The 72089-nt window shown below is 40.4% G+C and overlaps 1 protein-coding gene across 1 annotated transcript; it reads left to right on the top strand.

Annotated features, from left to right (window-relative positions):
* The first annotated feature begins 14482 nt into the window (after window positions 1-14482).
* CLRN1 (clarin 1) lies at window positions 14483-64230 on the top strand. The gene is made up of 3 exons (XM_001144483.5): window positions 14483-15244; window positions 45617-45796; window positions 59180-64230. Exons 1-3 carry the CDS (start codon window positions 14992-14994, stop codon window positions 59443-59445), a joined length of 699 nt encoding a protein of 232 aa, XP_001144483.1. The 5' UTR covers window positions 14483-14991; the 3' UTR covers window positions 59446-64230.
* Window positions 64231-72089: the final 7859 nt, after the last annotated feature.

The following is a 72089-nucleotide window of genomic DNA, read 5'->3' as shown; positions in this document are numbered from 1 at the left end:
CACTAGCCCTGCCCTGTAAGACATGTTCAAGGGAGTAAAGCACGGTAAAATAAAAGGACACTAGACAGTAACTCACAATCTTATAAATAAATAAGAATCTCAATAAAGGTACACACGCATGCAATTATAAAAGTCAATATTATCATAACAACAGTTTGTAATACTACCTTTTGTTTTCCATATGGTTTAAGAGACTAACACATTGAAAAAAATAATTATTAGTTTAAAAGCTAGGATTTTTGTAACTTTGGTTTGTAACTCCACATTCTATTTTCTATGTAATTTAAGAAACTAATGTATTTAAAATGTTACTAGCATATATTTTGGCATATGCAATAGAAAAAGATGTAATTTTGTGACATCAGCAACTAAAAGAGGTAGGGATGAGGCTGTAAAAAAGTAGATTTTTTCTTTATTATTCAAGTTAAGCTGGTATAAGTTCAAATTAGAGTATTATAACTTTACTGTATTAAATGTAATTCCTATAGTAACTACAAAGAATATAGTTATAGAATATACACAAAAGAAAATGAGAAAATAAGTTAAACATTTAACTACAAAAAAAACCGATGAAACATAACAGAAGACAATAATGCAGGAAATGAGGGACAAAAATCTTACAAGGTATGTTGAAAACAAATAGTCAAATGACACAACTAAGTTCTTTCTTAGCAGTGATCAATATAAATATAAATAGATTAAACTCTCCAATCAAAAGAAAGATTGGCAGACTAGATAAAAAACACATAATTAAACTATATGCTGTTTACAAGACACTCACTTTAGATCAAATAGATTGAAAAAGACATGGATTGAAAGTGAACAGATGGAAAAAGATACTTCATGCAAATAGTAACCAAAAGAGAGCAGAAGCAGTGATAGTAATATCAGACAGAATAGGTTTTAAATACAAAAACCTTACAAGGGTCAAAGAAGGACATAACATTTTAATAAAAGGTTCAATACAGCAAGGAAAGATAACAATTATAAACCTTTATACATATCTAATAATAGACTATCAAAATATATGAAGCAAAAACTAACCCAACTGAATGGAGAAATAGACAGTTCTACAATAATAGTGAGATACTTCAATATCCCACTCTCAGTAATGGATAGAACAACCAGGCAGAAAACAAGTAAGGAAGTAGAGGACTTAAACAACACAATACACCAACTAGATGAAACAGACATATATAGAACACTTTACCCCCAAATACAAGCATACATATTCTTCTCAAGTGCACATGTGACATTTTCCAGGATAGAATATAGAATAGGCCACAAGTTAAGTCTCAAGTCTCAATAGAATTAAACAGGTAGATGTCACGCAAAGTATCTTCATTGACTACAAGGGATAAAGTTAGAAATCAATAATTTAAAAAAGGTGGAAACTTCAAATATTTGTGGAAATTAAACACAATACTCTTAATCAATAGATCAAAGATGAAATCACAAGGGAAATTAGAAAGTACTTAGAGACAAATGAAAATAAAATACAACATATCAAAACTTATGGGACACATTGAAAAGAGGAAAATTTATAGCTAAAAATTAGTCTCCCCTTATTCATGCAGGGTACATCCCAAGGTCCCCAGTGAATGCCTGAAACCTCAGCTAGTATCCTATACATATGATGTTTTCTCCTATACACATATAGCTATGATAATTTAATTTGTAAATTAGGCATAGTAAGAGATAAACAATAATAAAATAGAACAATTAAGCAATATATTGCAATAAAAGTTATGCAAATGTGTCTCTCTCTCAAAATATCTTATTGTACTATACTCACCTATTTTTAGACCACAGTTGACTGTGGGTAACTGAAATTTAAGAAAGTAAAACCACAGATGAGAGGGCACTACCATAAATGCTTATATTAAAAACAAAGAACAATCTCCAATCAGCAATCTCACTTTACAAGTTAAGGAACTAGTAAAAGAGGAAGGAACTAAACCCAAAGCCAGCAGAAGGATGGTAATAATAAAGATTAGAGCAGAGATCAATGAAACAGAATAGAAAACAATAGAGAAAATCAGTAAAACCTATGTTGGTTCTTTGAAGAGATCAACAAAATTTGACAAATCTTTAGTCAGATGAACTAAGAAAAAAATGAGGAGACTTAAATTAATAAATCAGAAATGAAAATGGGGACATTACTACCGATTCTACAGAAATAAAAAGGATTATGAATATAGTACTATGAATTAGTGTGCGCCAACAAATTAGATAACCTAGAAGAAAGAAATAGATAAGCTCCTAGAAACACAAAACCTACTGTATTAGTCAAGATTATCTAGAGGGACAGGACTAATAGAATAGATGTATATATAAAGGGGAGTTTATTTTTTATTTTTATTTATTTTTTAAACATATTTGATATTTTATTTATTTTATTTTTTTATCATAATTTAAGTTCTAGGGTACATGTGCACAACTGCAGGTTTGTTACATAGGTATACATGTGCCATGTTGGTTTGCTGCACCCACCAGTTCGTCATTTACATTAGGTATTTCTCCTAACGCTATCCCTCCCCCAGCCCCCTACCCCCCAACAGGCCCAGTGTGTGATGTTGCCCTCCCTGTGTCCATGTGTTCTCATTGTTCAACTCCCACTTATGATTGAGAACATGCAGTGCTTGATTTTCTGTCATAAAGGGGAGTTTATTAAGGAGTATTGACTCACACAATCACAAGGTGAAGTCCCACAATAGGCCACCTGCAAGCTGAGGAGCAAGGAAGGCAGTCTGAGACCTAAAACCTCAAAACCAGGGAAGGTGACAGTGCAGCCTTCAGTTTGTGGCTGAAGGCTTGACAGCTCCTGGCAAACTACTGGTGTAAGTCCAAGAATCTAAAAGCTGAAGAACTTGGAGTCTGATGTTTGAGGGCAGGAAGCATCCAGCATGGGAGAAAGATAAAAGCTGGAAGACTTAGCCACTCTAGTTCTTCCATGTTCCTCTGCCTGCTTTTATCCCAGTTGTGGTGGCAGCTGATTAGATGGTGCCCATCCACATTGAGAGTGGGTCTGCCTCTCCCTGTCCACTGACTCAAATGTTAATCTCCTTTGGCAACATCCTCACAGACACACTCAGGAATAGTACTTTGCATCCTTCAATCCAATCAAGTTGATACTCAGTATTAACCATCATGCCTACCAAGACTAAATCATAAAAAAATAGAGAAAATTTGAATAGACTTATGACCAGTAAGAAGATTAAATCAGTAATCAAAAATCTCCTGACAAAGAAAAGCCCTGGACCTGATGGTTTCACTGCTAAATTCTACCAAACATTTAGAGAACTAGTATTCTTCTCAAACTTTTTCCAAAAAATGGAGAGGAAGGAACACATCCTAACTCATTCTATGAAGCCAGCAAGTACCCTGTTACAAAAGCCAGGCAAAGACACTGCAAGAAATTACAGACCAATATCCCTTATGAATACTGATGCAAAATTTCTTAACAAATAGTAGAAGACTGAATTCAGCAGCATATTAAAAGGATTATACATCATGACCAAATGAGATTTATTCCTGGAATGCAAGGATGATTCAGTGTATGAAAATCACCAAATGCAATACACCCTATTAACATAATGAAAGAAAAACCTACATGATCATCTCAATTGATGCAGAAAAAGCATTTGACAAAATTCAACATCCTTTCATAAAAAAAAACCTCAATAAACTAGGAAGAAAAAGCAACCACTTCAACATAATAAAAGCCATATTTTAAAATCACAGCAAACATCATATTCAATGGTGAAAATTTGGAAGTCTTTCCTCTAATGAAGCAGGATGCCAGCTTTCACCACTTACATTTAACATAGTACTGCAAGTTCTAGCAAGAGCAATTAGGCAAGAAAAAGAAATAAAAGGCATCCATATTGGGAAGAAAGAAGAAAAAAATATGTGTAAGGAGGCCCTGTCCAAATCAAATATTTGGAACTGTTCCCTGGCTGAGAGTAAATCGCCCAGGTTGGGTACTGTATAAAATCGAACTTTAGCATTTGGTTCCACCCCCGACACACAGAGAATCTAAACTCAGAAACATTACCCTGGCACATCTTGGACTGGTCATTTCTAGCATAGGGTGGCAAATGTGGATGCTGCTGAGAATTGCATCCACAATTAAGAGAATTAAGAATTAAGGAAAGGGTGTGTATTAATATTTCCTGGGGAGGTGCAGTGAGTGGCTGTGGATGCATGCATGAGCAACAGTACATGTATCTTCAGTGACCTCCTACCCAATAGTTAGTAAAAGTTGAATTTGTTGCTGTCAAAACAATCACAGACTAAACAACCAAAACAACCATGTGTGTGTATCCATTGGAATCCTCACAAGACATTTTATTAAGTGAAAAATCCTAGATGCAGAAGGGTTTGCATGGCATATTGCCGTTGGCTTAGAATGCAAGTGGTAGAAGGAGGATGTATTTACATCTATGCTAAGATGATCAGAGAATATAACAGGAAAGTTTCATAAGAAATTATCTTGGCAGAGGAGTGCCTGGGAGACTGAAGTTCAGAGATAAAAGAAGACTTTGTTTTCACCGTTTACACTTTTACAATTTTTGAATTTCTAAAACCATGTGTATGTATTAACTATTTCAGATAGATAGGTGACAGATAGATGGATAAATAGCAATAGCTAGTAGGATTTCTTACATCTTCCCCCTCCATATCTATTTTGTTAACCTTGTTTATGCCTTGAGAGGCTGACCTTTGGTTTTCTGTTGGGTTTGGTCAATGGGAGCACCAGCAGCAGATCAGAGGAGAGGAAAGGAAAGGAAAAGAGTCAGGTTGAGCTGTCTATTCTGTCATCTTCCTCCCTGTGGGGTTATAGTGCACTCCAGAAGTCAACAGAAGGGCATAGTTCTTGTCAGGTGGCCCTCTCCACACAGGCTTCTCTATCTATAAGTTCAAGGACTATGCCCTCCCCAGCCCCCTTCAGTTCTGATAGGGACTCTATCATCCCTTGTAGTTTCCCTAAACCCCTCCCACATCTTTGAAAATTGTCCCTTTATTAAACTGTCCTTTTCAGATTATATTTGAGTGAGCCAAAGGTTCCTATTGGGATCCTAAGAGACAAACAAACAGAGAAATGAGAGAGATGAGGAGTGAGGAAGTGGGAAAGAGGTAACAAAAAGAAAAGAAACTTGAAGGGGATAGTGTAGAAGTGTTGCTTGACCACAGGCACCACATTCCAGAGTCGAGCCCTCAGCATTACAGGTTCATTGACTTGTTTTTGCTAGGGCTCTGAAAATGGGTCTCTTCCTGCTAAGGTCACAAGAGACTGAAGAATTATGATGATGATGATTATTATAATTATTATTTTAGGGGGGGGGGTCACACTATGTTGCCCAAACCTCAAATTATCCTCCTGCCTCAGCCTCTTATGTTGCTGGGATACCAGGCAAGAGCCATCACGCCCGACTGAAGAATTAATCAGAATACCAGTTTACCTACTTAAAGCAAAAACTAGAACTTCCAAAGGGAGTATTATTAGAGTGTCTTCTGAATCATCACAAAAATAAAAAGTTATGTGTGGCATGAAATTAGTAGTAGGTAGACATTGCCTTATACATGTTATGACCTCGGCAGAATCCCGGAATGCACCAAGTTGCCTCGTGGAGATTATTTAATCTAATAATTTTTCAAACAAGTAGGGGATAACTCCCCCCAAGAATTTCAGACATGTGAAGGCTTTAAAAATATCTCTACATCCCCGAAAGATACTAAAATAATCCCTTAGGAGTTATTTCCTCCCTTGGCTGCTTTCCTTAACCCACTGAAAATCACCGTCTGTGATAAGAACTGTTCCTGATGACAGTGTTCCTTATCTGTACCTGTATAGGCAGAGGAAAGGTCCAGAAGCACAAATCAAGTCAACCTACTCATCTGAAGAATGAAAAAAATGAAAGCCAAGGAGGAAAGTTAACTTGAATGTGGTCATAGTAAGTTAGCACTAGGAAGTACCTCTATTGAACCCAGGTATCTTGATGCTGCTGCTTCTTCCAAAACATATTGAATGTTTACAATAGAACAATTTTTGAAGGAAGCATTTCTTAAATTATAATTCTTTTGCAAACAATGCTCCCTGTATGTAATAGTATAAATAACACCTATGTTAAACAAAATATTAAATTAACTTGAATATCCTGTTTTTCTATTCTAAGAAAGAGGTTAATTCATATTGAAAGAGATTATTCATTTGCATGAGAAAATAACTAGAGAGTTCTATGCTGAGTGGTGACATTTAAAGATATTCTAATTTTTTTATTTAGATATAAGTCACAAATAGTAAAATTCTCCTTTTTTAGTTGTACAGTTCAAGAATTTTTGACCAATGTTTTCAGGTACATAATCCTGCCACAGTCATTGCTGAACAAAATTTCCTCCTGCCCCTTGGTAGGCAATACCCTCCCCCAACTTTCAGCCCTTGCCAAACTTTGATCTAATTTTTGTCCTTGATCTAAGCTTTGCCTTTTTCAGACGTCATATAAATGAAATCACTTATGACCTTCTGAGTCTGGCTTATTCCACTTGGCAAAAACCATTTAAGATTTATTCATTTTGGTGCATGTGTTAGTTTGTTCCTTTTTTCTCCTGAATAGTGTGCCATTGTATAGATGTACCACTGTTTGTTTATCCATTCACCAGTTGATGAACATTTGGGTTGTTTGCATTTTGGGGTATTTATGAATAAAACCACTATAAACATTTATGTACAAATATTTATGTGGACTTTGCTTTCATTTCTCTTGGATAAATATCTGGAGTAGGATTACTAGGTCGTATTTAAGTATGTGTTTAACTTTTAAAGAAACTGTTAAACTGTATCCCAAAGTGGCTGTGCCATCTGGCATTCCCACCAATATTCTAAAGGATTCCAGTTGCTCTGCATCCTCGCCAGAATTTGGTGTTGTCAGTTGTTTGTTTGTTTTCTAAATTTTAGTCATTTTAATAAGTAGGCTGTGATATCCTGTTGCAGTTCTAACTAATGATACGCAGCATCCTTTCATGGGCTTCTTTGCTACCCATGTCTCTTCTTTGAAGAAGTATCTTTCAAATATTTTGCCCATTTTAAATTGGGGTATTCATTTTCTTATTGCTAAATTTAGAGATTTCTTTATATAATCTGTATACAAGTCCTTTATCATGTATATATTTTTCGCATACTTTTGCCCAGTCTGTGGCTTGTTTTTTTCATTATTTAGTGTTTTTCAAAGAATAGAAAATTTTAATTTATCAACTTGTTTTTAATTTTATGGTTCATACTCTTTTTATCTATGAAATCTGTACCAGAAGCAACAAAGACCTTAGTCTATGTTTTCTTCTAGAAGTTTTATATTTTAGGCTTTACTCTTAGATCTATAATACATATCTAATAAATTTTGCATATGATATGGTTTTCCTTTTAAAATCTTTAAAATAATCTTTTTCATAATGATAAAATGTTTCTTGTATAATTAATATGACAATGTCATCAGCTAGCTTAGCTTTCATTCCAGTAGAAGTGAAGGGACAGAGTAAAGCTTAGTTCTCCTCCATAAGGACTTCAGGTTTGTTGAATTTCCATCTATTCTCAGTAGTGCCCATGGCTCGGTGCCCAGGCATTATACATCATTTAAAGACACAATGCCATGTCTGATCTAGCTTGCTGGTGATTTTCAGTACATAACAAGTCCAAGAGTTTTGGCTCCCAACTATGGTAATTGCATAGACAGTTCCCACTCCAGCTTAGGGTTCCCAGTGCTCACCACCTCCTTACCTAGCTATGGCTGCTTATCTTGGAAAGAAACCTTATAGGTAAGGCATTCATAATACCCTCTGGGGTTTCTTTAACTACAATCTGCCTTCACATAATTTTTTCAAATAAGGACTGTGCATATCAAATATACACAGACAAGTGAAAATTAATAATGATCTTATATTCCTTTCAACCTGAATTTCCTGGAAAAGGACTCAACCTAGAAATTTTGTCTTGCTTTATTAGTGCTTAATAAAACTGTCTTGGCCATCAGGTTTAAAATATTTAGTTTTAATACTTCACTGCCCTAGTGACTGGCTTATATTTTACCAAAGGAACAGTATTATTTTTCGAAGGTACACAGATATGCACTTCATTAAGGATTTTCATCTTCTCAGAGATGGGCAAAGTATTTATTCTTGATAATCAAACTAAAGGAGGAGAAAGCATGCGCATCTAGAACAGTTGTGGTAGAAGATATTTGAAATATTAATTCATGTGTGTTCTCCCTTCTCTACTGTCTGATTCCTTTATATCTCCCCTGGGGGTTGGAGGCAGAAAGAGTCAGATCTAAGCAGGACACACATTGCTGCCTGCCAATTTGCTAAAGGTCACTGTAGTCTAGGAAAGTAAAAAGGAGGAAGGCACCCAGTAGTCAGAAGGGAGAGTATTGGGAAACTAAGCTGGAGCTAGAGTGGAAGTCAAGTGCCAGATGATTTTACCCAGTTGTGCTGCTATCCAGTCCTTCTCGTGGCCAGCTAGTGAGGCCCGCCACCAGACAGCAGCCTTGACCAACAGCATCCCAGCTTGTCTGTGCTCCAGGACCCAGTTCAGCCCTCCCTACTCCTTCTGCTTCTCTCCATGAAGTCAATCCCAGGAAGTTCAGCAGCCCGGGACTCTTATGGTTCCTCCAGGATAAGAGGTTGGGGCCCTGGACACCTTTAGTGACAGTATAAAAGGGCAATATTCATCCCTGATGAAGGAAGGACCAGACAAGGCCAGCTTGATTGAAAGCTCCCACTAAGCTAGGGCAGCGTTGGCCACAGAGACCTTGTGACTGGGGTGGTTGATACCAACACATATATATACCTCACATAGGGTCTGAGTAGCTACCACCTGTCCCTTCACTAGGCAGCCATCACAGTTGGTTTCACCTAGTGCCCTGGACCAAGAGCCAGATGGTGAGGAGAGCTGAAAATCAGTGCCTCTCAGAAGCTTTTTTTAGAATGCACACAAATAGGAAAAAGACAAAACAAGTAAAAGACAAAGAGAACTTTGAAAACAGAGAACTGCACTTGACTGCCGGGAAGGAGAATGGTGACAGCTGGAGAAAAATTGAACAATAAATTTGGGCACTATAGGGCAATTCAAGGCTTTATTGGTGGGGAAAAAAAATTGCTTCCTTCTCAATTTTTGCAGACTGGCTTCCAGTGATTTGACTTGTGTCTCTTAATATTACTTTTACATTTTCAGGAGACACAATCTGGTTGATTTAGATGTCTAATCCTAATCAAAGTAGGCTAGAGAGGGTGGGTCACATTGTTCAAATGTGGCTGTCACAGAGTTTATATCTGTGGTGTGTGCCTGTAGTCCCAGCTACTTGAGAGGCTGAGGCAGGAGAATCACTTAAGCCCAGGAGTTCAAGACTAGCCTGAAAATATAGTGAGACCCTGTCTTAAAACAAACAAACAAACAAAAGTTGGTAATCACCAAATCAAACTACCCCAAAATGTACTATTTTAGCACATCTATCCTAAGTTATATCAATGAGGACAATTATTATCTGTTTCCCTGTGCTAGGAATGTGGTTTGCCTATTATCGTTAAAGGATGTGTCTTAAACTATGCCTTCTTTCTTCACCTCTTCAGGTTAAGTAACTTTTTCCTCCTTTCTGTAAGAGCTCAGACATTCTGCTGGGTGAAGCTTAAGTATCAACATAGCCTTAATGTGAGATACCAACAAGAAACCCAGACAAATCCGAAGGTGTCACACTGGATCTTTTTTTTTTTTTGAGACGGAGTCTTGCTCTGTCGCCCAGGCTGGAGTGCAGTGGCGCGATCTTGGCTCACTGTAAGCTCTGCCTCCCGGGTTCACGCCATTCTCCTGCCTCAGCCTCCCGAGTAGCTGGGACTACAGGCGTCCGCCACCACGCCCGGCTAATTTTTTTTGTATTTTTAGTAGAGACGGGGTTTCACCATGTTAGCCAGGATGGTCTCGATCTCCTGACCTCGTGATCCGCCCTCCTCGGCCTCCCAAAGTGCTAGGATTACAGGCGTGAGCCACTGTGCCCGGCCACGAGATCTTATTTAACAGACAGCATGGGCAGCAACTTTACTCCACTCCCTGGTTCCTCTCTGTGGCTTTTGTGTCAGAAGCACAATTCTTCCACTTATTCTAAATGTCTCCACAACCATCATCAGCCCCAAAAATCCCTGTACTGAATTCTCCCCTCTCAGTCCAAATCCACTGCGGGTTCATCTGTATTCCAAGAGAACTTTGTTTTCTTTTTCTTCCTTTCCCTCAATCCTTTTAATCCTCTAGTTCAAGCAATTAGCTCTACAAATATTAGCTGCAATCAAGGTCTAGCACATGTGGTAATTTTCTCTCTAATAAATCAATCAATTCTTTCCATGGAGTGTTTTTTTCCTTTACAGTCATTAGAAAATTACAATGCTACTTGAGGATCACAAGCAACTTGAATTAGTCAAGGCACGTCAATCAAATTTGCCAGATTTTGCTTTAAAGATGAGAAAAATGGGGTAGATTTACAAAGGCCTCTTGTCTTAGAATAGGAAGCCTGATAGACCCTTGTTGAATCTCTCTTAGAGAGGCCTTGGAGTATAATGATCCATTTGGAGGAAAATCAAAATCAGTACTACCAGTGACAAATCAGACAAAACATAGAACCTCTCATTAAATAATCTAAAAATTAATAATTGGAATAATCAGCCATGCAGTGTCCCTGGGCAATGCAATATTCCGTAATAGCTAACAGGTTAGCACAGCAAAGAAAAAAGAGACATAATCTAGCAAATGGCCAAACTGTAGTTCTATGGCTTATTAAATTTTTTTTTCTTTAGTTAAATGGGAACTAAAGGAGCCAAACTGTGCTTCTCGAAGCTGTCTTTTACGTTGGGGATAGGACACTGTAGGGAGTAGGGAGCTGGGGAGCCCAGTGACAACTCCTTGATCACCCACCCTCCCAGTATAGCAGCTCGATTTTTGTCTTATTTCACACGAGTTGTGTTGAGGCAATGGTTTTTCTTCTTAAAAATGATTTGAGAATCACCTATGCAGCCCAGACCACTCTTTTCATAAATATGTACAATTAATGCCAGAGAAGGAATTCTTAATTTAGCCATACAGCTGGAAATAGACCCTGGACAGGATCTTCCCATGCCATGCTATACTGTCTCTTATACTTGGCGAACAAACCAGGTGAGAATTTGCATGCCTTTGTAATGGGGCTGCTTTTTTTCTTTTGTTTTCAAATGGTTATAAGGAAAAACTGATGCAGCCAAGTTAGTGTGAGAAGAGGCACAAATGCTACACTGGAAGTGAAAACAGAGTCTGCAATTGTGCTCCTTTCTCTACAGAATCTCTAGTCACTCTGAAGAATTATATCATTATCCAGCACCTGAAAGGGGTCAGAGGAGGGGGAGGCCTAGTTCCATTTTCTTATGTCACTGAATGTATTCCTATTAAGATTGAGAGAAGTAAAGATTTCGGCAGGATACTTGGTGAAAACTTGCTGACATTAATGACTCAAATTCTCAGAGAGACTGCAAGGAAAATGGTGTCATCACTGTCATTCAAGACATTTAAGATGAAATTTCAAAAGAAGGCTGTCAGGCATAATGACTGCCAGGTTCCATTATATCATTCTCAGAGGGTGGATCACACACACTACTACGCAGCCTGTGGGTGGCTGATGCTGAAGTTTGAAAGGAAGCTGCATGGAGAAGAGGTGAGGGGGGGGCTGCCTCACATGAACAGGATACAGCACCATTGATATTCATATGGTGATTTGGGGGTAAATCTATGAATCGGGGCCTGGTCTTTAGTTGTGGATATGCTGAAACCTAGTGCTGAAAAAATGTAGGAAAGTTTGAGCTGTAAATGCTAGTGCCTATTTATTAATTTGCTATGAGCATATTCCTCTCTAGCGACCCAGATGCTCATGTCTGTGTGCATTCCAGCACTGAGATGCCTGCAAAGCCTAGTTTGTAATCAGTAGATAGCCATGTGAAAAGGAGATAAGGGCAGTGGCTTCCAACCTTGGCTGCACAATGCAGTCACCTGGGGTGATTCGACGCTAAGGCCATACTCTAAAATCAAATAAATCTGAATCTCAGGGATGAGGACACAGACATCAGTACTTTTAAAATCTTCTCAAGTGATTCTAATGAGCAGCAAAACTGAGAACCACCGTGTCAGAGCAAAGGGTGAGGTTTTAGGCCTCAAAGGGTGAGTCTCACCCTTTCCACTCAGGGATCTTTTATGTCATAGACCAGTGGGTTTGATTTGGTTTTGTTTTAAATCAGGAGTAGACATAGGTTTGCCAGTTTCTAAATTTGTCAAATAAAATCATTAAAAATTCAACTACCATTATCTCATTAAAGAAAGAAAACTTTAACAATAAAAATTAGGAAGGGCCTAACTTCAGGATATAAGAGTAACTCAGTATGTTGTATTTATTTTTCCCATGTCTCTACAGACGAGTGAACATGTCGCTACAGCCTGATGCAAACTGATGCAACTGATGTGATCTAATTGCTCTCTACACCCATAATCAAGGCTTTCCTCCTTGGACAGCTTTAGATATACTTGGCTGAGTTTGGGTTAATTAAACCACTGTCCTATGCTAACTATCCTTCTCTTGCCATATCCTTTAGTAGAGGTTATTAATAGTATTGATTAAGTTGTAGGTGATTTCTTCTCCCAGGCTTTGGAAATGTTCTGTCTCTTCCAATTACAGAATATGTTGATTTAGTAAGCTCAGCTCTGCTTAGACATCTTAAACTAAGTTTTCTAGGGTGACTGTGGCACATATATGCCCAAATAACCACTTATCGGGGGCACTGGCACCCCCTTGTTTTGCTAGTGGACCATGATAGCAATTATTCTAAATCCAGTGGTGAATTCATTGGAAGGCCAAATAAACTGAGATGAGTTGCTTATTCTGTGTTAAGTTATACAAAATAAAAAAGACTTACTAATATTGTAAACTTTATTTTAAGTGCCTCTTTGGAATCTTCTATATGCCCAGTTCTTCTGTGGCCATGTTTTATATTGCCCCTCTTCTCCCCGAAGGTACGTTGGCATTCTAGAATGAGTTCTATACTTAGTTGTCTGTCCTTAACGAGACTGGCTGTTGCGACTCCTAGGAGAGGCGAGCTGTGAGAGAAGTTTACCAGTACTCCGAGTCTATACCTCAAAGTTCCCTTCGAAGTGTGCATAACGTAGAGAATCATTTATGCTGAAAATGGTGTGAAATAAGTCTTCATTTATTAATTTCCTCTAAGCTGTCATGCTTAAAGGTGGATCAAAAGAATAGAAGCTAGCATACACATGTGCTTTTGGCCAACTGAAAAAGTTCTATTTACTGATGTCTGTGTTCTTCAAACACTCAATATGTGTAACTAATAATGGGCTAGTCTGCCCCTGTTACTCCCAGACGAACCCAACCCAAACTGAAATGTTTGCCATCTTTTCAAGGTCAGGGGCTTTGCTTGGAATAGAACATCAACCTCAGAAGTAGAAGACCTGGATTTGAATCCAAGCTCCACTACTCTCTTCAGCAAGTTGCTTAAACTCTCTGAGCCTCAATTTCCTTATATATAAGATAGGAATAATTGCTTTTTCTTCTTCTTTCTTATTCTTCTTCCTTCTTCCTTTCTCCTCCTCCTCCTCCTCCCTCCTCTTCTTCTTCCTCTTCTTCATTACTTTATATGCTAATTATGAGAATTACGTATGATAATTTAGGTAGAATACTTCACAAGTTGCCAGACATAAGTTCTTACTAAACATTAACTTTGTAGGTCAGAGCTCAGGACAATAACATGGCATATAATAAACATTCACTAGACACTTACACACACACACACACACACACACACACACACACACACACAGTCCTGTGTCTGTAGAAGGAGGAATCTCATTGGAAATGCAAAGTTAAAAAGCTGTTACTGAAGTCTGAACTTTAGTTTCCAGGTCTTGACCATTTAACCAGACCTACCTGCTGCTTAATCTTTGCTCATAACTGTCTCTAGTCTCCCAAATAGATTACCTTTGCTGAGACCTGTGCATTTTTATGATGAATCCATAGAGTCACCTATCTGACCACCATCCCTCTTTCCATCAATATGCCCTTATCTTTACAGATCCTGGTATTCCTTGGACCCAGAAACACATTCCCTTGCTATTATCCTAAAGCAGCTAAGCCTGTTAAAGGAAAGCATTTAGAAATCTAGATATTTGCTCCTGCATTTTCATATTTCTCTATGCCAAGAAAAATTTGAATCAAATTCTCTATTGATACATTAGGTATAAACCATGGATCTGGGAGAAATTAAGTTGGAAGGACAAGGACCCATGGTTGATCCAGAGCACTTAATATTCATGTAGGACCAAATTCTGTTTAATATTTTTATCCTGCTGTAATTAAAAATTTTGGAATCAACTATCAATACAGGTACATATGTTCTCCCTACCTCTGCTAAAGCTCCTTCCCCCACCACCAAAAACAATAACAAACAAAAAACAAAAATAAAAACATCGATAAGTGAACTTCTCAAGTTGCTGAAAATTTACCATCAGATTCAAGCCTGTTTCTGAAAGTTTCAACTCACCCAATCAGACAAAGGCTGAGGAAGGGAAACATTTATCAAGTTACACTGAGGACTCCATCTGTTATCTTAGACCTTTGTTACCAAGTGACACAGAGGAGATACTTGAAGGCAGCTTGAGAGACTTGTTTCACAGATTCTTCGTCCAAAGATTTCCAATTAGGGAGAAGAAGCAGCAGAAAAGGAGAAAAGCCAAGTATGAGTGATGATGAGGCCTTCATCTACTGACATTTAACCTGGCGAGAACCGTCGATGGTGAAGTTGCCTTTTCAGCTGGGAGCTGTCCGTTCAGCTTCCGTAATAAATGCAGTCAAAGGGGCAGTCCCTTCCCATTGCTCACAAAGGTCTTGTTTTTGAACCTCGCCCTCACAGAGGCCGTTTCTCATCATGCCAAGCCAACAGAAGAAAATCATTTTTTGCATGGCTGGAGTGTTAAGTTTTGCATGTGCCCTCGGAGTTGTGACAGCCTTGGGGACACCGTTGTGGATCAAAGCCACTATCCTCTGCAAAACGGGAGCTCTGCTCGTGAATGCCTCAGGGCAGGAGCTGGACAAGTTTATGGGTGAAATGCAGTACGGGCTTTTCCACGGAGAGGGTGTGAGGCAGTGTGGGTTAGGAGCAAGGCCCTTTCGGTTCTCATGTAAGTAGCAATTGCATTTGAATTATTTAATGCTTTAGGCAGATTCTTCCCAGTGTTGCGAGGAATTATATTTGAGAATTTTGCCGTGTTTACTGCAGGACTTTTTAAATCGGTGTGAACCATATGAAAAACCTATGACTCTGAGCAATTTCTTCTTCCTAGTTTTTATTATTTTATACTTGCTCTTTTTATTATAGTATAGAGTTAATTCATTGTTACATAATTAAGGTTTTTGGAAATATTGGCAATTAAGATGCTTAAGTATTAATATTTATGTAAAAAATTATGGAGTCTTTTTAAAAAAGTAAACTTGGGGAAATAGGAAAGCTGTAAAGAATGATCTTTATGCTTTTTGTTCTTTATAAAAAGAACCAAGGTCATGGGCTCCTTATTTAACCCTACCTGCTTTGCCACCTTTTTCATGATTTTGTTTCCTGCTCCCCACTCCCTCCTGTTATTCCTGCTAAGACCTTTCCTGCTGCTAAATATTCAGTTTTCATTTTTAACTAATTTGGAATCATTTGGCTATAGAAATTTAAAATGATCTGCTGTGCTAACTGGGAAAGAAATGGATGCCTATTTAGTATAGAACATTTTAAACTGATTGACCTGCAAATCATGTAGAGAATATGAGAGAGATTTTCTTGTTGTGATTTTTGTGAAATGGAAGTGTAATCCACAGTATTTATAACCTGTTTATCTTAAGAAGAGAATTTTAAAAAATTACCATGTGAATAGGCAACTCATTAAATGAAAATTAATAGGAAGTCATTTGTTATATCTCTTACAACACACATTCAGAAGTTATTATTATTTCAGAAGGGCTGGTTTGGAACAATCTTATGAAGACACAGTCAGTAAATTACTGCATAAATCACTCTTCAGGAAAGGAGGTTACCAACTGAAGCATTTAAAATGAATTATTATTTTGCCCAGGTTTTTTTTTTCTTTCTAGTATAGGTAGAAGGCTAAATTAATTGAATTTATTATTAACATATGCAGTGCCTAATTAAATTTCAGTGCTGGTCTATTTATATTTCTGCAACATTCCTTATATCTTCTTAGCAGTCATTGGACACCAACCTTCAGCTCACATAGGTTACTAAGTGATATGAATTTTCATAGGGCTCCAGAAAATTTCCAAGAATTGGTTGTTAGCTTTTTAATTGATGAAGTGGATACCAGTTCTTTTCACTGAATGGCTTTTATTCATTAAGGTAATGGGGCTGTTAGAGTTGCTTAGTTTTCCTGAGGAAGGGGAAGGAAGAAAACAAAGCAGAATGTCATGTGATATGCAACTGTATTAAAAAACCGAAAAGGAAAAAAGTTGAGAGAGATGATTTAACCATGAGTCACCGGCAGCCAAAGCGTGAGTAAAGCTTCTCACAGATGAATTTAGACAAAAGCGGAGAAGGTACTGGTGAATTTTCTGGAGCCTTTACATTTTCTACAGTGAAATGGAGATAAGCTTTACTCATGCCATAGGACATGTTTCAAAACAATAATAAGATGTTTTCTGAACACTTACTACATACTAAGCACTTTATATGCTTTGTCTCATTTAATCCTTACACAGCCACATTCTTCTGGGGTTTAGCGAATGATTTTTGTGGTTGTGTCCTATGCTGGTCCTGTCTAAGGATGAAGTTGTTCCAATTAGGTGCCCTTCCTTTTGCTTTCTGTGAGGACTCGCAGAACTGGTGGGGTTTAAACAGTACCCTCACTTATCTCACAGAATTTCATTAGCTCCCAGATACCCCTAACATTCTCCCCCTAGCCTAGTGAAGAAAATCTTCCATTTACTTGTTTGTTCTGCAGTGACAGCTCCATCAATATAATAGACTATACATATTAAGTGTACTGTATATACTATACATGTTAAAAATCTCATTCATTTTGGTAAGGCCCAGCTAAGAATACTTACAGTAGAGCTTTTTTTTTTTTTCCTAAGCATAAAAGTACCTTTTTCAATGCAGCATGAGACAGAGTTGGGAAAACCAAAATAAATAGATCCAATGGACTCCCCAAAGAGGATAATATTCATTTAAATAAACACCCCTCTCAGTGTTAAAACTTTCTAATCAACATGCCTTTGGGACACATTGCACCCTCAAAGTTTACACTCCCATTGCAGCGCAGCTTTGTGGCTCACGTTTTTTCCATTCAAAATGTCATTACCCTGTCAATGATGTTTCATCAACGTTTGCTTGGATGAGAATCCTCTGATATTCTTCCTGATAGAAATGTATAAGCCCTGTTCATATAAATGAATAAAAGATCTAACCTTACTTTCCCAGTAGTGGCTTCCTTGGAGCAAAAAGCAGGGACCTCCAGAGAGCTCAGGTGGATGACTCTTTTCTGTTTCTTCCAGAGCTCAACTTACAATTAGTGCACAATTCATTTCCCAGAATGTCTTCTTTCTTATTGTGCCTTTAGAAAGTTATTAAGCAAACATTTGAATTCACAGAATCTTACCAGTGTAAGAGGAATGGAAAAGGTAACTTATCAAGGTAACAATCACTTCGTGGCCAGTTTTCTCGGCTCACTGCAACCTACCCCTCCCGGGTTCAAGCGATTCTCCTGCCTCAGCCTCCCAAGTAGCTGGGACTACAGGTGTGCACCACCATGCCCAGCTAATTTTTTTTTTGTATTTTTAGTAAAGACAGGGTTTCACCATGTGGGCCAGGCTGGTCTCATGGCAAGTTTTCTTTGTGTTGTCATGTTATTATCAATTAATAGGAATTTATATTTCAGTTCTGTTAGGTGGATAAACACTATTTTGCATACCTAAATGTTTCATTTATATCAGCACTGGCCAATAAAAATATACTATAAGCAGGCCGGGTGCAGTGGCTCACGCCTGTAATCCCAGCTTTTGGGAGGCCAACACTTTGGGAGGACACAAGGTCAGGAAATCGAGACCATCCTGGCTAACCTGGTGAAATCCCGTCTCTACTAAAAATACAAAAAATTAGCCGGGCGTGGCGGGGGCGCCTGTAGTCCCAGCTACTTGGGAGGCTGAGGCAGGAGAATGGCATGAATCCGGGAGATGGAGCTTGCAGTGAGCCGAGATCTCGCCACTGCACTCCAGCCTGGGTGACAGAGCAAGACTCTGTCTCAAAAAAAAAAAAAAAAATATATATATATATATATATACATATATATATACACATATATATATATATTACAAGCCACAATCCACATATGTACTTTTAAATATCCTAGCAGCCATATTAGAAAACAAAAGTAAAAAGGAACAGATGAAATTAATTTTAATGATTTTTTTAAACCCAAGATATCCAAAATATTATCATTTTAACATATAATTAAAAATTTATTGAGATGTTTTACATTGTTTTTTTTTTCTTGACGCTGTCTTGGAAATCTAGAGTGTATTTTACATTTACATTACATCTAATTCAGTCTAGCCACATTTCACATGCTCATTTTTTTGTGTGTGGTTTTATGGAGCGGAGAGTTTAATAGGCAAGAAAGAAAAGAGAAGGCAGAAGGAAATGGCTCCCCTGTACAGAGACGGGGGTGGGGGGGGCTCCAAAGCCAAAAGAGGAGGTCCCTAAGTGTGGTAGACACCAGCCAGGAATGTATGCAGTGTCTGGAGGAGGGGATGTCTGATTCGCATAGGGTCACATGCTCATTTTTATGGCTACTGTATTGGTCAGTACAGATTTAGATGGGGATTTGCTCTGAACAAGTTGGTCATTGATGGTGTTCATATTTTAATTGAATTTTTCCTGGGTTCTGCTGTACACTTGTATGTGTGTTAGTTTCATGTGCAATGCTTGTGTCACTTTTAAAACCCAGATATATGGCATAACATGAGAATGAAAAATGGGCCAGAAAAATAGTTTGGCAATGTAGTCATGTTTGTTCCTATTAAATGTTCCCTATTGACCACTCTATCTCTTTTAATTATAACAAGAATCTGCCCTGCCAGCATGCCCAGTTACGCTGGGAAAACTTCTGCCTCATTTACTCTGGCTGATTCTCATCCACTTATGGGTCAGTGGTTCATTTTCTAGAGGTCACCAGCATTCATACCTAGCATACAATTTCATTCATTATAATGAAGGAATGTTTTCCCTTCAAAGAGACACAACTAGTGGGCTTAATTTTTCTTGATATGTCACCTGTAAAATTTTAATGATGATGTTTAAACTCTAAATGTAGCCATCAAGACAAAAACTGCAAATTTTGAGCCTCAGTGTGTGTGGGTGGGTTTCTGTTTCGGTAATTTGAAACATTGCAGAATATCATCAAAATATGATACCCAAGAATCATATGGTATCAATCATTCCTAGATATACTGATCTATTCATTGCCAAGATAGTTCAATGAGCTGGCAAAAACATATGGAATTATTTTCTTAAAATGTGAAAAATAAAATTTAACCAATCATGTATCACAGCTTGCAACTTTAGTCATACTTTGAAAAGCATTTTAATTTGGGCCTCATGATTGAAAATTTATAAAAAGCTGAACAGAAATTAGTTCACTTCATATTTTAGAAAAGCAGAGTTTCTTTACTAAATGAGGCATTTGACCCAAATTGGAGAGAAAATGTTGAAACTACTTCTGTGAGCAAGCAGGTGGCTTCTCAAACACATGTTGGGATGAAATGGTTGGGCCTCAGGGTCTCAGTGCCTGTCACTGAGAGTTGGCACTCTCTATCTCCATGGTCTCCTCCAGGTGTGACTCTTGTCTCTTGCTGACCTGACCTGCCCCAAGTGACTCACTGGTCATGACCCTGCACACCTTGCATCTCTCCTATCACCCTGCCGATGGCAGAGCTACAAAGGTCTTTGATGTAGCTCTGTCTGATATCCTGTGTTTCCCCCTATGGTCTGTGTGGAAGCGGGTATGGGGGTGTGTAGAGGGGAAGCCTATGAAGTTCATCTGCAAAGACTACCTGGTTAGGGGAAGAGAGGAAGAAGCTATATGCACCATTTCACCAGCAAGCATGGGCTCTTCTGCCTTTTAGCTTAGGGGTCCTGTTGTCTAGTCTCACTCACTTATTAAAATAGAGGTTTTGTTTACCTCCCATTAAAAAAAAAGCAATTAATGGAATAGAAGATAATAATGTATGAGAAGCACTATTGTGAAAGAAAAACCTTCAACTTCTCTCAGCCAAATAATTGCTTCCTCCTCTGTCCTTCCCAGACCTTGATGTTTGCTCTATTATTTCAAAACAACTATATTATAAATATTTGAGAATGTGTATTTCCCTGCAAGGAGATCTTAATCCCCAAGAAGGCAGGAGCTGTGTATTATTCATCCCAGTGCTCCTTCAAACCAGGGTCTCAGACAGTGCATGGCCCAAAGAGGTACTTAATAAACGTTTGGTAAACTGACACTATTGAAATTAAGCAACCTGGATTTGAGGTGGGTCTCTGCCACTCACAAGAGATTACGCTTTGAGAAAATTCCATCACTTCATTGATTTTCAGTTCTTGCATCTGTATATGGGAGACGATACTAGGTGATTTCTGACATCTCTCACCGTTTAAATGCTCTGTGATCTATACAACGAGGGGCTGGCTGTTCTAGACAAGTTCCTTCCAGCTTTACAGTTGCATAACCCTTCTAATCTTAGTCACATGATGACTCCACTGACAGATTTTTGGCCACCATCATTAGACATGCTGAGTTACGTGTGCCTTTGCTCTGATCCTCAAAACTCATGATTTTTAAAGTTTTCTGAAATATCTACCATTTATCAGGATCCAGATGGATTTCATGACCAAAGTGGATGTTTCTTTTCTCTCCCATTACAACCTTTTACTTTTTGTGTGGGAAATTGCATGTTAAAGAAAGGGAAATTGAAGAATGGGATGCTTTGGAATTCTGGCAAGATGGATTAGTGGGTTCCAGAAAGTAGGGGCAGCCACAAATACCGAAATAAATGAGATCGTATTATTGAGAAAGCACAAATGGAAGAAGGTCAAAAGCAAGAAGAAGCTGACATCCTGCTTCCTCCAATTTTTGCTTTCTCTGTTTTTCCAAGAAACTCCTCTTCCAGCCTTGCTGAAAAACTCCACTTTCCTAAATCTAACTTCTTAAACTGATAATGGCAAGAACTTAGGAATGACCAATATGTTTAACACTCCAAGAGTATTTGTTTTGTTTTGTTTTGAGACTGGGTCTCACTCTGTCGTCCAGCCTGGAGTGCAGTGGTGCGATCACAGCTCACTGCAGCCTTGACCTCTCCTGCCCAAGGAATCCTCCCACCTCAGCCTCCTGAGTAGAAGGGACCACAGGCATGTGCCACTACACCTGGCTAACTTTTAAAAAAATTTTTTGTAGAGATGGGGTTGCCCAGGCAGGTCTCAAACTGCTGGGCTCAAGCAATCCTCCTGCATTGGCCTCCCAAAGTGCTAGAATTATGGGCATAAGCCACTACGCCTGACCTCTCCAAGGGCATTCTTTACCCAGAAGAGGAACTTGGCAGAACTTATCCTCCAATTGGTGAGGAATATGGAGAAAATGACTTTAAGCAAAGGAACTTCTGGTTCTGCCTACCTAATCCAGAAAAAGAAGTTTTATTTCTCCCTTCCCCTAGTAACTATCTTCCCATATTCACATAAAAAAGTACAGAATCAACATTGTTCAAGAATTATAATTTTACTTGTAAGCACATGTGCACATGCACACCCATATACCTTCCTTCCCTTTAAATCATCCCACACCCTAATAGTAGTAAAATCATTGACCCGAGCATACCTGGGAGAGGAAGAGGAGTCTGACAGGGGCAGGTTCTAAGTGGCATTCCTGGAACTTAACCCTGGTGTATATGAACTTTACCTATTGAAGGATGACTCCTCAACTGTTCTCACAATTTGCTGCTCTGCTTTCTTTTCTAATTTCTGAAGGTGACTCATCTTCCCCAAGGACTTTCAGACTTCTCAGAAGAAAAAAATATTGGGTGGGTCTCTGCCACTTGCAAAAGATTAGACTTTGAGAATGATAAAAGTATATCAGTATATACTCATTAATATTGAATTACTATAATTAATATTATGATATTGATACAATGATAGAATGATATTGATAAAAGCAATATTCCATAATGAATATTATTGCAGCTGCCCATTTATTGGGTGCCTCATAGGTGCCAGGCATTTTGTATGTATTATCTACAACCCTTACATGGGACATGTTATGATGCTGTTTCTCTTGAAGAAATATGGAAACTGGAAACAGAGAGGTCACCACAATTTTCCAAAGTCACATAGCTAATAGGTAGCAGACTTGGGATTCAAATTCATATGCATATGGTAGATCATGCTCTTCCTCTGCTACATTTTGCCGCCTTAGAATATGAAAAAGGGATACAAAGAGATGAAGAAAATATGTAAGATTATCCTTCAATTTCACTATCTTTTTTAAAGTTTTTTTTATTATACTTTAAATTCTGAAATACAAGTGTAGAACATGCAGGTTTGTTACATAGGTATACACGTGCCATGATGGTTTGTTGCACCCATCAACCTGTCATCTACATTAGGTATTTTTCCTAATGCTATCCCTCCCCTAGCCCCCCACCCACCGACAAGCCCCGGTGTGTGACATTCCCCTCCCTGTGTCCATGTGTTCTCATTGTTCAACTCCCACTTATGAGTGAGAACATGCGGTGTTTGGTTTTCTGTTCCTGCATCAGTTTGCTGAGAATGATGGTTTCCAGCTTCATTCATGTTCCTGCAAAAGACATGAACTCATTTTATGGCTGCATACCATTCTATGGTATACATGTGCCACATTTTCTTAATCTAGTCTATCATTGATGGGCATTTGGCTTAGTTCCAAGTCCTTGCTATTGTGAACAGTGCTACAATAAACATATGTGGGCATATGTCTTTATAGTAGAATGATTTATAATCTTTGGGTATAGACCCAGTAATGGGATTGCTGGGTCAAATGGCATTTCTGGTTCTAGGTCCTTCAGGAATTGCCACACTGTCTTCCACAATAGCTGAACTAGTTTACACTCCCACCAACAGTGTAAAAGCGTTCCTATTTCTCCACATCCTCTCCAACATCTGTTGCTTCCTGACTTTTTAATGATTGCCATTCTAATTGGAGTGAGATGGTATCTCAGTGTGGTTTTGATTTGCATTTCTTTAATGACAAGTGATGATGAGCTTTTTTTCATGTTTCTTGGCCGTATAAATGTCTTCTTTTGAGAAGTGTCTGTTCATATCCTTTGCCCACTTTTTAACGGGGTTTTTTCTTGTAAATTTGTTTAACTTTCTTGTAGATTCTGGATATTAGTCCTTTGTCAGATGGGTAGATTGCAAAAATTTTCTTCCATTCTGCAGGTTGCCTATTCACTCTGATAATAGTTTCTTTTGCTGTGCAGAAGTTTTTTTAGTTTAATTAGATCCCATTTGTCAATTTTGGCTTTTGTTGCCATTGCTTTTGGTGTTTAGTCATGAAGTCTTTGCCCATGCCCATGCCCATGTCCTGAATGGTACTGCCTAGGTTTTCTTCTAGGATTTTTATGGTTTTAGGTCTTATGTTTAAATCTTTAATCCATCTTGAGTTAATTTTTGTATAAGGTATAAGGAAGGGGTCCAGTTTAGTTTTCTGCATATGGCTAGCCAGTTTTCCCAACACCATTTATTAAATAGGGAATCCTTTCCCCGTTGCTTGTTTTTGTCAGGTTTGTCAAAGATCAGATGGTTGTAGATGTGTGGCATTATTTCTGAGGCCTCTGTTCTGTTTCATTGGTCTCTATATCTGTTTTGATACAAGTACCATGCTGTTTTGGTTACTGTAGACTTGTAGTATAATTTGAAGTCAGGTAGCGTAATACCTCCAGTTTTGTTCTTTTTGCTTAGGATTGTCTTGACTATTCAGGCTCTTTTTTGGTTCCATATGAAATTTAAAGTAGTTTTTTCTAATTCTGTGAAGAAAGTCAATGGTAGCTTGATGGGAAAAGCATTGAATCTATAAGTTACTTTGGGCAGTATGGCCATTTTCATGATATTAATTCCTCCTATCCATGAGCATGGAATGCTTTTCCATTTGTTTGTGTCCTTTCTTATTTCCTTGAGCAGTAGTTTGTAGTTCTCCTTGAAGAGGTCCGTCACATCCCTTGTAAGTTGTATTCCTAGGTATTTTATTCTCTTTGTAGCAATTGTGAATGGAAGTTCACTCATAAGTTTGCTCTCTGTTTGTCTGTTATTGGTGTATAGGAATGCTTGTGATTTTTGCACATTGATTTTGTATCCTGAGACTTTGCCGAAGTTGCTTATCAGCTTAAGGAGATTTTGGGCTGAGACGACAGGGTTTTCTAAATATACAATCATCTCATCTGCAAACAGAGACAATTTGACTTCCTCTCTTCCTATTTGAATACGCTTTATTTCTTTCTCTTGCCTGTTTGCCCTGGCCAGAACTTCCAATACTGTGTTGAATAGGAGTGTTCACCACCTATTTTAAGAATAGTATTGAAGCCTCACAAAAGCTGGTTCTCATGTAACCATCTGAGAGTATTTGGCCTTATGACTTGAATTCATTCACTGCCTTTTTATTTCACGTTTTAGTGATCCTGATGTCTAAATCTTAATCTTTGATCCTTGCAAGGTAAAATAGCCAAGTCAAGCCTGTTTAATAATATTGGTTGAGGAAGTCACATGCTTATGATCAATCTTTGGGTTATGTAATTATATTACCTTAATGTTGGCAGTTTAGGTGTAAGGCAGAGATATCTGATCACATGTGTGGTTAGCTAATTTAAGATCACTGCCAACTAAAATCTTCATGGTATGATCTTCAAAGTTAGCTACTTTGACCACAGCAATGATTTCACCACAGCAATTAACAAAATGGCAGACTCTTTCCTGAGGTGGCATGAACAGTTTTAAAACAAAGTCAAGGACCAAAAGAAAAGCAGGCACATGGCATTTGATTCATTTCAAAAACTAGTATTGTATTAAGAGACAAGGGGATAGAATTGTAGCATCAATTAAAATCTTGTTTGAAAAAAAATAAAAACAAACATCCATTTTTATCTCTCAAATATATTAGGGTTTTCATAAAGTTATAGGTGTATTTTTAAAAAAACAAAACTCATATACATTAAACTGAAAAATTTGCCTGTCATCTCATCATGCAGCTAAATGCAATTGTCTATGGCGAGATACACTCTTATTAGAGGTATGATAGCACTAACTAATAGCAAACTTTGTACCTGGTAGTCTAATTTATGCAGGGTTCATATTTCGCTCCCTCTCAGCATGTTGTAACTGTGGCAAAGCCATTCTCAGGAGTTATTACCCCAACATAATCATACCCGTGTGGATTAGGAGCAGTTAAATGGGTCCTGTTATCAGAGACACATATGTGCCACAGCCGCTGTCATCCCTAAGCCACCATGGGTGATTAAGACTCACTGATGGGACTACCTCTGAATAGGCTTGAGTGAGGTGGATACACTTCAGCTGAGAGAAATTCAGGTAAGGGGCTGAGAAAATCAGATTTTGAATGGTTTTATCATACCATCAGGTCTCCTTTTAAGTGCTGGGGTCATGGATTTCATTCAACCTGACCACATAGCCTTTGGAAGCTTGGCTCAATACCTGAGTATGAGATTATGGGTGATATTAAAGGAGATGAATGCATTGAGCTGATGTCAGAGAATGTCTTTTACTGGATTTTCATAATGACTGGCTGCAGATGGGCTGAGGGGAAAGTCAGATCAAGAGCATTTCTGTAAGAAGAAAGAAATCTTCCCTCTTATTCTCTTTCAAGAAAATGAATAGCTGAGCACCAAGAGGCCAAATACTTTTTTAAAAAACACATCCTTTTATGTAGAGAAGGACAAGTTGAGACGAAAAACAGGACCTCTGAAACTGTCTTTATAGCTTTAATCTAGGAAGAAATTGCGGCACCATTGCTGACATCATTATCAGAGGCTGCCTTAGTTCTGAGAGCTTCACAGATGGCCTTTTCTGCATTTTACATCTGGCCAGATGAAGGCAAAAAGGTTGATGAAACCAAAACTATTAGATCAGTGGTCCATAACTCTGGCTGCACTTTAGAATCATCTGGGGAGTCCTTAAAACTACTGATCCTGAGGCTCCATCCCAGACCAATTGAATCAGGATCTCTGGGGGTAGGACCTGAGCATTGGAATGCTTTAAAAGTTCCTCAGGGACTCTAATGTGCAGCCAAGGCTGAGAATGACTGAGGTGGATGGTGGCCAAGACAGGTGAGGCCAAGAGTTAGAAGCCCTTACTGTTAGGGAAGGCAGAAGCCACAAGGAGGAGGGGAGGGGGAAGGAGCAGTATTTAGCATTTCTTCCACACAGTTGGGGGGTTTTCTGATCAAAATTAAGCTGGGATCTTTCGCTTCCATTTTCATGAAGGTCTTAGGCTTTGTCCACAGCCACCTGGCCTCAGGGCAATGAGCAATCTGATTGATGAATTTTCAGTAAGAAACTGAGCATACTTGGCTCTCAGCCCCAGTGGCTTCCCCTGTTTCCAAATCTGCCCACCAGTTACAGGAGCCTGCTCACCAACTGGTTGGGTTAAAGAAGTCAGCTCTGTCCTTGGCAGGGAGGCCTTCAGCTGTCTGGCCCTGTCTGTGACTGCGTGGGTGAAGCTGCCTAATTTGGGGAACTTGATGGAAGATCTAAGCTATGTTCTCTAACAGTTTTATCAGAAATAAAGTTAACTTTTGACCTCCATCTGCCTGTCTCCTGTGGAAGGGCTCTGCTCCTTCCAAAGAGACTCTCAGGGGTTCTCCTTAGAGGTGTGTTATCAGTCCAAAGATCATTTTAGACCAGCCATTACAGAGGATGTCCAAGAAATTGCACAAGGGAAATAGAAGTAAGAATGAGAGCAATATATCAGACAGTAAGGAAAGTATGTGACTGGTTTCAAATAAGTAATTAACCATAAATCCAAAGTTCCTGCATTATTTATAGCAATAGTCACCCACCTGGTCAGGAAAAAAAAAGTAAAAGACTGAGCTGCAAGAGAGAAAGTTTGCCTGAATTCCATGTACTTCAAGGACTACTATGGAGGATTCCTTGGTCCCAATGCAGAGACATGTACTCTGACCACCCATGGGCCAAATCCCTCTTACCCACCCTCAGTGATTCCTCCTGGGACCCTCACTACATTGAGTTCTTACATTCCCCACTCTTTTCAGGGGAAATATAACCCTTCTGCTCTTCTCATGATGTTAAAAATATTTAGACAATTACTTAAAATTTACAACAATCTTCCACATAAATAATCTCACTTATGTTTCTTGTAAGCTCTGTGATTTATTTCTATTATCATCTATGCTGATAGTTAAGGAAACTGAGATATCGAGACCAACATGCATAGTAAATGGCAAAACCAGATGATTTTTAAACTTTCCTAACTCCAAAAGCCACATTCTGCCCAACCCGCCATGCTGCCGCTCAGTTAATGCCTGGCTGTTTGTCTCCCCATTGGCCCCTCTACCCATTGTGCTTTGGTGGCACACTGTATTCCAACTGCCTGAGACTCCTGGTTAATGCCATTATGTACAGACTTAGGTTGAATTTACTAGGATTTTTAAGATTTGTAGGATAAGAGATATGACTGTTAGACTGGAATCAGCAATAGACAAAGGGTTAACAAAGTTTCAGAATAAAATATAATAGAAAACTCCAGCAGATAGAAGTAAAATGAATGGTAAGGCAACTGAAATGAAAGCCATACATTTAGAAATATCAAATAAAACACAGATTAATGGCAGACAATAAAGGAACATACTTAGCAGTTAGTAAAAACACTTTTTACCTTATTCTTATTACCCTCCAGTAACCTTTTTTTTTTTTTTGAGACAAAGTCTCGCTGTGTTGTCCAGGCTGGAGGGTAGTGATGTGATCTCGGCTCACTGCAACTTCTGCCTCTTGGGCTGAAGAGATTCTCCTGCCCCAGCCTCCTGAGTAGCTGGGACTATAGGGGCCCATCACTGCACCTGGCTAATTTTTGTATTTTTAGTAGAGACGGGGTTTCACCATATTGGCCAGGCTGGTCTTGAACTCCTGGCCTCAGGTGATCCACCCGCCTCAGCCTCCCAAAGTGCTGAGATTACAAGCGTGAGCCACCAAGCCCAGCTGTAACCTATTGAAAATAACATTACTTGACATGTGAGACAAATTATTTGTAAGTTAAAGAGTTTATGTGCCTTCAATGCTCCCACCCCTCCCTCCCCTAAAAAGATTATTGAGTGCCCATGATGTGCCTAAGCCTTCTGGTAGACTCTGAGAATGTGAAGAGTTAGAGGATACTTGTTCAACAACCCAGAATCTAGCAGAAGTGTTTTGAAATGACCAGCCACTTGGGAGAGCTATACTAGCATATCATTCAGGATGGGCTGGGTCATGTTTTAATAACAAGTAAGTTTGAACTTTATAGGTTTGAAACAAAAAAGATGTGTTTCTTGCTCACAGTTCATATTTTTTGGAGATTGGCTGGAGCTTCATTCCAGGATACTGCCACCATCTGGAATGTTGACAGTTACTGTAACAGAGAAAGAGTTGTGGAGGCTGTCACACTGGCAATTAAATTCGCTGACCTGGAACTGACACATGCCACCTCCACTTATATTTTATTGGCCAAGGCTTGTTACACAGCCACATCTAACTTCAGAGAGGTCAAGATGAGTAAATCCTACCACGAGCTGTAGATGGTTGAGTAGCACTCATTATTATCACAATTATTTTATTTGTTATAAAAACTCCAAGGAGAGGTACTCTATGTGAGGAATAGGCATAGGAAAATCAGAGGGAAGTTCTTAAAGATGAGCTAGATTTCACTAGATGGCATTGAAGAAACATTCCAAGTAATTGAACAGCATAAGCAAATGCATGAAGAACTTATTGTGGCCCTAGTACAGACGATGCGTGAGAGTGTGGAGGAGGGAAAAGGTAAGACTGGAGAGGAAGGCAGGAACCAGAACAGGACAGACTGTGTTCACTGTCAGGCAGTTAAGTCTATCTTGTAGGCAACATGAAGCCTTTTAAGGAAGGCAAGCAGCTATGTGACAGGACAGAAGATGGATTGGAAGAAAATCAAAAGAGAAGTGGGGACCAGTCATAAGGCTCCTCCAATATTTGGGGATCCAAACCAAAGCACTGGCAGAGAAATAGAAAGGAAGGGAAATATTTCCAAAATATTCAAAACAGAAACCAAGGGAACTTGATGACAGAAGATGAACCCAGGTTTCTACTGAATGGACAGTTGTTACATTCTCTGAGATAAGGAATACAGAAGGAAAAAGTTGAGAGGGAATATGAAATTATTTTTAATCATGTTTAATTTGATCACTTGTGGAACATCAACCAGAGATGTCCATCAGTTACACCAATTTGTAGGTTTTGAGAGAGGCCTGAGGTAGAGGCAGAGAAGTGGGAATCAGCAGATTAGAGGCAGTAGTTGGAACCATAACTGAAGATGAGATTTCCCAGGGAGGGGAGTTGAACAGGAAGGTAGACAAAGGCTGGGTGCAGTGGCTCATACCTGTAATCCCAGCACTTTGGGAGGCTGAGGTGGGTAGATCACAAACAAGATCAGGAGTTCAAGACCAGCCTGGCCAACATGGTGAAACCCCGTCTCTACTAAAAAAACACAAAAATTAGCTGGGCGTGGTGGCACACACTTGTAATCCCAGCCTCAGGAGGCTGAGGCAGGAGAATTGCTTGAACCCGGGAGGCAGAGGTTGCAGTGAGCCAAGATCGTGCCATTGCACTCCAGCCTGGGCGACAGAGTGAGACTCTGTCCCCCCCGACCCCCCCAAAAAAGAAAGTGGACAAAGATGTGTCCTAGAAAACACTAATATGAATGGGTAGAGAGGGGAGACTTGTCAAGGAGATTGAGGGGAGAGTCAGTGAGGTGAAACCTTGGAGGATAGACCTTCACCAAGGAAGTAACAGTCAACAGGCCTAAATGCCACAGAGATGTCAAATGAGAGACACTGGAAATAGTTCTTTGAATATTACAGCCAGAACATCACAGGGGACCTTTTCCAAAGCAGTCTTGATGAAGTGGTGGGGAAGGGAGGTCCGTGAAGGAGCTAAGGAGGGACTGGGAGATCATGACCCAGAGATAAGTGTTGCAGGTATAAAAGGGAAAGACTGAGATCAGGAAATAGCCAGAGGATCCCTAAGGCCAGGCTTCGGGTGGGGTGGTGTGTGTGTGTGTGTGTGTGTGTGTGTGTGTGTGTAAAATGGGAAGACCTTGAGTATAATTCTGTACTAAGAAGATAGAGCAGTAGAGAGGAAAAGGCTGAAGACCTATGGGAGGGTAAATAGTGAATTAGAACGGTCCCTGCAAAGATGAGAAAGGATGAGTCTGAAAGCACAGGGAGAAGGGCCAGCCTTGGCTTGGACAGGAGAAAACATTTCTTTCACTAAGAATAAAGGGAAGGTTGGGTATACACCACAAAGAAGGTGTAGATGGGTGGCAATGGAGTTCTGTCAAGTTGAGGGCATTCCATGATAGCCTCACCTTTCTCTGTGAAATGAGAGAGTTTAGTTTACAAGATATTTCTGAGCACTTCGTAAGCCAGGTTCATAGACTGAAAGAAGTGGAGGTGGAGTGTGATAGGTCCTTAAGAATAGGGGAGGTTTGGAATATCTGACAAGGGACAGAGAGGAAAAAACTAGAAAAGGCTTTGCAGAATGGGGGCCCACAGATCAGAGGCTAAGGGGTCCCCATTTGTGCAGGAGAGTAAGCAGGGAGGCAAGGGTCACAGCCCAAAATATAGAGCCCCTCACCAAATGACTGCAAGAGGGCAGCTTTCCTATGAGAGCATCCCTATCACTGTTTTCACTCCAAGTCATTAACTTACGACTTACTCAGCTCTGTTTCGTAATAGCAGACTCGAGTAATGAGGGTATGACAGCCTTTCTCTGCATGCCAAGGTATGCAGCGTGGATTTCCTTTTTCGCTTTCTCTCTCCTGTGGCTTAGGTGCCTTCTGTTCTGCTACCAGGATAGAGAACCCAGTGACTAGTTTCTTCTAGCTCTCTTTTTCTGACTAGGTATCTTGCCAGAAATTTCTGCTTACCAGACTTCATGGAGAGGGAATCAAGCTTTGAATCAGGGTTGAAAAAGTAGAGCTTAATATATATATTACAAAATGCCACTCACGTTCTTGAGGTTACCTTGTATCTATACCACAACTAGCATTCTTTTAGAAAGCACCATTACTGAAGTAATCCCTTTCCTGGGAATTCACCCAAAAAGGTTATTCCCACTTATCCCCCATCTCCAAAGTAAAAAAGAAAAAGGTATGTGCTTAGAGATGTTCCTGGAAGCATGAGCTGTAATACTGAACCAATAGAAGACGAACTAACAGATTGCAGGGCATCCGTTTGGCAAAAAACTTATGCAGTTATCTAAATGATAGTTATGAAGACAATATGTATAACACAGAAAATGCTTATATTCTGAGTGAAAAGAACAGAAGGTGATTTCAAAACTGCATTGGGATAATAGTAATATAGGAAATAGTGAGATGAACAAAGATTTCAAAGGAACAAAAATAAAGAGAAATTTTGCTTTTTATATTGGTAGGCATATGGGTGAAATTCCAATTTTAATTTTAATTTCATAGTTATAAAATTGTTCATAAAAAAAGGTCCTCCATAGACAGTTGGGCTTTGGGACAAACTAACAGAAACAGAGTAGGAAGAAAATTCATCTTCCTTCAATCCCCTTTCTCTGCTTAAAACAAAACAAAAAAGAGCTTTGTCATGTTCAGGTGTGCAACGAATTCTTTTTCCAAATCTGGAACTTTAAATCTGCTATTAAACAGGAGTCAGTTTCCATGTAACATGTTGACAATCCCCCAAGTGTGTTGGAATAATTTTTTTTAATAAGGAGATTTGAAATTCTATTTCAATTGCCAACCTGCCTCTTTCAACTTCTAAAAACAAAGTAAAACAAAACAAAAACACACTGGGTCCTATCACCCCCTCTTGCTACTACTATTTTACCTCCATTGCCCTGAATTCTTTCCAAACTTCTTTCCACCCAGCTTTGATTTGTTTTCAGTCGGGTTTCTTGAGGCATAATTTACGTACAGTAAAATTCATCCTTCTTAGATTTAGAGGTCTATGCATTTTGACTAATGCATATTGGCTTATAATGACTACCACAACAAAGATATAGAACACACCCATCACTCCCAGGTTCTCCCTGTCCCTTTTTTGGTCCATCTCCTCTCCTACCCCCAACCCCTTGGCAACCACTGATCTGTTTTCTGTCCTTATCATTTTGCTTTTTCCAGGATGTTGTATATAAGGAATCATGCAGCATGCAGCCTCTCGAGTCTGACTTCTTCCAGTTAGCACAGTTATTTAAGATCTATCCGAGTTATTGTGAGTAGCAGCATCTTTTTTATTGCTGACTAGTATTTCATCACATGGATGGGCCACAACTTGTTTATCCGTTCACCTGTCAATGGAGACTAAGTTGTTTCCAGTTTTTGGCAAATATGAATAAAGTAAACATTTGCATACAGATTTTTGTGTGGACACATGTTTTCAATTCTCTTAGGTAAATACCGAGCAATGGGATTGCTGGGTTATATGTGAAGTCTATGTTCAGTTTTCTAAGTTCTGAAACAATTGGATATCTATATGCAAAAATACAAAATTAACCTTGACTCAAACTTGTACCATATACAAAAAATAACCTGAAAGAGATCACAGATGTAAATGTAAACCTAGAACTAAAAACTTCAAGGAGAGAAACATAGCAGAAAATATTTGTGACCTTGTATTAGGCAAAGATTTCTTAGATTTGACATTTGAAACATGATACATAAAAAATCTTGATAAATTGGAGTTCATAAAAATAAGAACTACTCTTCAAAAGACACTGATAAGAGAATGAAAATACAAGCCACAGACAGAGAAAATATTTGTGAATTTCTCATCTGATAAAGGGTTTGTATCCAGCATGCATAAAGACTTTTCAAAACTCAATAATAAACAATCCAATAAGAAATGCACAAAAGATACAAACACATCATCGAAAATGACCTATGAAAGACAAATAAGCCCACAAAAAATTCTCAACATCATTAGACACTTGGGAAATGCAAATTAAAACAACACTGAGATAAACTACATACCTATTAAATGGCTACCACTTTAAAAAACCTGCCAAGTGCCAGCCAGAATGTGGAACAAGTAGGACTCTCTTACATTGCTAGTGGGAAGGTGAATGGTACAGCCACTTTGGAAAACACTCCGCAGCTTCTTATAGTTACACATAGGACCTGGGGGTAGAGGATGGATTGACTGCAAAGGGGCAAAACTTCCTAGTAGGGGTGGGGAAAGTTTTCAGAATGGTGAAATTGTTCTATATCTTGATTATTGTGGTGGTTACACAACTGTATGCATTTGTCAAAACTCACAGAACTGTACACTAAAAAGGGATATTTTTATGCTCTGCTAATTTTACTTTAATCTTAAAAATAGGAAGGAAAAAATAAAATCAATGCCACTGTGTGACTTTGGGCAAGTTACTTCACTTCTCTGTGCCTTGGTTTTTTGAAATCTATACATTAAGGATAAAATAATACCTTTCTCATACTGTTAGAATTAAATGTGCTAATTTATGTTTTATATATATAAAGTACTTGGCCGGGTGTGGTGACTCACACCTGTAATCCCAGCACTGTGGGAGGCCGAGGTGGGCAGATCACTTGAGGCCAGGAGTTCAAGACTAGCCTGGTCAACATGGTGAAACCCTGTCTCTACTAAAAATACAAAAATTAGCTGGGCTTGGTGGTGCATGCTTGTAATCCCAGCTACTTGAGAGGCTGAGGTGGGAGGATCACTTGAACTCCAGAGGTGGAGGCTGCAGTGGGCTCCACCCACTGCCTGGGTGACAGAGCTAGACTCCATCTCAAAGAAAAAATAAGTACTTGAAACATAGCAAATGTTTTATAATTATTGGCTTTTTTTCTTATTGTTATTACTTGCATTATTGCTGTTTGAAGAAGTTTGGTGATAATGGAGAGAAAAGGGCAATTAGGGGTCTGGGATGGTTTAAGTATGAGGAGACCAAGACACATTGACTCAGAGTGAAGAAATCAAAGATAAGAGAATGAAAGAAAGGGAGGGTAATTCTGAACGCACAGACAAAGTTATGTTACTAATGTGGCATTGGCTGTGTGTTGTAATAAATAACTCCCTCTCACTTGTCAATAGCTAATCAAATACTTTCTGGAGACCAGAAGTGACTTGCTGGATCAATGACAACTCCTCCACAGATCAAAATGTTCAAATCCTTTTTCTGTGTTGTAATCCTAAATCTAAAAGAACAGAGAGACCAAGCAAATCTACCTCCCAACATCATTAAAGTGACAACTCTCAATATTTATTTGAATGGTCTGCTCTCAGCTTCAACCAAGGAAAAGTCATATTAGTGTTGGTCAGAAAACAGAAGGGTGTTACGAGAGTTCTGGCTGGTCATTACAGACTTGGGGATTTTTGATTAAAAGAAGAAGAAGAAGAAACCTGATAAAGTGTAAATATAGCAAGCAGGGATTAGTGTCCTGCTGGGTCATGTTTTCACAACAGTGAGAATTTCAGAGATTTCATAAGAATTAAACTGCTCCACATGACAGTTTATTTTACCTTCTGGCTTTTCCAGGAGGCAAATCAGTGCAACTTCTTTCTGCCTTTGTTTCAATTTGGTAACAACCCTCAATTTTAGGACAGGCTAAACCTAGCCACTCTATCAGAGATGATGAAGTAGCCATCTTTTTAACAGGTGGGGAGATGATTGGAATCAGGGTTTGTTTGTTTGTTTAATAACTGCTAGTAAAAACCAAGTCAATAGCTGACTGAGTGTAAGGGAGGCTCCAGAAGGCAGGTTATTGTAGTATAGATGTGACTCGACTTATGATGATGTTACTTCCCGATAAACCCGTCATAAGTTGAAATATCGTTAAATTGAAAATGCTTTTAATACACCTAATCTACCGAACATCATAGCTGAGCTCAGCCTACGTTAAATGTGCTCAGGACGCACATTGCCTACAGCTGAGCCAAATCACCTGGCAACACAGGACACTGTAGAGTATCGGTTGCTGGCCCTTGTGATGCTATGACTGACTGGGAGCTGCGCTTGGTGCCTCTACCCAGCATTGAGAGTTTCTTATCGCTTATTACTAGCCTGGGAAAAGATCAAAATTCAAAACTCAAAGTGCGGTTTCTACCGAATGCTTATAACTTTCAGACCATCATGATGTTGAAAAATCGAACCATCGTAGGTTGGGATCCATCCTATAAGACGAGCTACACTGCCGGAAGTGTAAGACTGCTATGCTGCCGGAAGATGGGGCATAGTGGACAACTGCAAGTCCTGACAACAGGAGGTCAGCATCTGCGACCTTTAACATCCACATTGACACTACCACAGTCTTCCAAACAGAGCTGATGATATAGTTTGGATGTCGTCCCTGCCCAAATCTCATGTCGAATCGTAATCCCCAGTGTTGGAGGTGGGGCCTGGTGGGAGGTGATTGGATCATGGGGGCAGAGGTCTTATGAATGGTTTAGCACGGTCCCCCCTTGGTACTGTATAGTGAGTGAGTTCTCATGCGATCTGGTTGTTTAAAAGTGTGTGGCACCTCCCCTCTCTCTCTTTCTCCTACTCTGGCCATGTGAAGTGTTGGCTCCCGCTTTGCCTTCCACCATGATTGTTAAATTCCCAGAGGTCTCCCTAGAAGCTAATGCTGCCACGTACAGCCTGGAGAACTGTGAACCAATTAAACCTCATCTCTTTTTAAATTACCCAGTCTCAGGCCGGGCGCGGTGACTGACATCTGTAATCTCAGCACTTTGGGAGGCTCAGGCAGGAAGATGATTTGAGGTCAGGAGTTCGAGACCAGCCTGGCCAACATGGTGAAACCCCATCTCTACTGAAAATATAAAAATTAGCCAGGCATGGTGGCGGGTGCCTGTAATCCCAGCTACTTGGGAGGCTGAGGCAGGAGAATCGCTTGAACCTGGGAGTCAGAGGTTGCAGAGAGCCAAAATGGAGCCACTGTACTCCAGCCTGGGCAATGGAGTGAGACCCTGTCTCAAAAAATATATATATATTACCCAGTCTCAGGTATTTCTTTACCTGAGACTATGAGAGAATGGACTAATATAGCTGAAGAATTTTATTTTATTTTTTAAAAACTTTTACGTTTGGGGGTACCTGTAAAAGTTTGTTACATAGGTAAACTCCTGTCATGAGGATTTGTTGTACAGATTCTTTCCTGCTTCTCTCCCTCCTCCCACCCTCCATCCTCAAGAAGACCCCAGTGTCTGTTGTTTCCTTCTTTGTGTTCGTAAGTTCTCATCATGTAGCTCCCACGTATAAGTGAGAACATGCAGTATTTGGTTTTCTGGCCCTGTGTTAGTTTGCTAAGGATGATAGCCTCCAACTCCATCTATCTTCCTGCAAAAGACATGATCTCATTCATTTTTATTGCTGCATAGTATTCCATGGTGTATATATACCACATTTTCTTTATCCTGTCTGTCATTGATGGGCATTTAGGTTGATTCTGTGTCTTCAGAATTGTGAATAGTGCTGCAATGAACATTCGTGTGCTTGTGTCTTTATAGTAGAATGATTTCTATTCTTCTGGTAGTAATGGGATTGCTGGGTCAAATGGTCGTTCTGCTTTTAGCTCTTTGCAGAATCACCATACTGCTTTCCACAGTGGTTGAACTAATTTACACTCCCACTAACAGTGTATAAGTGTTCCCTTTTCTCTGCAACCTTGCCAGCCTCTGTTATCTTTTGACTTTTTAATAAAAACCATTCTAATTAGTGTGATGGTATTTCATTGTTGTTTTGATTTGCACTTCTCTAATGATCAGTGATGTTGAGCTTTTTTTCATGTTCGTTGGCTGCAGGTACATCTTCTTTTGAAAAGTGTCTGCTCATGTCCTTTGCCCACTTTTTAATGGGGTTGTTTTTCTCTTGTAAATTTAAGTTCCTCATAGATGCTGGGTATTAGACCTTTGTCAGATGTATAGCTTGCAAATATTTTCTCCCATTCTGTAGGTTGTCTGCTTACTCTTTTGATAGTTTCTTTTACCATGCAGAAGCTCCTAAGTTTAATTAGATCCCATTTGTCAATTTTTGCTTTTGTTGCAATTGCTTTTGGTGTCTTTGTCGTGAAATCTTTGCCAGGTCCTATGTCCAGAATGATATTGCCTAGGTTGTCTTCTAGGGTTTTTATAGTTTTGGGTTTTACATTTAAATCTTTAATCCATCTTGAGTTGATTTTTGTATTTGGTGTAAGGAAGGGGTCCAGTTTCAATATTCTGCATATGGCTAGCCAGTTATCCCAGCATTATTTATTGAGTAGGGAGTATCTCCTCCGTTGCTTGTTTTTCCCAGGTTTGTTGAAGATCAGATGGTTGTAGGTGTGTGGCCTTATTTTGGGGCTCTCTATCCTGTTCATTTGGTCTATGTGCCTGTTTTTGTACCAATACCATTCTGTTTTGGTTACTGTAGCCCTATAGCATATTTCAAAGTTGGGTAACATGATGCCTCCAGCTTTTTTCTTTTTGCTTAGAATTACCTTGGCCATTTGGGCTCTTTTTGGTACCATATGAAGTTTAAAATAGTTTTTTTTCTAGTTATGTGAAGAATGTCATTGGTAATTTGATAGGAATAACATGTAATGATATTGATTCTTCCTATCCATGAGCATGGGATGTTTTTCCATTTGTTTGTGTCTTCTCTGATTTCTTCAAGCAGTGTTTTGTAACTCATATTGTAGAGATTATTCACCTCCTTGCTTAGCTGTATTCCTAGGTATTGTATTCTTTCTGTAGTAATTGTGAATGGGATTGCTTTTCTGATTTGGCTCTTAGCTTGGTATTGTTGGTGTATAGGAATGCTAGTGATTTTTTGTATCCTGAGACTTTGCTGAAGTTATTTATCAGCTGAAGGAGCTTTTGGGCTGAGACTGTGGGTTTTTTTAGATATAGAATCATGTTCTCTGCAAACAGATTTAGTTTGACTTCCTCTCTTCCTACTTGGATGCCCTTTATTTCTTTCTCTTGCCTGATTTCCCTGGCCAGGACTTCCAGTACCATGTTGAATAGGCGTGGTGAGAGAGGGCATTCTTGTCTTGTGCCAGTTTTCAGGGAGAATGCTTCCACCTTTTGCCCATTCAGTATGATGTTTGTGGTGGTTTGTCATATATGGCTGTTATTATTTTGAGATATGTTCCTTTAATACCTAGTTTATTGACAGTTTTTAACATGAAGCAGTGTTTAATTTTATTAAAAGTCTTTTCTGCCTCTGCTGAGATAGTCATGTGGCTTTTGTCTTTAGTTCTGTTTATGTGATGAATCACATTTGTTGATTTCCTTATGTTGAACCAACCTTGCATCCCAGGGATGAAGCCTACCTGATTGTGGTGGTTTAGCTTTTTGATGTACTACTGGATTCAGTTTGCAAGTATTTTGTTGAGGATTTTTGCATTGATGTTCATCACGGATATTGGCCTGAAGTTTCTTTTTTTGTTGTGTCTCTGCCAGGTTTTGGTATCAGAATGATGCTGGCCTCCTAGAATGAGTTGGGGAGGTATTCCTCCTCCTCAATTTTTTTGGAATAGGTTCTGTAGGAATGGTACCAGCTCTTCTTTATACATCTGGTAGAGTTTGGCTGTGAAGCCGTCAGGTCCTGGGATTTTTTAGTTGGTAGGGTATTTATTACTGATTCCCTAAATAGACCAATAATGATTTTAGAAGTGGAGTCAGTTTTTTCCTGGTCCAGTCTTGGGAAGGTGTATGTATCCAGGAATTTATTTAGCTCTTCTAGGTTTTCTAGTTTGTGTGCATATGGGTGTTCATAGTAGTTTCTGATGGTTGTTTTTATTTCCGTGGGGTCAGTGGTAACATTCTCTTCATCATTTCTAATTGTGTTTATTTGAATCCTCTCTCTTCTCTTCTTTATTAGGCTAGCTAGTGGCCTATCTATCTTATTAATTTTTTCAAAAAACCAGCTCCTGGATTTCTTGATCTTTTGAATGGTTTTTCATGTATCAATCCTTCAGTTCAGCTCTGATTTTGGTTATTTCTTGTCTTGTGCTAGCTTTGGGGTTGACTTGTTCTTGCTTCTCTAATTCTTTCAGTTCTGATGTTAGTTTGTTAACTTGAGATCTAACTTTTTTATGTGGACATTTAGTGCTATAAATTTAACTCTTAACACTGCCTTAGCTGTGTCCCAGAGAGTCTGGTATGTTGTATCTTTGTTCTCATTAGTTTGAAAAAACTTCTTGATTTCTGACTTAATTTCATTATTTATCCAAAGTCATTCAGGAACATGTTGTTTAATTTCCATGTAATTGCATGGTTTTGAGCAATTTTCTTAGTCTTGACTTCTATTGTTATTGTACCGTGGTCTGAGGGTGTTTGATATGACTTTGGTTCTTTTGCATTTGCTGAGGATTGTTTTATGTCCAATTATGTGGTTGATTTTAGAGTGTGTGCCATGTGGTGATGAGAAGAATGTATATTCTGTTGGTTTTGGGTACAGAGTTCTGTAGAGGTCTATTAGATCCATTTGGTCCAATGTTGAGTTCAGATCCTGAATATCTTTGCTAATTTTCTGCCTCCATGATCTAATACTATCAGTGAAGCACTGAAGTCTCCTACTACTATTGTGTGGGAGTCTATGTCTCTTTATAGGTCTCTAAGAACTTGCTTTATGAATCTGGGTGCTTCTGTGTTGGATGCATATATATTTAGGATAGTTAGATCCTCTTGTTGAATTGAACCCTTTACCATTACGTAATGCCCTTCTGTGTCTTTTTTTTTCTTTGTTGGTTTGAAGTCTTTTTTGTCTGAAATTAGGATTGCAACCCCTGCTTTTTTCTGTTTTCTGTTTGCTTGGTAGATTTTCCTCCATCCCTTTATTTTGGACCTATGGGTGTCCTTACATATTTTATCTTTATCTATCCATCCAGCCATCCAGCCATCCATTCATCCGTATCATTTTTAACCAATAAGGACTTTTAAAAGCGCAACCACAACACCATTAACATAACCAATAAAATCTATAACAATGATAAAATATCATCTAATACTCAGTCCATGTCCAATTTTCCCTCGCTATCTCAAAATCGTCTTCTTAGAAATGGTCTGTTCAAGTGAGATCACATGGACAGAGGAAGGCGAACCTCACACTCTGGGGACTGTTGTGGGGTGGGGGGAGGGGGGAGGGATAGCATTGGGAGATATACCTAATGCTAGATGACGAGTTAGTGGGTGCAGCGCACCAGCATGGCACATGTATATATATGTAACTAACCTGCACAATGTGCACATGTGCCCTAAAACTTAAAGTATAATAATAAAAAATAAAAATAAAAAAATAAAAAGTGAAAAAAGAAAAAAAAAAAGAAATGGTCTGTTCAAATCACAAACCAGATTCAGAAACAATAGCCATACATTACATTTTATTAATATGTCTCTTAAATTTCTTTTAATCTATTACAGTCATTGGAATTTTTATGTCTTCATTTATCCTTCCAATTATTAAAAAAAGTATTTTTGTATTCATTGAATAGACAATGCTTGCAGAAAAGTAAAAAAAAAAAAAATTTAGTACAAAAAGGTACGTAGTGAGCTGTTCCTTAGTCTCCCTTCCCAGAAGCAATGTTACCACTTTTGTACAAATAGTCTCTGCCTAGACACACATGCCAGTCCCTAAGGTGGCTGTAACAAGGTGGTTAAGAGTGAGAACATGAATTCAAATTCCTATTATGCCACTCACTAAGTATAAATCTTGGTCATGGTACATGCCTCTGTGCCTCAGTTTTTAATAATGGTACCTATCTCATAGGGCTGTTGAGAGAATTAAATCAGATAAGTGCTTAAATAACTATTAATATTTATTATTATTCACATTCCCTTTTGGCTTTTTTCCCAAATAGCAGAGTGGTACACATATGTCTTCATTTATTTGGCTTGTTTTTTCACCTCACATCACATTTTGATGAATAATTCCATACATGTTGTTATAGATTTGCTTCATTCTTTGTAATCATTGACTAATATTCCATTGTATGAATATGCTACTGCTAAACATGTACGTTATTTCCAACCTCTTATTATCAAGAAATGCTGCAATGAATATCCTTGTAATACTTTAGTGGATTCATGTGCAAAAATATTCATAGGATAAAATCCTGAAAGTTAAATTGCTGAGCTAAAGGGTATGTGCATTTTAATGCTTTATAGATTGCCCTGCTGCCTCAAAGGAGGTTATAACAATTTACACTCCCAAGAAAAATGCACAAGGGTCCCCATTTCCCCATACCCTAGCTAACACAGGATATTGCTAAATGTTTTCATCTTTGTAAACATGATGTATTGAAAATGGTATCTCATAGTTTTAATGTGCATTTTTCTGATTGTGAGAAGATAAAGGAAATGTAGTGCAACTAAACATCAGCAGTCAAATGACCTGGCCATGACTCCTGAGTGAGGACACTGGTAAACACCATCAGGATCCAAACACCTCTGTATTTACGAAGAGGATGCTTCCTATTGGATAGCACTAAGCTTATTTCATGTATGTACATATGTAGTTAGTTAATTACATCCAGCAGTGGCAAAGGGCTTGTTCTGACCCAATGAAACTTTCTCTCCTGGCCCCCTTCCAGCATGTGGTCAGGAGTAGAGTGTTGTGGCCGTGAGGCATGCATTTGTACAGATGACTACTTACTCCTCCTTGAAACATTTTTTTTCCATTTGCTTCCCTGCTGTCTCACTCATGGGTCTGCTCCTAATTCACAAATTACTCTTTTCCCAGTCTTCTTGGTTGGGTTTTCTCCTCTTCTGTGCTTGTAGACATGGGGGAGCCCCAGGGCTTCTCTCTTGAACTACAGCTTCTCCCTGGGTTCATCTCCTTGGGATGTCTGTTCCAATGGGTTTAAATACTAGGGCTAGGACTAGGGAGAGGTCATTGAGGCACCTAGCACATAAAGTTTAAGGAAACATTCTTTATCAGGCCCATGCAAGTGCAGGACTGGCCCTGGAGGGTGACTACCACCTTACCTTTTCCACCCTAGGCACCTTGTTTGCCTTACCCTAGCCCCAGTCCTCTTTAACACCCCAGTCTTCTCCCTGGACCTCCAGAAACATAAATCCTATTTGACATTTCTACTTGGAGGTTTTAAGGTAACTCAAATGTAAAATATCTAAGACAGAACTCTTGCATCACTTCCCATCCTGGGGCCCAAGCCTGTCTCTTCTACTAGTCTATCTCAGTTAACAGCATCACCATTTATTCAGTTGCTCAGGACAAAAAATTTGAAGTAATCCTTGACTCTTCTTTTTTTTTTTTTTGAGACGGATTCTCACTCTGTTGCCCAGGCTGGAGTGCAGTGGTGGGATCTTGGCTCACTGCAACCTCTGCCTCCTGGGTTCAAGCAATTCTCCTGCCTCAGCCTTCTGACCTCGTGATCCACTCGCCTCGGCCTCCCAAAGTGCTGGGATTACAGGCGTGAGCCACCACACCCGGCCTGGATTCTTTTTTTTTAACAAGTCCTATCTTCCATCTCCAAAATGTATCCCAAATCTGACAACCTCTCCCGCCGTAGGCCAGCCCCCATCTCTCACCTCTGAAAATAGCCTCCCTTAGATCTCTGGACATTTGTCCTTCCCCACCCCCTTGTGATCACTAGTCAGCATTCAGAATGATCTTTTAATATTATGAAGGAGACTGTGTTCCTCTCCTACTTAAAACTCTCTAGTGGCTTCCTAATAAATTTAGAATAAAAAGCCAACTCCTCGCCATGGTCAACAGGCCAGGATCCAGTGGCTACAACAATCTTATCCCAGCACAATAATCCCACTTCTGCCTCCCCACCGTTCACCAGGCTCCACTTCACTGGCTCATTCCTGCCTCAGTTGTGCTTCTTTTCCCTGGAAAGTTCTTTCTGTAGATCTTTAAAGGGTGATTTCCTTCTCAACATTCAGGTGTCAGCTCCTGTCAATTTCCTGACCACACCCATCCACTCAGAGATCACTCAAAATCCCATTACCCTATTTTATTTCTCCATCATATGTGTCACTATCTGAAACTATCTTGTTGTTGATGCAGGCTATTTTCTTGACCCCTTCATGGGACTCCCAACAGGGGTACCCCATTTACTCAGCCTGCCCTGCTCAACCTCTTGCAGGAGGGAGCACACGAGTGAACACGTGCTGGAACCAGCCGGCTGCTTTAGTGCTGTGAGGAGTAAACTCCATGCAGGCCCTGCAGCAGCAACCAGATAGGGGTGCCTGCAACCCCAGGGCCCCAGAGGGTGTGTTACAATGCTCTCGTAGCTCTGCCATCTGTGGACAGCAGTGTGTTGTCAGCTCAGTGGGCCCTTTGCTTCATCATGTAGGGTGGCTGCCCTCTGCCAGTGAGGGCAAAGGGCCAGGGTGACAGTCTTTTTGGGTACCCACAATTTGTGCATCCTGCATTCTTGTTTGGTGCCCAAGAAGAATGAGGTCACACAGATGCACTGAAGGATGGTGAATGCAGAGAATTAGCAATGAAAGTGGCTCTCAGCAGAGAGAGAAGCTGAAAAGGGAATGGGAAGGGCAGGTCACTCTCCCCTGAAGTCAAGTCACATCTCTCCAATGTCCAGTCACCATCTCTGAAGTCAAGTTTCCTCTCTCTGATGTCCAGCCACTTCTCTCTACTGGCTGAGTCTGGGGTGTTTATAGGCAGAGGATAGGTGGTGGGGCAGGCCATACATAATTTTGGAAAAGGCAACATTCTATTGGTAAAAAGACATTATTCATAAAGAACCAATTGGGAAAGAGCGGGCACACAGGGATGGAAGTTCTCACTTTGGGCTGCGGGTTTCAGGCTTTTCAGCTCAAAAGTGAGGTTTTTCCAGGGACGTGCCCCATCTGCCTAAAATTTCTACACTTCTGTCATTGATACCGCTGGATAACAGCTCTCCTATAAAGTTCAGGGGCTTAAAACAAAAATTTACTAATTCACCCAGACAGTTCTTGATAGGGTCTCTCCTAACTGTTGCAGTTACATAGCAACTGGGTTGGAGTCATCTTTTCTGGGCTTGACATCCAGGACAGCTTCTTCCCTTGTGTGTCTGGTGCCTCAGTGCTCCTCCAGGCAGCCTTTCTCTCCAGAAGAGTAGCCTGGACTTCTTGGCAACTCAGGCTTCCAAAAGAAAAAAAAGCAGAGACTGCTGGTTCTCTTATCAAACAGGCCTGGAACTGGCACAATGTACTTCTGCTGCCATATTCAGGAGGTCAAACAATCAAAGGCCAATACAAGTTCAAAGGCATTGGAGAAAAAATTATACCTCTTAAATGAGAAGCGACACGTGTGTAAAAGGGGAAAAGCATTGATTGTGGCCATTTTTGGAGATAAGCTATCACGTTTATTTGTTTGTTTACTTTCTAATGGTCTGTCTTCTCCCATTAGGTTATAAGCTCTGTGAGACAACAGGAATCTTGTCCATCTTGTTTTATGGCTCTACTTCCAACACCTAGAATAATGCCTGGCACATAGTAGGTGCTCAGTGAATAACTTAAGCACTTGATACATGTTTGGGGAACTAAAATGAACAGAATTAAACTTCTCCAGATTGGTCCTGCCAGATTTGCTGATGCCAAGCATGCTGATGCCTCACCAGATGAAAGAAGCCCTAAAATGTAGGGTTTCGCTTTCTCTGCAAACAAGAAAAACTTGCCCTGAACACAAAATCTAGAAATAGATTTGGCGTGTTTTCTACATTGAAATATTTCCCATAGTACCAGAAATTATTTTCCCACAGCTTTGTGCTACATTAAAATATTGAAGTTGACTGAAAATATCTCCATTCTTTAATCTTGGTGTAGACTAGAAACAATTTTTTTTGTAACAAAGTAAATATGAAAACTTCCTAATGTTTGAACTCCCCAGATATCCCCAGATATCTCCAAACTTAAAATATCATTGCAAGTTAAGATAGATTTTTTTAAATGACTACTGAGAAAGGTCATTAAAGGCTTGGTTATTAAAATGTACAGATTTGGGTTATAAAGCCAGCACTTATTTGTTTAAATCATTACATATGACCAAGCACAGAAAATAAATTACCTCAAATCTCCTCTTTGCTAATTTTTACTGGTAAACTCTATAAAATGATCCTATCTTTAAACCTTTTGTAAACCCCTTATAAATTAGTAAGTGAGAATGTATTCATCAGAAGGATTTTAGTGATGTTTGAAATTAAAAAAGAGAGATTTGATTTTTAAAATTATACTTGCAGACTACTGCTAATGAAACTTCTTCTAACCCTAGTTTTGTCTTATCTTCAGTTTTTCCAGATTTGCTCAAAGCAATCCCAGTGAGCATCCATGTCAATGTCATTCTCTTCTCTGCCATCCTTATTGTGTTAACCATGGTGGGGACAGCCTTCTTCATGTACAATGCTTTTGGAAAACCTTTTGAAACTCTGCATGGTCCCCTAGGGTTGTACCTTTTGAGCTTCATTTCAGGTAAGTACAAAATTCTACCTCTGAAGACAAATGTGCTTTTCAATATGTCAAAAAGACCGTCTACCTAAATATAAAGTTATAATCTTAACATATATACATGGATGCACACTGTAGTATTATACATAATAACAAAAAGTGTGGAAATACCACACTTGCTCAACAGTAGAGAATTCAATAAATACTTTATGGACATCTATATGAATAACTGTGATGCTGACATTAAATTATATTTTTGAAGATGTAATCAAGAGGATAAACGCTTGTCTCAAAAAGTTACATGGAAAAAGCAGTATGTAAACTTATATAAACATCGTGAACCTAATTTGATTATATATATAAAATATAGGGAATATACATATAAAATACATATATGTATATATGGGGGATATATATATATATATATATATATATGAAAGAAAGACATAGATAGATACATAGATAGATAGATAGACAGACAATACAGACTCCAATCTGTTGGTCATGGTTGTCTCTGACCCATGACACTATGGGGGACTTTTATTTTGCTCATACTTTTCAATATTTCTTAGTGTTCAATAATGTGCTATTATTTATACATAATAATAAAAATAAATAAGTGGCATCAAAAAAGAGTAAAGGGCCAGTGTTCCACCCACATATGAGCAGCCATATTCAAGCCTGTAGACACTTTGTGTAGCCTAATGCTAGGTGTATCTGGGCAAGGATAAACTCTAAAGCCAGAAATTAGTTCATCAATAAACATGTGCTACTCAATAGCTAGGGCTGATGGAAAAGAATATAAAACCCAGTCTGTGCCAAATGGTGCTTACTATCTGCAAGTGGGAGAAGGAGAAAGACGAGAAAATGAAAAATGTGTGTATAATTTATATGTAGCTGTTCTGTAGGAGATCTCTGACTTCACCCCATTCTAACTTTGCAAAAAGATCCAACACTTTGTCAGATTCCTGGGAGGCAAGTAATTTTATTGATGGTTTCATGGAGGGATACAGAACGATAACAACTCACACAAAGCAAACAATGTAATGAAAATCTCTATTCGACTGTTTCTTTTTCTCCTGAAGTTGCCCTTTGGCTGCCAGCTACCAGGCACCAGGCTCAAGGTACTTTCTTGCTCTTGACACTACTCCCTTCTCTCACACAATTCAACCCCAGCCACAAACGTGTATAGATCTCTCTCTCTATAAAACAAAGCCCTGTAGTTAACAGGAGGTCACTCGCAGTGTAGCCTCTGTTCACTGTTACTTGTGCACACTGCTTAGGGTCTCACCCCATCCACATTCTGCTAATCACATTATTCACCCATCCAATGCAGATCTCTCCAGTGGAGATTCTGCTAATATTTTCTTTAGATTTTTCACAAGTATATAATACAGTTTTAAATTGTACAGATGATTATCCTATAACAGAAGAGTCTAAGCCTTTTACATCTTTGTATCTCTAACAAAAGCATTCAGCATGAAGCTCTGTACACAGCAGACAATTCAATACGAATATGCTGACTTGAAACAGCAAACCCAGAAAGGAGATATTAACTTGGTCACTTAGACAGAACAGGTTTCAGCAATCAGAATTCAGATGAGATGGAACTGGTAGAACAGGCGCTTTGAAGCAATAGGACATGAGCCAGTGAGGAGGGGGATGGAATATCGTAAACAAAGGACAAGGGCTTTGCAATCAGAGCTGAAGAGCCAAGAGCACAGGCTCAGGGTGTGGGCAGACTGAACGAGAAAGTGATTCAATCACATGTGAAAGTCCAGATGAGAAGAGAGAGTTGGGATTACTTCTGCTCACCAAACATCCAAAACCAAACTGGTGGATCCAGGTGGTGTGCTGTTTTACTGATGACCATTACACACAATTTTAACAGAAGGAATGTAAAGCAGTGGTTCTCAAACTGGAGTTCCCAGATGAGCAGCGTCTGCATCATCTGGAAACCTGATAAAGCAGCAAATTCTCAGGCCCTACCCCAGACCCACTGAATCAGAAACTTGGGGGTCTGGGGGAGGATGGCCATCTGTATTTTAACAATCTCCCTTCAGGAGATTCTGAGGCTGGCTCAAGTTTGAACTACAGGTAGTTGGTTCAACAGGTGTTGGTGGACTGACAAACAAAAAGGAGACTCTGAGGTAACTCCAAGATGGTAATGTCAGAAAGCAGCTACCACCCCTAGGGCTTGGGGGAACCAACAAAAGAGTTTGGCATTGCCAGAACCTAGAAGCTTGAGGAGAGGCCCCAGAGCATTGTGTCTCAGACCTTGAGGACTTGGCACTGGGACACCATGAGGGGTTTCTGGGTGTGGGAAAGGGCTGGAAACTCCCCAGTTGCTGCCACCAGGGAGAACTACAAGTGAAGTGGAAGGTGTGGGCCTTTCTCCCTTTTCTTTTCTCGTCTTCTCTCTCCCCCTGGTGCTCATGTTTGACAGAAAACAGATGAAAAGGCAGAACTAGTTTGGGGAGTCTTGACCTGCCATCATAAAGCAGAGAAAAGCAAAGCTGGAGTGAAGGTGAGACACAACAGCTCATTAGCAGCACAGCCGTCTAGCGCTCCAGCTTCTGAATGAAATTCTGAAGAACAGCGCACTTGGAAGACAAATTATTTGACAGTTCTGACAGACGACCAAACTAACAGCATTTGAAAAGCAAGATGACTCAGAGAATACAGAATTTAATCAAAATCCCAGATCCTATCTCTGCCTTTGGCCAGGCCTAATGCAAGGAGAACCTGAGCACACAAATATATGCAGGAATGATCAGGACCTGTGCCTGCATTCTATTCTGTCTCACCCACCTTCAAATTTGTTGTAAAAGCATGGGCTCAATAAAGGTTTGTGAATCAGGGAAGGAAGAGAAGGGGAGAAAGGAAGGGAAGGAGCCAGCTCCAGATCTGTGTCTTGCAGAGGATAAAGGCCAGTGTTTTTAGATCACCCAGTGTTTTTCTAAGCCCCCAATACTTATTTTTAAATATCAAAATGTTCAATAACTCAAAAAAAAAACCGTTACAACAATAAAACATGTTTGAGGGTCAGATGGACTGGCAGTTTGTGACCTCTGGGGATAAACAGGTCACTTTGGAATCACAGACTTCCTCATTCCCCTTAAATCTCATATGGTACCCAGAAGCCCTTGGAACTTTGGAAGGTGTTTATTCACAGTTGTAATGTCCATGCAGACCCTGGCTCTAAGACCCAATTGTGTAAGTGTAGGTTTGTAGCCCTTATCCCAAACATTCTAAATGTGAGCCAATGCGTCGCACACTCAGAGGCCAGAGACTGTATTGGGGTCCTTTATTTCACGTACGAGTCACATTCCATTAAGAGACCCCAGAAGTCAGCTGTCTTCCACTGACTGGTTCTCTTCCCTTGTTTCTCTTGACAGTGTGTGCTGCCCAGGTGGCAGTGCTCACTGTCAGCAGAGAAGAAAAATGCTTTCCTCCTTGGACCTCTTTTCTCTTTTTCTCCTCCCTACTCACATTCAGGTTCCCTAAGCTTCCCCGCTCCTTGTGCTGAAGTCATTCTATGGTCATTTCTTCAACTGTCTACTTCCCTGCTGGATGGGCACCCAAGACTTGGCATCCTGGGGCATGTAGAAAGGGGAAAGGGAAGGGAAGGGAAAAGAAGTCCTCCCAATTGTCTATCTGGACCTTTCCACACTGCCCAGAGTACTGCTATGGGCATCTCCTTATGTCTCCCGATGTGGTGCATGCCAGACCCTGCAGGTAGAAAAGGAAAGAAAGCAACCCATTGGACCAGGCCAGCAAAGGCTTCAGTCACACAGCTGGCTCATACTTATGCCTTCATATTCTGTTGCCTCCTGAACCAGACATTTCTTCCACTCTCATAACCTCCAGTTTAGCTCGTATTCCTCAGCATTCTCCATGTAATATTGTTGCATGAAACCCATGCAAGTCAGCCAATTTGCTCTTTCTCATCTTGTCATTTATAAATTGATGCTGAGAAGTCTTTTTCCCAAGGTAGGATTTTAGTAATACCTTCATCATCCCCCATAGTTCATTTTGGGCAGTGATTCGCTTCTTTGACTGTACATTAGAATCATCTGAAGAACTTTCTAAAACTACTGATCTCAGGTCTCACACAACACTAATTAAATTATAGTCTCTGGGGGGGTAGGGCTTGGGCATTGCTATTTTACCTTAAGCTCTCTGGAGTCATTCTAATTTGTAGCCAGTGCTAAGGGTTGCAATATAAGTGAATATATTTCACGTATTTGTCAAACATTGACTGAGTGCCCATTATGTGCCAGCCATTATAATAGGCACTGGTGATCCCACAGTGAATCAGGCACACAATGCTGTCTTCACGGAGCTTGTTGTCTAGTGGGAGAGTCAAACAAAAGTGTATATCAATAATTAAGTGATTACAGATTGCAATAATTACAATAAGGGTGATAAACAGGTTGCTATAATATACAATAGTATTGCCTTTCACCAGACATTTCTTAAAGAGGTAAATCATCTATCAGACACCTTTTAAAAATCTCATCAAATTTCAAAAGTGTACATAAATAATTAAGTGATTACAGTTTGCAATAATTACAATGAGGGTGATAAACAAGTTGCTATGAAAGAGAAAGATAGCAGAGACCTGGCTTTGAGATGGTGGTCAGGGAAGACTGCTCCAATAGCTGAGTTCTAAAGCTAAGAAGGAACTGAGAACCTTCTTACAGAACGTCCCAAGTAGAAGAGAAAGCACACTGAAGACTCTCGGGAAAGAGGTCTGCTTGTTGTAGGAACCGAAAGAAGGCCAATGTGGCTAGGTGCTGGGTAGTGAGGGGAAATGGCACAAGGAGAAAATGAGGTTAGAGAGATCAGTTGATACCAGTTAATGCTGGACCTTAAACATTAACCATGGTAAGTCTTTTAGAATTGATTCTAATTGCAATGAAAACCTTTTGAAAGATTTTAAAAAGATATCTGATAGCTGATTTACCTCTTTAAGAAATGTCTGGTGAAAGACAATACCATCACATTGGAGATGGAAAAAGATGAATGGATTCTAAAAACATTCTGAAAGTACATTCAAAATGTTTTTCAGGTAGCTTATGCAACTAATAAATAGTGGTGGCATTACGGATAAGACAAGGGAGGAGCAGGCTTGCAGTTTAGGGCAAGAAAGGGGTGGGGAGAAGAGCTCAGCACTAAAAATCATGTGTTCCATTTGGGGCACATCGAGTCTGAGTTGCTATGAGACCACCAAGTGGAGATGTCAAGTAAATAGTCAGTTACATGAATCTGGAGTTCAGTGAAGAGGTCTAGAAGAAAGATGTACATTTGGGCATTATTCGGATATAGATATGTAAAGCAATAAAATTGGATGAGATCACCTAGGGAGAGAGTGCACATAGATAAAAACTGACCTAGGACCACTTCATGTCTAAAACACCAAAAGCAATGTCAACAAAAGCCAAAATTGACAAATGGGATCTAATTAAACTAAAGAGCTTCTGCACAGCAAAAGAATCAGAGTGAACAGGCAACCCACAAAATGGAAGAAAATTTTCACAACCTACTCATCTGACAAAGGGCTAATATCCAGAATCTACAATGAACTCAAACAAATTTACAAGAAAAAAACAAACAACCCCATCAAAAAGTGGGTGAAGGACATGAACAGACACTTCTCAAAAGAAGACATTTATGCAGCCAAAAAACACATGAAAAAATGCTCACCATCACTGGCCATCAGAGAAATGCAAATCAAAATCACAATGAGATACCATCTCACACCAGTTAGAATGGCAATCATTAAAATGTCAGGAAACAACAGGTGCTGGAGAGGATGTGGAGAAATAGGAACACTTTTACACTGTTGGTGGGACTGTAAACTAGTTCAACCATTGGGGAAGTCATTGTGGCGATTCCTCAGGGATCTAGAACTAGAAATACCATTTGACCCAGCCATCCCATTACTGGGTATATACCCAAAGGACTATAAATCATGCTGCTATAAAGACACACGCACACGTATGTTTATTGCGGCACTATTCACAATAGCAAAGACTTGGAACCAAGCCAAATGTCTAACAATGATAGACTGGATTAAGAAAATGTGGCACATATACACCATGGAATACTATGCAGCCATAAAAAAATGATAAGTTCATGTCCTTTGTAGGGACATGGATGAAAGTGGAAATCATCATTCTCAGTAAACTATCGCAAGGACAAAAAACCAAACACCGCATGTTCTCACCCATAGGTGGGAATTGAACAATGAGAACACATGGACACAGGACGGGGAACATCACACTCTGGGGACTGTTGTGGGGTGGGGGGAGGGGGGAGGGATAGCATTAGGAGATATACCTAATGCTAAATGACGAGTTATTGGGTGCAGCACACCAGCATGGCACATGTATACATATGTACCTAACCTGCACATTGAGCACACGTACCCTAAAACTTAAAGTATAATAATAATAAAATAAAATAAAAAAAGAAAAACTGACATAGGACCAATTCCTGAAGAACACTGACAGTTAATTTTTTGGTTTAGGAGGAGGAGAAGCCAGCAAACGACACTGAGTAGCAATATCCAAAGAAAAAGAGGAAAAAGGAAAACTGGGAGATTATGAGTGTCCCGGAGGGAATGTTTCAAGATTACCATCAGCAGTGAGCTTTGTGTAAAGGTGGCCACCTGTAATAGAGGTGCGGGCAGGAGAAGGCAGAATAGGGAAAAGGGGGTGAAAAAACTTCCCTCAAGATTTATAATACAGTGGAAGAGAGAGACAGAGAGAGAGAAAGAGAAAGAGAGAGAGAGAACTTAAGGAGGTAGAGGAAGAGAGAGAACCAAAAAAGAGGGAGCTGAGTATAGAAGCAATTAGATGCATAGTTTTTAGTTGCGGCAGTGATATTTGAGTGGGGGCCTTTTATATATTCCATTCTAGATGTTTCCCAGTTGATGGGAGAGAGTCTTACCTAGATCTGCATGTAAAAGGGAGTAGGCCAGCTGGCAGACTTGACATGGATCAGTGGTAGAACATCCTAGCAGTTCTGTGAATACTCTCTGAGAATGACATGAAAGGTATTGGTTCAGGCCTTTTGGAGGTGATAAAAACCACCAAAATGTGGACTTATTGCAAATTGTATTTGTTACCATTTGCAATGATTATAATTATTCTCTTATATATAGGCTTTCTTACATATAGCTTCTCTTACACATAGCGTCATGAGTTATGCCTTCTCTTACATATAGTGTCTGCTATGAGTTATGCCAAGCAGGGCAAACAAAATTGCTGTCTTTCTTTAAAAAGAGGACGCTCCTAGTATGGGCCTAATTAATTATGATAATTACAGCTATGGCATGGAACACAAGCACATTCATATACACAAAGACAAGAAAATAAAGAACAGTTCAAAAACAGAACAGTTACATTATATATCAGTTTCAGTATGAATAATACCCTGGACTCTGAAATATGTCTGGGGCACATTATTCTGCAATTGGTGGTGAAAAAAAATCTGCATCTTATCTCTACGCCAATCCTTATGAAGGAGCTGTTTTTCAGGAGTTCAAGAAAGAGACACAGGGATGTCCAGTCATCAAAGCCGCAGAGCCTGAGGAAGAATAAAGGATTTGTGGCAGGAAAACCCAGTAATGAATATATTCTGCTAGTTTCTCAGCATAGAACTTAGAAAAGAGGCCACAGAAGGAAAAGAGAAGTAATGTTAGACAGCTGATGTTGGCAATGGGCAAAGAATTTCATTCTCATATGCAGGGCAGTGGCTAAAGGGGCAGTGTTGTGAGGAATCACATTCCAGGTCATTCATGTCCAGGGTGTGGTAGGAGGACTGTGTTTCATTTATTTTGTACATGGCCCAGCTATGACCTTGTGCAAGGAAATGCTTAATCATTTTCTATCACAGTTGCAAAGAGATTCTTATCCTACTCAGAATGTACGTCTTCTCTTCTGTTTCATTTACAGTCACAACCCAAGTCCTTGCTTTGACCTCCAAAGCACCACTTGATGTATCCACTTCAGAAACACACACAGACAGCTCACCTCTTTCTATCCCTTACCTTCCTCCCCTCTTCACTCAAACCACCTACTTCCTTTGCATTCACTCTTCCTTCAGCCTGAAATAATCTTCCTCCAAATATCTACCTTCTCACTCCCTCACATCTCTCAAGATACACTTAAATGTTATATTCCCTATGAGGCCTCCCCTGGCCATCCCTCCCCAGCCTTCCTATCCCCCCTCTCTGCTTTATTTTATTCTCCTTAATATATATCACACTCTGATAAACCATTGAATGTACTTATCAAGTTATTGCCTCTCTCTCCCTTTCCATTGTCTCCATCACTGAGAGCTCTGTGAAGAAAGGGATTTGTACCTGTTTCATTTAGTGCTGTACCCCCAGTTCCCACAACAGTGCAACAGGCACTCAATAAATAGTTGTTGAATAAGTGAATAAAACAGAAGTAGCTGCATATTTTCTGGTAACAAATGATATTCTTCTGAAAATGTCATATTTTCAGACATATTTCCGAAAATAAATTCAAATTAGATAAACATTGTATTTTTAGACCATTTCTTCTTTGCATTAATCATCCTTCTCAATAATATAATATTTGTAAAACTTAGGTTAGATATGGGCTCTTCAACTTTCCATTACAGAAGATAAAGTGAAAAGGCTAGACCCAATTGTGTTATTCCTTCATCTACATCTATCCTTTGGAAACACATGACCAAATTGCTTGCCATCACAATCTCAAAATCTACCCTTTGGTATTATTAACTCACTTCACTTGTCCCTCTGTCCCTTTTTAGATGGTAGCCATCGGTCTCTGGAGCAGTGTAGAGTCAGAACAACTTCTATTTGGGGAAGAAATCATTGCTGGTGACCTTACTTTCAATTACTAACTTTCTAGTGACATTTACATAATTTTAGAGAAAATTAACACCTACACTTGTAAAGTTGTGGCTTTCCCACACCTATTTATCATCTCTCAATATTCCTTGAAAAGGAAATTATCAATTTATCATTCTATATTGGCAATGAAATGCCCCTAATATCTGTCACCTATAAGACAATTGAAGATGATGTGTTGAAAGCTTTCTGAAAATGCTGATCATTACTTTAAATGGAATTGAAATTCCAGATTATTATTTCCAAAAATATGATCTTACTGATCATAGGATAACATTTCATAACATTTCAGAGATTTCTTCCCCTTCGAGGACCCAAACCCATAGGACCTCTGGACTCCCACAGATCCTGGCAGGGAGTTCCCACTCATAAAAGCATAGGTGCCCTCAGGGTCATTCAGGGATGAAGAAGCAACCCTCATTGGCCATGTCCTATGTTCCCCATATAGTAAGGACTGGAGGAGACCAGTGCTCAATTCTGCAGTCTCAGACAGCTGTCAGAGGAGAGTCATGAATGTGCAGTGTCTAGCACATTACAAACGTTTGTTAATTGACTGATCATTCATGGTGTGACAGCCCTATAACTCAGCTATCCTATTCAGTCAGAAATTAACTCAGTAATCAAAGTCATTAAAAGGAAGAAAAAAAAACCTACAGTACCAGCCAGATGGTGGGGAAATCAGACAGATGAAAGGAAAAATTGCTGTAGGTCATTGAGTAAGACACTGGGCAGCAAAACCTGGGCCTTGTGCCTGGTTATACTCCAAATTATAGCTCCAGCAAGGTCTGGCAGGATTTCCACAGTCCTGGCCTATTCTAACCTTTCTTGGGAGCAGGAGCAGTGTTGGTCAGATAGACAGACACATAAGGAATCTGTCCAACTGGCACCGTGTGAATTTGGGCTCTTGGTGTACATGGATAACTGGGAAAAAGAGGAGAGAGACATGTAGGACTGATCCTACCGTTTGTGAAGTCTTGGGCAAGAGTATGAATGAAAACCCACTTCTCTTCCCCTGCCTGGCTCCACTGCACACAGTAAAGAGCCTCAAGCATAGGTGTGTGGACATTGCACCATGTATCTAAGCTCTGACCATGCCTCTTGAAACAACTATTCCTCAGCCACCCTCTGACCATGGGAGGACTGACCCAGGAGAAATGACCACATAGGTCTTGAAAATGGGCTCAGGGCTATTTACGAAGTCAATTCCAGGGTCCCAGGAGTATGGACTAAAATGTGAGTCAGGCATGCCAGATGGGTATGTTCTATTGACTTCAAGTATTCCTCATGCTGTGGGAAGGAACCTCTCCAGAAGAGAGACAGAGCAGAACCCTCTAAATGTGGGGCACAAAGCAGGAGCCCCTCTTGCTGGATTCAAAGGGTCATACTGGAAGAGTGTAGGTTGAGTCCTATTCTCACATCACTCATATCACTTACACACTTCTTTTATAGCCTTAGCAGCCATGCCACAAAGAGAAACTCTTCATGCGTATCTTTTGGTCCATAAGTCATAAATAGTTATCCTTGATCCCATGTCTTTTTTAGAGCCATGGACAGAGAGAAGCAAAAATATCCCAAGTTCACACTGAGTTGTCTCCCTTCATATCTCTTAGCAGTCACTGAAAGGTTATGAGACTCAGGCTGGGTTTCTATCCTCTGTCCCTGAAACGACAACGTTGACCTCGTGATCAACCCTAGAATCCAGAGCAAGATCTCAGACTGTCCTCTCTGCTACCAGACAGCACACTTTGTTTTGGGGGCTGTGTGCTTGAAATATTAGCTATGGCAAAAGGCTTTGAGTCTTATGACACCCCAAGTAACTTTTACTTTAGGAATTTGAAATACAGCCTTGCTGTAATGCTGTCTCCTTAACAAAGCAGTACCTTTAAAATATTTAACAACTTGAAAAGGAAACCGAGCTTGAATTTTCCTTTCAGGTGCTCAGGAAATAATGTTTCACTTCTGTCTGAAATTCACCATCTCCTCAGACAAAGAAGGCTCTTATGGTAAAAGGAATGGCATTTTCTCCACAATTTTCGAATAAAAGATAAAGAGAAAACAGCACTGCAGCCTTTTTGTTAGGATCTAACAATAAAGAAATAATACGGTTTTGCCAGGGGAGAGCTCTGGTTTTAAGCTCAGAATACAAAAATAGGCTGACAAAATTTTACAAAGGAATATTCTCAGCTACCACTCTGAGGATGGTAGAAAGTGAAATTTCAAGAAAATTATATTATTTGATTATTTGATGATGATTAAGCTGATGGGCCAGTCCTATGTGAAATTCTAAAGTAGAAGAAATGTGATGTTGCCTTTTCTGCTCACTTCTCCCCTCATTCCTACCCCCAAATCTCTGCCTCTACCCCAAACCCAGCCTGACCTTTGGGAAAGGAATGGGGGCTGTCACTTGCACCGTAGCTCCTCCTGCCTGCAGTACTCTCCCCCAACAGTCCAGCCTCCCTCTGCTCAGCTAACTTTTCCTATAGCTCCTTCTGGCTACTTCTAAGGAACCTTCCATAATGCTGCCCACCCTCTCAGTAACAGCCCCTCTACTATCCCTTGATTACATGCACTGTAATTGGTTAGTAATTGATTTTATGTCCTCTGCCAAATTATACTCCACGAGAGCAAAAATCATGAGTATTGTCTTTAATGTTTAAATCTCCACAACTATCCCCCATATAAGTCTAGAGAATAAATGAATGAGTGAATTAATGAATAGAAACTCAAGCCATTATGTTGCCACTCCTAGGATATTTGGATTAACTTTAACTGAAGAGTAAAAAGCATTTACCTGTCCTAAAGGAGACATAAAATTAGTGGGAGAGTATTTGGAGAAAAAAAAGACACTGTAATACATTCTTTTGTGTTGCCTACCCTGATGTAGTCAGGTGTCCCTGATATGGGGTGGGCCGAGGATTTGAAATAAAATACCTAATTTGACATTGTAAGTGGAGGAGTCAGGATTTGAAACCAAATTGGTTTGACCTAAATCAAGCTATTATGATAAGGACTTGCAAGAAAAAAGGAATCCATAAAAACCATATGAATAGCTACCAATTAGTAAGCATTTATATGTGTCAATTACAATGCCAAATGCAAATCATGCTTTATTTATATTAGCCACCTTTTATAGATGAAGAAATTGAGACCTGAATATTAAAATTGCCTACTTTTACATAGTAAGTAAAGGAATCAGGGTTTGAACCCAAACTGGTTTCACCTAAGGTAGAAAACCATCCCAGCAAGTCTCCTATTAACTGGAACCCTATTGTGGTGGCCTGGGATATAACAGTAGCTGTGCAAGCACTGTAGAGTCCTGGCCATCCTATGTGCCCCTGATCTGGTCCCTCCTGCCACCTGCTTCTGCTCCCTGTGCCATCCACCCATCTGGAAGTCTCCCAGTGTCCATCTTCGGGGGAGACACTCACCAGAGTTTCCAGCTTCCAGCCAGTATGGAGTGCCCCTGTCCCACAGCAATCTCACCGAAATCACAGCTACATCTGTTAAAATTAGGCTACCAATGAGTGATAGACGAGGGGGAAAAATAATAATAGTGTACTAAACAAAACAAATGTTTATTTTTCTCACACATAAAAATCTAGAGGTTGAAGTCCAGGGCTGGTCCAGAGGCTCCAAGGATCTGGGATTTAGACTCCCTCTTTCTTGTTTTTCCACAGCATATGGCTTCCATTTCTGGGGCCACATTGGTCCAAAATGTATGCTGGGGCTCCAGCCATTGCATCCATATTTCAGCCACAGGAAGGAGGAAGTGGGGAAGAAAGGACAGGCCCCTAATACCTGTATAGTTCAAGAAGACTATCCCGCCCATACTTCCCAACCACCCTTAGTTGAACAGTGCTGTCTTAATTCAAGACACTCACATGTCTAGCTAAAAATCTGAATTCTGTTACAAACAAGGAGAATAGAGATGTGCGCCACCTCAATACCTCATCCATAGCTACCTTTTCCTTTGTGCAGCTGTGGCCAAGTGAAAGCTGAAGGAGCTGTGGTAACCCTTCTGAAGGGAGGCTGGGGGCCTTTCACAAGAGGCTGCATGATTGGCATTTATCCTGCATGGCCTGTGAAGTACAGAGAAATATTTTCTCTTGAAGCCACATCATAGCAGTGGCTGCTTTGTAGCCTGATTCCACCATTATGCCTTTAAAGTGCCTAGCAATTCAGCCTTCACATCATGCAAAGAGGAATATCTCCCAGTCTTTGTAAGATCAGCTTAATTCTAACCACCTCCTTACCCCCCACTGCACTCCTACACACACACACAAATCTTCTTCACTCAGAGCAGAACCATAACCCAAGCCCTACCACCTAGAGACTGAAGAATCAGGCTCATGATTACAAATATGCAATGATTTTTTGTGTGGATAATGTAAATGGGGATGATGGTAAGAGAATTCCTTGGTTTACACATTGACCCTCTTCTCTGTCCCTTACAATCAGGAAATATTTGTCCCAACACCTTGTTTCTTCTGTTGCAGGCTCCTGTGGCTGTCTTGTCATGATATTGTTTGCCTCTGAAGTGAAAATCCACCACCTCTCAGAAAAAATTGCAAATTATAAAGAAGGGACTTATGTCTACAAAACGCAAAGTGAAAAATATACCACCTCATTCTGGGTCGTTTTCTTTTGCTTTTTTGTTCATTTTCTGAATGGGCTCCTAATACGACTTGCTGGATTTCAGTTCCCTTTTGCAAAATCTAAAGACGCAGAAACAACTAATGTAGCTGCAGATCTAATGTACTGAAAGGCAAACCTTTCTATAATTTTACAAGGGAGTAGACTTGCTTTGGTCACTTTTAGATGTGGTTAATTTTGCATATCCTTTTAGTCTGCATATATTAAAGCATCAGGACCCTTCGTGACAATGTTTACAAATTACGTACTAAGGATACAGGCTGGAAAGTAAGGGAAGCAGAAGGAAGGCTTTGAAAAGTTGTTTTATCTGGTGGGAAATTGCTTGACCCAGGTAGTTAAAGGCAGTTGACTAGAATCGACAAATTGTTACTCCATATATATATGTGTGTGTGTGTGTGTGTGTGTGTGTGTAAGATGTCTTTCTATCAAAAAGATATCAAAGGCACATGGAATATATTTTAATAAAAACAAATAATATTTCTAATATATCCACACATTTGTTGCCAGATTTCAGAAAACTGAGCTGCAATCGCTTTCCTAAAACAGTAGTGTATTAAATGAACATCTATAAAATGTATCAACACACATTTTAAAAAATTTGTTTAAAGTATACTCTTAGGCCAGGCGTGGTGACTCACACCTGTAATTCCAGCACTTTGGGAGGCCAAGGTGGGAAGATCATTTGAGTTCAGGAGTTCGAGTTACAGCCTGGGCAATAAAGTGAGACCCTGTCACTAACAAAATTAAAAAATAAAATAAATATAAAATATAGGCTTTAAAAAAGCATAGTCTTATTAACCATGTCTGTTGGTCAAAATTTGCAAACTCTAAAAGAAGAAAAGAAGAAAAAACCAAGCTTAGGGTATTTTTCCTCCTGTGCCTGAGTCCCAATTACATTCACGACAGTACTTTCAATGAACATAATTGTTAGGACCACTGAGGAATCATGAAAAATGATCTCTGCTTAGTACATTTGATGCAAAATGACTTATTAGGGGCTGTTTTTCTAGCTATAGTGTCTCGAGTACTAATATGCAATTATGAAAATTATATTAAATCTGGGATTATGACGGTATCACTGTGTCATCTTGGTCTTGGTCTGGCTGTCACCAAGCATGACCCAGGTCAACTTTTTTTTCCCCTGAATTACCCATCAAATTGATCTGCAGCTGACTAAAGGCCACAGCTGAGCCTGGAACTGACCCTTCCTTCATCCTCAACCTGCTGTCCTCCAGAAAGCACCAAGGAAAAAGCAGAGAATGACAGCGAACAGATCACTAGGCCTCTGACCACAGGTGCTGAGTACTCAGCAGCCCTCATATAATAGGTTTGAAAGTACTCCTTAAAATAAAACACTGTTTCCCTTTGGAACTATTTACAAGGATGAAACAACCGTATACCTGTGAAATAACTTGCTCTGGTGTCAATTCGCTATTCGCCAGCAGACATCAGAACACACCGAGTTTCCAGATGCTGGTTTTTCCCCTTAAATCAGGAAATACACCTGGACAATTTCTAGAAGACTACAATTCAGTCTAGCCACAAAGGGGATTTTTTTTTTGGTAACAGGCTAGAGCCCAGTTCTGTAAGTCTTTAGTTGAAATGGTCCAGTACAAAAGCACTGGAAATGAGTGGGCTAGGAGGACAAGGACCGTCTCCTGCGTGAGGAGTTAGTTGGAGGTCCCCAAGGCCAGGTACCCCCTGCACTCTTATTGGATTCCTCTCTGTCTTCTTGGAGTTTTGAAAAACTCCTTCGAACACCAGGCTTTTTTCTTTAGAAAACAAGTCTCCAATTGTTCTCTGTTCCGTAGAAAGAGAAAGAAAACCTGGAGCAGCTGCTGAAAAATCTAATGAGGAACTAAGAGGCAAACCCACCATGTTCCCTGGCTGGAAAGGAGAAGCAGGGCTGTGACAGACACTCAAAAGGTCCCTGCAGAGCACACCGCACACAAAATAAAGCAGGAAACAACCCGGCACCAGCAGCGCACCGGTCTCCCTCTCTTCTCGCAGATGAAACGCATAGTCCCCAGGCCTATGGGGAGCCCTTAGAAGAAGGGTCTGGCCAGGACGCTCATAGGCGGCTCCCACTCGGTGGGAATCAAAGGCCCCGGGAATGACATTCGTTTTGCTGGGACCCGCCCTCCTTCCCCAGGTGGCAGCTAGCCTTCTCACAAGGTCGCGGGGCCCCCTGCTGGCCCTGGGGAGGCGAACACCATGCCAGGTGGGGAGCCTGTTTAATTGTCTCAGACACCTTCATGTCATCAGTGAGAACATCAGTGCTGATGATGCTGCCAGAAAGAATGGCAAGAAGAATGTATGAACATCATCCTAGGTTTGTCCAGGTGGACCCAGCCAAGGCAAGACGTGTTCACCGGAAGAGGAGCAAGCTTCAGAATGAAGCGAAAACAGATGCAGATGGTGCATTAGAATGAAGAGGAGGGGCACTCCTTACATCTGGGCGTCTTACAGTTTGCAGCGGTCTTTTGCTCTTGTGGTCCCATCTGTTCCTCCAGGGAAGCTGCTTCCATGTCACATTCCAGGTATTCAGGGCCCCTCAATGAGGCCAGAGTATCATACATGTACACAATCAAGGCAAGGGACAGTGCTATTATTCTCCTCTCCCTCTTGCCCCTTTACCTGGCAAGAGGCTAGGAGAGGGAGACCACCACCCCTTCTTAACCCTGGTGGAGACAGAGGGTGCACTCTGGCAGCGGTAGGGTGCACCAGCTCCAAGGTAAGCGTGGCTTGCTGCTAGAATGGATATTTGTCCCAATCATTTACCTAGAGAAACCTGAATGAGAACAGAGGCATAGACTCCAGAGGGTGGAAAGTGGGGTGGGGGTGGGGGGAGGATTAACTTCCCTCTCGATTTTCCTCACCCTCTCCCCTTCCAATAAGATCCAGTGTAGTTAAAACAGTGCATCTGTTATAATAGAAATGCTGCTTCAAGACCAGGCCAAAGCCCGGCCGTGTTTCTCTAACGGCCTTGCTGCCCCTCATCCCTTCTATTTACATATCCTGGGGCCTGTACTAGTTCAGTGCTCAGTATCTGCTCTAGAGACATGCCCATTTTCAAGCCCCATCAACGTGGCAGTTGGTCCCGGCTCAGGGCTGATGGGTCACCACCATCAGTGACAAGGGACACAGCAATGCTGGTCAATTTAAAGGGCAGACAGAAAGACTGGGCGGGACTGGGGTTTCTGCTTGTGGGCCAAAATCCCCCCTTGGAAAAAGCCCTCTTGCTCCTGTAAATACTGATGTAAACCAAATTAAATTATATTTTGATTTACAGACTTAGTGATAAATTCCCACCAAGGCAACCAGACACATCCATGGGTGTCACAGCTCAGAGCTGGGATTTACTAGCTTATCTGGAAAGTCCAAAGACCCAAGTCAGAAATCTCCAGACTCTCCCCTGCCAGTCCTACTGGACAGTATCAGGCAATAGTTATAGAGACCCCAGGGTGGAAGTGAGGTGAGGGTGAGCTATGGTGCAGTTAAAAGGCAAGTGTCTTAAGAGATTGTTTCTTTGCTTGAATCTTGGTCTGAGGGATTTTGACCCACTCCGAAAGCAGTAGACAGAATGAGTTACAAGTTGGTGCGCCCCTCATTCAGCAAAAGTCCACTTTTCCCTCCGTGAGCCACGAACCCGATTGAAGAGAAGAGTAAGAGACTTGGGAATTCCTGCTAGCAGTGTTCTCTCTCTCTCTCCTCTGGTATAGTTTGTCAGTGGGTTCGCAGAGGAGGAGGCTTGGGCCCCTCAAGTAATTTAAGCCAGTGCCCTACCAGAAACATGCAATTTCAGGGCACAACATCTGCCACCCTGTTGTTGCACTCTCCTCGGGTTCCAATTTATCATGAACTTTGCCAGTGCAAAAAAGTGTAGCATAGCTAATCCAGAGGTGTGGATTCCAGGATGCCATGGCTGTCTGATTTGCACTTAAATTTGCCATCTTTCTCTTTAGCCAAGTGTAATGAATAGTGTGCCTTAATATAGGGAAGGACGGTGTCTGCTGCACATCCCAGGCCAGAAGCTCCAAGAGAATCAGCTGTATAGACTTTCATTTGCTGCCATATAGCTGCCCCCTTTGCCCTGCTCCTCTGCAGTCACCCTTTCACCCATGGAAATTCTATGTGCTCTTCACCAGTTTCCTCTTCTCTGGAGCACAGTTAAACAGCTAAAGTACATTTCCCAGTCTCCTTTGGAGTTGGGGCCATGTGAGTGTGGCTGTACCAATGACATGTTGGTTGAAGTGACCTGTGCCATTTTCAGGCCTGGCCCTGAAAAACATCCCATGCAATCCTCCAGCTCTCTCTTCTTCTGGTGCTGCATGCAGCCTTGGAATCTGTGAGATCCAGATGGAAGGCTGCAAAACTGGAGCAGGCCTCCTGCCCTGCACTAGAGTACAAGAGTAGTAAATAAACTTTCTCTGTAAAGCCACTGATTTTTGGTGATTGTGACTGTAGCTTAGCCTAATTTAGCCTAGCCTAGCAAACAGGACCCCATTCTCCAAGAAAGCTCTTCTGCTGTCTGCCAGGGAGATGCTTCTCTAGGGCTCCCAAGGCACAGTCTATGCCAGTGCACCTTGCACCGTCTCCACTTGCTCCTCTCTGTGCCTCTGTCCTTTGTGGCCCTCTGGTCACATTACCCATCACCCACTGAAATGAAGACCGGAGAGTGAATTGTCTACATCAATAACTAAAGAGTAAATAAACACTTTTGCTTATGCTGCTGTCCTTCAAGATTCTTTCCAAATATGGGTTAATAAATCCTTTTTCATTATTCAAAAAGGATCTATCTTGCATCTCCTACAGATGTAGCTGTGTGTAAGGCACCAAATATTGGGATGGCTAATGTAAAAAGGGTAAGAATACATTTTTTTCTTGATTTTTGGCTGAGAGCAGAGAATAATATCTTCTAAAACTTTCTATCTTTAGTTTCTGTTTAAAACTTCAGTATAGTATTAAGAAAAGGCTTTTTAAGTTTACCCATAACAGGAAAATCTGATGAAATTTTGTAACAAAGGAAATCATTAAAAAAATAAAAATTATCCTAGCGTTTCAATTTTCACAAAATGCTATAAGAACTCTGTTACTTAATTAAATAATACTGAAAAAAAACTTAAAAAGAATGTATCAAGAAGAGCGACTGGGAGATAGGAGGGAGGCTTCCATCACCATCCAGATCTGGGAGGGTTCCCTCTAGGAGGCGTGGCTGCTCCCTCCTCCCTAAGGGGCGGGGCATTCAGATGAGGAATTTTCCGCAGTCCTGCGTCAGACTACATGTTGAGGTCCAGAGAAATGCTTTTCCTGCTGGTAGGTGGCGAAGAGACCTGCTCCATGCTATCAACTTGGTCCTCTCCTGGGCAGAAATGAGAAGGCATTGGGCGCTGACTCAGTTTCCCCAACGTCCTCTAGTGCTGGAAAACGATGGTACTTGTTCTAGCAGAGATTCTAGATTTATTCTACGAGTACCTCCTCTTAAATTTCTGCCCATCTCCAGCCCTTGGTATTTTCTAGCTTATCCTGCAAGAATGTCACTATTTTAAACCTAAGCTAGTGACTATTGAACTTAAAAATCACTTTTGTTCCCTGGATCCAGAGTCACCCACTTCTCCCCAAAGCTGATGAGCAGTTACCTGGACTAAGCAGAGGTTTCTGGAGTATAAGGGAAGCAAAACAAGCACAGGGGAGCACGAGAGCATATCCAAAAGAACCAGTGAAATATCCTTTCACCGCACACAGTAACTCTCAACTGGAAACTCCTTCTGATTTTTTCTAAGCATTTAACAAACTTCATAGATGCCCTCCACCCCACACAATATGCTTATGTCCTTTGAAAAATACGTAAATATAAAAAAATACAAAATGCATGCATGTCCTGTCAATTACCTCTCTGTCCTTTACCACAAAGGAAAGGCTTCCTATTTTACTTAATGTTTCGGTCAGGAAGCATTTAACATGAGAAAAAAAATCTACCTCAACCATCCTAAACAAAGAGAGAGAGAATGAGAATTAGAGATCCAATGCAAAGATACAGCAGCATCTCCCGTGGCACTAGGATACTAGGGCAGTAAGCACATTCAGACCTCACGAAGGGGTGGATCCAGGAGTTGGAAAGTCAGTAGAAACAAACTTCCCTTCCCTCCCATTCCTCGCTTCACCATTGTGTTGGCATGGCATGCATGCGGGTGTGAATGTATGAGTGTGTGTGTGTGTGCGCGTCTGGCTGGCATGCATGCGGGTGTGAATGTATGAGTGTGTGTGTGTGTGTCTAAGACCACATAGTTCTGGCCCCTGTTTTACTTTGTGCCTCTGAACAATTCACTTCTCTCTCTGCCTACCAGATTTCTGTGCGTTTTCAAAGCATGAGAGGAAAAAACTCTCTTCAGCTTGAGGCCTACATTAATGCCCTAGATTCAGCACCAGCTTCCAATCCTTCAATCTCTGTTGCCCATTTCCAAATTCCAGGTAGGGAAGGAGAATCAGAATGGTCCTGCCCAGTTCTGAATCAGTTCTCCTTGATCAGGTGCCCACCCTTGCTCCACACAACTGAAGTGAGGGAGGGATGAGTCATGGCTGCAGGGCCTGGGTGCACAGTACGTGTGTGCATGCACATGCAGGTGTGTGTGTGTGTGTGTGCACGTGTGTGCCTGTGTGCATGTGTGTGTGTTAGGGGGGTCTCCCAGAAGAGGATGTGAGCTTGGCAGATACCCCAAAACTGTCCATCATGATTGGTAAAATAAAAATGTGATTCTGCATCCTATACATTAACATTTACAGGAGTCTTTACATACAGTTTTATGCCTTATAATGACTGACCAAATTGTCTTCCCAATTTCTAACCCATTTTATTGTTTTATAAAATCAGAGAAAGACATTGAGATTTTTCCATAGGGTTTAAATTTTTTCTGTGTATCTCATTCTTCAATATATCAGTTGAGTGACTGATACTTCCTTAATTTAAAACAAAAACACTCTAGATGGTTTCTAGTGAGTAGGCAAAGCAGTTTTATTAATATTTCTAGATGTCTCTTCTATTCTAACATGGGTTTTCATTCTTTCCCTGGTCTTCCCTCACCCACATTATAGCAGACCTATGGCCAAACCCACACATACATAAGGAACAGGGCAAACCAACTGGGCTGAGCTGAGATTATTCTGATCAAATTTACAAACTCACATTTCTCTGTAAGACACAGACATCAAGCCACCTTCTCCCCTCTTGCCTTACCCCCAGCTGTTCTGTGAATCACAATACATTCTTTTGCTCAGGAGACATGTGCAATGTCTTTGCCACACAAATGTGGAGACTCACTTATATCATGGCATACTTGTCCCTCATTATTTTCTGGAGACTCAATATCAATTCAGAAAGATTCAATTGCTGAACTCAAAGTGACACCTCTTCCAGCCTCATGAGTGGCATTTTGCTCATGATGTAGTCCTGCAGCACCGCCACAGAGTATCCTGATTCTGAAGGATTCTTAGAAACATTTCCTTCCGGTCTCAGTATCAGGATTAGCTGTTCTGCCAAAGAAGGGTTTTGTTTTTGTTGTTACATGTCTGTCCTAATGGATCATATCATCACTCACTGTGGATTAGTCACTGCAAAGCCTGAGGTGACTTCTGTGGCTCACCCATGGCAGTATCTAGAATTTCATGGGTGTCTTTTGTGTACTGGGAACTAGATTTATTCCTGGCTCAGGTGGGTTCTGATGCTTTTTATTCCATTTTTTTCTTACTCATCTATCTTTTCAACTCCTAATTTATAATCTTTCCAAGAATCACATACACCTTTGTAAGCTGCTTTAAGTTTTTTAGAGCAAGGGATACAAATTTTACAAATCCAGATCTTCCCATCATACAATACTAAAGTTACATGAGAATAAGAAAAAATGTAAGTAAATTATAACCCAATTCTCAAAATGCTTTTACGTCACATAAATTGTTTTGTCCACTGCTAAATCTTCTTCCCTAGAACAATGCCTAACATGTGCTGAGCACTTACTAACTTGAATGACTATGGGCCAATTTCAATCCTCCTTTCTGTTGCAGAGATCTGTTTCCAACCTCAGCTGAGGTTCCCCTACACAATCAGCTTCCTGCCATTGCCATTTTCCTTAATTTCCATCTAACTCTAAATCTGATGAAGCTTTCACACCTTCATTTTGAAGGAGGTGACTATTTTGATTCCTAAGATCTACTGTCCTGCAATATCTTCCTGATCCTTTGCCAGTAACTGCCCAGAGCACTCGAGAGAAGATGCTGATGCTTGTTCTAATGAATGAATCAAATGACTCATAAGATATTGATTAAGCTTCAACCATGTGTCCTGCATGAAAGAAAAATACAGGGCATAGCCCCTGCTCTTAGAACTCAAATCACTTTCCAAAAATCACAGAAACTATACTGCTACTAAAGTACAGACTGTTTTCTCAGTAAGTAAATTCAAGTTAAACCAGCTTGATGAAATGGAAAGGGCACTAGGTTTAAGCCCAAACTCTTCCTCTCACCAGTTCTGTGAGTCTGGGGTGTCACCTAACTTTTCCTGAACTTTGTTTACCTATGAGAAACTAATCTAAATGTCTCCAAACTGCCCCCATATATGCACACAAATAACCATCACACTAGCCTTAATTTCCAATTTTGGTGGCTCTTACAAGCTCCTCCAAGTAGAGAACCAAGGCATTGCTCCCCAGCCCTGCCCACTCCCCATGTGCCTCCCCTTCCATTCTGGGAGTTTCTAAATCCTCCTGGGTACCCAGGAACAAGTCTGTCATCCCAGTTTCCACACCAAGGCAGCTCACAGCTGACCTGCTCCTGAGGCTTCTGTGAGAAGACTGCTTGGCTGAAGCAAAGGATTTGTTCACTGAGGGATGCTCTGCAACCCAGGGTTCTAGAATGCACTGCGGCCTGGGGTAGAGTGGGGTCAGGGTAGAGAACAGCTCCTCCCACTGCTGTGGCACTCCCCGTCTTCTGTGCCCCTAACCGCCTTGCTTCTGCCTGAGATGCCACATGTCTGCTTGCATTCTCTCTCGTCACAGGTCCCTCTTTTCTCCTCTTCAGGTACCTAGCTACATTTCCTTCTATAACCAAAAAGGAGAAGCCTCATGCCCATCAGCTCTCATTAATGTCTTATCAATGCATCCAGAAGGGTCCCCAGCCCACATTGTGTGGAGTCAGGATTCAATACACAGTTGGATTATCCACTACGTGAAAGAGGATCCACCTAAAAGATCTCTACAGGGCCAACGATTCCAAGGAATCCTGTACTTCCTTGGGAGCACTGAACCACCAGATGGTGCAGCGCATCGTAGGAGCATTTATTTCCGCTGTGCTGTGGTGAGCAGAAGGGTCCAGGGCTCACCATAACCAGTTGGGCATTTGCAACTCCATTTTGTACATTGTTCCACCATGCAGACCAAGGAGACAAGAAGATGAGCAGTCAGTATTTTAAGCCTCACTACGCCCTACTCATTGTCAAGCTTTCTTTCTCCCTTTCCTCTTCTTTTATATTAGCATGACTTCCCTTTTTTTCTTTAAGCAGTAAAAGGTTTATATCATATTTTTAAAATGGCTTGCTTGAGAAATTGGAAGTTTCTCTGTAGGGCACCTTGAGGGCTTTCCAAATCTGCTCCCTGCTCAGAAGTTCAAAGCTATATCTTCAGTACCTCATGAGTTGCAAATACTCTGGATTCTAAGTCAAATTAATCACTGTCTTCAGCTGAAGTATCATCCTGACACCTAGGGAGGACTGTGTTGATTTAGCAAGCTGATAGAGCAGAGGAAGGCACAGGCAATGCTGATTTAAATCTATCCAACCGTGGAGAGATGCTCGGTGTTCTGACGGAGGCTAACTCTGCAGCAGCAGCACAGAGGATGCAAGCACAGATCCTGGTAAGGGGGGCCTTCTGCATGTCGGAGTTTATCCAGCAGATCACTGAAGGGAAATGACATAGTCCGATTTGCATTACAGAACAACATGCTGGGGCCTGTCGACGAGGGACAGGAACAGAACCTAGTCAACCAATGAGAACATTTTACAGAAAGTCACCCAAAAGATTATGAGAGTCAGACTCAGACAGTAGATGGATGCAGAAATGTGTATCATGCAAACGTGTAGTCGAGATTTGATGATGGACCAAACGTAAAGAGTGAGGAAGAGACTCTCTATTTGAAGTCAAGCTCTGTTCTGAATTGAAGTCTCTCCTACTGCAGTAGCTCAAATATTAAGTTGATGAAAAAGTAATTGTGTTTTTTGCCATTACATTTAATGCCAAAATCCGCAATTACTTTTGCAGCAACCTAATATAATCTGTCTTGCTGTTTTTAATGAGTGTTCAATGAAAAAAAATTTTCTATTATGCACAGACAAGCCACCCAAATGTTACAAGTGGATGAGGGGTGAGAATACCGAAGGTAGAAGTGAAGCCTCAAAAGTGGGACCCAAAGTTCAGTGAGGCAATCGGAGATGTCATGCAAGAGTTCAAAATGCTTGGGTGGTGCCTCAAAGGGCTAGAAGCAATAGCCAGTTGAATGAGGTAGAGTATGGTCAAGGAGCCAGGTCTTCTGCCTTCAAACCCAGTGTAGCTAAGCTTGCTTGATACTGCATTGTGATGTGGCTACTTACATTTGTGAGGATGCCCCTATGTGGACAAGAACACAAGCAAACTAAGTAGCCCCCTGCATCACACGATGTTAAGCAGAGGTGTGAGGGGTTGAAAGCTCTTCACTTTCTTCAGAAAATCCACTTCCTCCTCTCTTTCCCAATGTATACAATTTCTTTATCAGGGAAAAATATATTTTATTATGTAATGGAATTAAGGCTACACAGTCACTCTAGGAGAGGTAGAGATCTACAAATTCTCATTTTTTTTTTACAGTGTCAATGACTGCTGTTGGAATCTTTTTGAATGACTAATTTTGATTGGAGAAAGAGAATGGAAATGAGGAAGAAACCACAATTTACCTTTCACCCTGAGGGGGTGAAAAGGGCACAGATTTATAAGACTAAAGCACCAAATATTAAACTTTGTCAATTTTGCCAATAATAAAATTGCTTACTTAAGGCTCTTGTAAGAAAGAGAAATTACTCTTAACCAATTTAAGCAAAGAAATGAATGTACTGAAGGAATAAGGTATTTCTCAGAGTAGGAGGACTTTTGACCTCCAGGAGTCGGGAAGGAAGACTCTAATACCCCAGGTATGTCGGTGGTCTCTCTACAGACCTCAGCCACTAGTAGGACTCTGTCATCGTTATATGACCCTTGAGTCAAAATGCTATATCCCCAAAAGAAATAATCAAGCTTGTTAGGGATAAGATTCCATGCCTGAACCAATGAGCTGTGGTCAAGGTTGGGGTCCTGTGCAGATTCCTGGGGCTCCCTCTGTGAGAAAGGAGCTGGTCAGATTGGGGAAAAGTACACAGCACGCTGGAGCACCCTCCCTGCCCTACTTCTCAGCCATGTGGCTCTTCACCCTTTGAAACCCCAAGTCTCCATGACTCTCTTTGAATCCTCACAATGATCACATAAGGTAGGCTAAGCAGGGACTCTGCTTTGATGCAATGATGCCTTCTTTAGAGGGAGGAAGATGAGGCTTACAAAGGTTAGTCAACTTACCCAAGGTCACAGGTAGACTAAATAAGGGAGGCAGGACTTATCCACATCTCCTGGGCTGCAAAACCAGTTATGTGAATGTGGATATGGGGGACAAGTGACTGAACCAGTAGAAATACATGAGCAATAGGTGAGGGGGCGTCCATATCAGAACCACCAGGACTGAATGAATATGCTTACTTGGGCCCCCCAACCAAGCTGTTGACAAGAAGGCAGGGAGAAGGGGAGGAAGGACAAGAATACAGATGGAAGAAAGGGAAAGGCAAGAAATAGGCTCAGATCAAGAGGAAGGTTTCTCGAGTGCGCACGTAAGCACATCTGTCAGGCATCCAAGGCAGAGGCTATTCATGGCCCCCCACCAGTTATCTTCCCTTTCCTATGCAGTAATAGTATTCTCAGTAGAATGGATGGCTGTCCAACCTAAGGCTACATTTCCAACCTCCCTTGCAACCAGAAGCCACATGATTCTGGCCTAAGGGATATGAGCAAAAGTAACATGTACGAATTCGGTGTCACGCCCTTATAGGTCACGTCTTTTCTCCCTTTCCCCTTTCTACATTCTGGAATGCAGAGTTAATGGCAGGAAACAAAGCAGCCACATTGGACCATGAGATGCAAGCCAAGTATGAGGATGGCAGGGCCACAGAATGTAAGGAGCCTGGATGCCTCATAATTGAGAAACCATCACAGCAATCCTGTCAACCCAGACTTACTTTCAAGTCTAAGAAATAATTTCATAGCAGTCATAGTAAAGAAATAACAAAATGCCATATATCATGCATGGTGTCATAGTAAACACCCCATAATTGCTAAATGCTTTCATGATTAATATACTGGCTAAAAATACAAAATAAAAAGTAGGTATAATTGGCCGAGCATGTTGGCTCACACCTGTAATCCCAGCACTTTGGGAGGCCAAGGCGGGCGAATCACGAGGTCAAGAGATAGAGACCATCCTGGCCAACACGGTGAAACCCCGTCTCTACTAAAAATACAAACATTAGCCGGGCATGGTGGCATGCACCGGTAGTCCCAGCTACTCAGGAGGCTGAGGCAGGAGAATCACTTAAACCCAGGAGGTGGACGTTGCAGTGAGCCAAGATCGCACCACTGCACTCCAGCCTGGGCGACA

Source organism: Pan troglodytes, chromosome 2 (assembly GCF_028858775.2).
Source record: "Pan troglodytes isolate AG18354 chromosome 2, NHGRI_mPanTro3-v2.0_pri, whole genome shotgun sequence".
Classification (NCBI taxonomy): domain Eukaryota; kingdom Metazoa; phylum Chordata; class Mammalia; order Primates; family Hominidae; genus Pan; species Pan troglodytes.
This window is presented reverse-complemented; position numbering and strand designations above follow the sequence as displayed.

Coding starts and splice junctions, on each gene's coding strand:
- CLRN1 (XM_001144483.5), top strand. CDS start 14,992: ATGCCAAGCCAACAGAAGAAAATCATTTTTTGCATGGCTGGAGTGTTA. Junction 15,245..45,616: donor AAGGCCCTTTCGGTTCTCAT/GTAAGTAGCAAT, acceptor TCTTATCTTCAG/TTTTTCCAGATTTGCTCAAA. Junction 45,797..59,179: donor CCTTTTGAGCTTCATTTCAG/GTAAGTACAAAA, acceptor CTTCTGTTGCAG/GCTCCTGTGGCTGTCTTGTC.